Source organism: Solanum verrucosum, unplaced genomic scaffold, assembly GCF_900185275.1.
Source record: "Solanum verrucosum unplaced genomic scaffold, falcon-dt-bn FXZP01000253.1, whole genome shotgun sequence".
NCBI lineage: Eukaryota > Viridiplantae > Streptophyta > Magnoliopsida > Solanales > Solanaceae > Solanum > Solanum verrucosum.
In genome coordinates, this window is record NW_026019984.1 from 2,794,347 (window position 1) to 2,865,769 (window position 71,423).

At 33.4% G+C, this 71,423-nt stretch overlaps 6 protein-coding genes across 12 annotated transcripts; 2 read left to right on the plus strand and 4 right to left on the minus strand.

Annotated features, from left to right (window-relative positions):
- The first annotated feature begins 3,389 nt into the window (after window positions 1-3,389).
- Window positions 3,390-16,267, plus strand: LOC125818033 (magnesium transporter MRS2-11, chloroplastic). 4 transcript variants are annotated; one of them, XM_049497540.1, is made up of 14 exons: window positions 3,391-3,891; window positions 5,114-5,186; window positions 5,607-5,677; window positions 6,408-6,493; window positions 6,575-6,665; window positions 7,189-7,257; window positions 9,389-9,469; window positions 9,551-9,716; window positions 9,820-9,865; window positions 12,085-12,165; window positions 13,072-13,154; window positions 14,828-14,871; window positions 14,977-15,095; window positions 15,810-16,267. In XM_049497540.1, the coding sequence occupies exons 1-13, from the start codon at window positions 3,535-3,537 to the stop codon at window positions 15,070-15,072; spliced, it is 1,344 nt and encodes a 447-aa protein (XP_049353497.1). In that variant the 5' UTR covers window positions 3,391-3,534; the 3' UTR covers window positions 15,073-15,095; window positions 15,810-16,267. The 4 variants fall into 4 exon arrangements, 2 of the variants coding, with proteins under 2 accessions (XP_049353498.1, XP_049353497.1); XR_007442336.1 differs by lacking the exon at window positions 15,810-16,267 and having other exon boundaries at window positions 3,390-3,891; window positions 9,820-9,876; window positions 14,977-15,087; XR_007442337.1 differs by lacking the exon at window positions 15,810-16,267 and having other exon boundaries at window positions 3,390-3,891; window positions 9,820-9,876; window positions 14,999-15,072.
- A 363-nt stretch (window positions 16,268-16,630) lies between these two features.
- Window positions 16,631-27,150, minus strand: LOC125818270 (protein kinase dsk1-like). 2 transcript variants are annotated; one of them, XM_049497816.1, is made up of 5 exons: window positions 26,805-27,150; window positions 21,583-22,563; window positions 17,588-17,635; window positions 17,046-17,471; window positions 16,631-16,683 (listed from the first exon to the last, which is right to left on the minus strand). In XM_049497816.1, exons 1-4 carry the CDS (start codon window positions 27,012-27,014, stop codon window positions 17,055-17,057), a joined length of 1,656 nt encoding a protein of 551 aa, XP_049353773.1. In that variant the 5' UTR covers window positions 27,015-27,150; the 3' UTR covers window positions 16,631-16,683; window positions 17,046-17,054. The 2 variants fall into 2 exon arrangements, with proteins under 2 accessions (XP_049353773.1, XP_049353772.1); XM_049497815.1 differs by lacking the exon at window positions 16,631-16,683 and having other exon boundaries at window positions 16,811-17,471.
- A 7,051-nt stretch (window positions 27,151-34,201) lies between these two features.
- LOC125818277 (agmatine coumaroyltransferase-2-like) lies at window positions 34,202-35,527 on the minus strand. The gene has a single exon (XM_049497821.1). It carries the CDS (start codon window positions 35,525-35,527, stop codon window positions 34,202-34,204), a length of 1,326 nt encoding a protein of 441 aa, XP_049353778.1.
- A 5,821-nt stretch (window positions 35,528-41,348) lies between these two features.
- On the plus strand, window positions 41,349-47,990 carry LOC125818035 (uncharacterized RNA-binding protein C1827.05c-like). Its single transcript, XM_049497542.1, has 9 exons — window positions 41,349-41,444; window positions 42,445-42,564; window positions 44,387-44,501; window positions 44,627-44,682; window positions 45,541-45,588; window positions 45,694-45,791; window positions 46,535-46,604; window positions 46,788-46,898; window positions 47,631-47,990. Exons 2-9 carry the CDS (start codon window positions 42,460-42,462, stop codon window positions 47,676-47,678), a joined length of 651 nt encoding a protein of 216 aa, XP_049353499.1. The 5' UTR covers window positions 41,349-41,444; window positions 42,445-42,459; the 3' UTR covers window positions 47,679-47,990.
- A 445-nt stretch (window positions 47,991-48,435) lies between these two features.
- Window positions 48,436-53,722, minus strand: LOC125818041 (aspartic proteinase 36). Of its 2 annotated transcripts, none has more exons than XM_049497548.1 (10): window positions 53,241-53,722; window positions 51,924-52,053; window positions 51,574-51,821; window positions 51,249-51,476; window positions 50,203-50,365; window positions 49,960-50,033; window positions 49,757-49,853; window positions 49,405-49,471; window positions 48,919-48,990; window positions 48,436-48,752 (listed from the first exon to the last, which is right to left on the minus strand). In XM_049497548.1, the coding sequence occupies exons 1-10, from the start codon at window positions 53,480-53,482 to the stop codon at window positions 48,580-48,582; spliced, it is 1,494 nt and encodes a 497-aa protein (XP_049353505.1). In that variant the 5' UTR covers window positions 53,483-53,722; the 3' UTR covers window positions 48,436-48,579. The 2 variants fall into 2 exon arrangements, with proteins under 2 accessions (XP_049353505.1, XP_049353504.1); XM_049497547.1 differs by having other exon boundaries at window positions 51,574-51,824; window positions 53,241-53,583.
- Window positions 53,723-62,249: 8,527 nt separating this feature from the next.
- On the minus strand, window positions 62,250-67,823 carry LOC125818038 (uncharacterized). Of its 2 annotated transcripts, none has more exons than XM_049497545.1 (7): window positions 67,630-67,823; window positions 66,744-66,784; window positions 66,582-66,645; window positions 66,305-66,493; window positions 64,103-64,174; window positions 62,765-62,943; window positions 62,250-62,674 (listed from the first exon to the last, which is right to left on the minus strand). In XM_049497545.1, the coding sequence occupies exons 1-7, from the start codon at window positions 67,777-67,779 to the stop codon at window positions 62,551-62,553; spliced, it is 819 nt and encodes a 272-aa protein (XP_049353502.1). In that variant the 5' UTR covers window positions 67,780-67,823; the 3' UTR covers window positions 62,250-62,550. The 2 variants fall into 2 exon arrangements, with proteins under 2 accessions (XP_049353502.1, XP_049353503.1); XM_049497546.1 differs by having other exon boundaries at window positions 66,582-66,650; window positions 67,630-67,795.
- Window positions 67,824-71,423: the final 3,600 nt, after the last annotated feature.

Consider the following 71,423-nt stretch of genomic DNA (forward strand, 5'->3'; position numbering starts at 1 on the left):
GGTGATAAGTTTGAATCTAAAGCAAAGAAAGTTGTTATGCTAGGATATGCTGCCAGTCAGAAGGGGTATAAAATATTGGACATTGAATCCAGGAGGTTATTTGTTAGCAGGGAATGGATGTGATTTTTCATGAGCAAGAGTTTCATTTTCAAACCACTGACCTTGATCAAAACATTGATCCAGAGATTACACTATCATATTCACCTTTGGAGGACTATGAGATTACACCATGTGTTGTTATCAGGAATGCGAAAAATGACTCTGAGTCTATACATCATCAAAATCCTGCTGCTGCAATTTCAGATTCTGCTCATGTCAACACAATCACAGCTTCTCAGGATCAAGCATCATCAGGTTCAACATCATCATCAGATTCTTCATCCACACCTGGTATAGTTAATGTCAGGATATCAAACAGACAAGCTAAGCCACCTCTCTGGCATACAGACTATGTTTTGCCAAAAAATAGAGTTGCAGGGCAATGCATTTGTCCTATTGCAGATGTAGTGGACTATTGCAGTATTACACCATCATACAGAAGATTTGTAACTAAGTTTTCACAAGAGAGGGAACCTACATCCTATCATGAAGCTGTACATGATCCTAGATGGATTGAGGTTATGAAACAAGAAATCCAAGCATTGGAAGACAACCATACATGGGTGATTACTGAGCTGCCCAAGGACAAGAGGGCAATAGGATGCAAATGGGTATATAAGATCAAGTATAAGGTTGATGGGGAAATGGACAGATTCAAGGCAAGGTTGGTATCCAAGGGGTATAACCAAAATGAAGGCTTGGACTATCAGGAAATCTTCTCCTCAGTTCTAAAAATGGTAACTGTGAGGGCTGTCATAGCTTTGGCTGCTTTACATCAATGGCAAATCTATCAGATAGATGTTTTCAATGCTTTCCTACAAGGTGACTTGAATGAAGAAGTTTATATGGACTTACATTTGGGTTTTGTCTATCAAAGTAAGAAGGGGTCAGTATGCAAGCTCACCAAATCACTTTATGGACTTAAACAGGCCGGCAGACAATGGAACATCAAGTTAACTACAACCTTAGTCAACTCAGGATTCAAACAAAGCCATTATGACTACTCTTTATTCACAAAGCATCAAGGAACAGATATGGTGGTGGTACTAGTCTATGTTGATGATTTGTTAATTACAGGAAATGATCACAATATGCTTATGGAGACAAAAGGAATCCACAAGGATAATTTCAAGATAAAAGATCTAGGTGAATTGAGGTTTTTTTTGGGCATTGAATTTGCAAGGAACAATACTGGAATTCTTATGCATCAGAGGAAATATTGCCTTGAACTAATTTCAGACATGGGGTTGTCAAGTTCAAAACCTATTGGAGCTCCTAATGAGTTGAACAAGAAGCTCACAACTATAGAGTTTGATCTGCACTTTCCACCCACTGATGATCATGACAAATTGCTGAAGGATCCAAGTGTATATCAAAAGTTGATAGGAAGATTGTTTTATCTGACTATAACAAGGCCAAACATTGCATATGCAGTGCAACTTTTGAGCCAATTTATGCACAGTTCTTAGACATCACACATGGAGGCAACAATGAGAGTGGTTAGGTATGTAAAACAGTCACCAGGTCTAGGGATATTCATGACAGCTAATGTTAGTAATCAGTTGATGGCTTATTGTGATGCAGACTGGGCATCATGTCCAAACAATAGAAAGTCCATAACAGGCTACATGGTTACATATGAGAGTTCACTTACACCTGGAAATCTAAGAAGTAAGACACTATCTCAAGGAGTTCAGCAGAGGCTGGATACAGGCTTAGCCTCAACAGTTGCAGAAATAGTGTGGTTGGTAGGAATTTTCAAGGAGCTGGGAATACAAGTTGATTTACCTGTTCCTATACACAGTGATAGGAAATCAGCTATATAGATAGCAACTAATTTAGTGTTTCATGAACGAACCAAGCACATAGACATTGATTGTCACTTCATCAAGGAGAAGGTTCAACAAGGATTGGTTCAACCAACATACCTGAATACAACAGACCAACATGCAGACCTACTTACAAAAGGACTTACTTGTGTACAACATACATATCTACTTGCCAAGCTAGGAATGAAAAATGTTTTTCATATATCTAGCTTGAGGGAGGATGTTGAGCAGTCAATAAAGTGTACAACTGTCAATTGATGATTAGCTCATAATTAAGCTAGTTAGAAGGTTGTTAGACAATTAGTGAGCTGATTATCTTGTATATATAGGAGTTAGTTCATAGAGATTAGTAGTATCTTTCATATAGCAATGTATTCATTCAGTTACTGTTTTTAGTTCAAGTTAATGAAATTCTTCTTCTTCTTCTTCATTGTTATCTGAGTTTTGTTTGTTCAATTACTGAACTTCACACCGCCTCTGCCTCCGGCACCCGTCGATCTCCATCATTAGTTATGTCATCACCATTCTACACTGCCAACCACCTACATAGTCAGCCATCACGACTGAGTTATATCAGGATATATGTTTTACACAAACTTTTTTATTTCCATATATACTTCTACAATTCTACTATAATTAATTAATTTTGTCTCCATATATACTTTCGTACTATGATTAATTAATTTTGTTTCCATACATACTTCTCCTACTATAATTAATTAATGTATGTTTTTAGTTGATTAATTAAATCAAATGAAATACAAGACCCTAAATAAGAAGATATGAATGTTGAGACTTGAGAATTAGGATTGAATGTGAGTAAATAGTCGAGCGTTTGTGTAGTTGCTTTAACTATCTTGTTTCTTTGACTTAGGCATTATCTATTATTTTCTTTGCTTTAAGTATCCTATTATTTATTATTGATAGGATTCTCTTCTCCATCGTTTTCAACATCCCTTATTTGTTATTGTATTTGCTTAAACACTTGTTTGTCGATACTTTCTTACTCAAGTGGAACGTGGATCGAAACAAATTTTATCACTACAAGATAGAGGATTAAGACTATTTACACATTATTCTCATTTTTCTTCGGTGGCGGAATCAGAATTTTTAATATGAGTGTTCAAAATCTATAGAAATAGACACACAAAGTAGCCGAAGGAGATTCGACATCTACTATATATACATAAAATATTATTTAATCATATATAAATAATATAATTTTCCATCGAAAAAGGTTCAACCCTTAATATTGGCTCCGCCCCTATTCTCCCCGGATACCACTTATGGATTACACCAGGTATGTTGCATTTTTTTTTTAAAATGAGTCATGTTAAAGTCGTTGGATATTATAGGGTGAGGTGGCATCAATCTTCACCATAAAATATTTCTCTTCTTCTTTCATTTTCCCTCCTACAACCAAACCATTCACATGTTGTCTTCTTCAAATAACAACCACCAGCTTCATCCTCTTTTTCATACACAGTCACACACACCTATATTAACACCATTATCGCCCCCACATTATCCATATGAATTGGGCAAATATCTAGAAGATTCTCGAGATCTCTCAATTTTATCGTGATCTCCGGCAGCTTTCTCTGCAATGGCGGCAAATGCTCCGTATTTACTTCAGTTACCGGTTCGATCGCCGGAGTTTCGAGTTTTGATTACAGGAGGATACGCGATTTTCCGGTCGCGGATGGAGTTTCCGTTCTCGCGTAAGAATCACGCGACTTCTCTGAGAGCTCGGAAGGTGAGAGTAGTTGAGTGTTTTGCGAAATCGACTGAGCTGGAAGCGTTGGTGAAGGACGGCGGCGATAATGATAATGATGACGGCGATGAGGTTCGGGGAGATGATGATAAGGTTGTAACTCATGGAGACTCTGTTAGTTCGCAGAGGAGTGCTTCTGCCTCCGGTGGCGATTCATTGTCCCTTGGAATCCGTGAACCTGTTTATGAGGTGCTTAACTTTATTCATCCTTTAATCAGTTTATACAATTTTCGTTGTGAGTTATTTTCTAGTCTAAATTTTGCTTATAGCTTGAAACTTAGTATAATATACAAAAATTGAGTTGATTGACTGATTAGTTGTACTGCAGAGCCAGATTCAGAGTTTGAAGTTCATGAATTCCAACAATAACTTCAAGTTAATATACAAGAATAACTAGTTCACGTTCAAATATTTGTAGATATTTAGTCAACATTAAAACATATATACATGATTTGAGCAAAAGCTACTGGAAAACTTATACTCGTCAAATCTACTTGATGCATCATTTTTAGTTTAGATAAGTTATTCTGGTGGCCACAATAATGTTAAATCTGCACTGTGAGAAATGGTGAAGCATAAACGTATGGAATTGTAACTAGTTCCTTTGGAGGAGTTCGCGATATGATTATGTAGGTAAAACAAGGGAAATCAGGAATGATGGATTTCCTTAAAGGAAAATGTTTTGAAATCTTTCAGCTTCTTAAATAGGCATTGATATTTGCTTATGGTTGTGATGTATTATATTTAATCTGCAATATAAAATGAATCTTATAGGACTAATATAGAAAATCAATAGGCAGAAGAGACTTCTGGTCAACTTTGGGTGTCTTTACAGTAGTTAAAACTATGTCAGTGAAAGATGAAAGGAGAGAAGTAGAATGCAACTTATCACATTGCGATTTAATATTCTTAATGAAGAAAAAAATTAGGTTTCCAGACTGTCAAAAGTCGATCAAAGTATTGAATTTAAAGATATTGATGAAGCTACATCTGTTATTGCACAGAGAGACTCCTCCCTCTTAATTTCAACTTCCTGATTACGTTAGATAGCACACCAGAAAGATCCGGACATTGTTTTCTCCTTGTAATTACAAGTATTTTATACTCTCTTCATAACAAGAAGAAAACATTATTATTCTGGGAGAACTTCTTGATGGTTAGCTCACAATTAATATGTGATGCATCTCTTCACAATAGATGATCATAAATGTTGAGCTGGTCAATTACTTTGATGGTTAATTTATCTCACAATTAATATGTGATGCATCTCTTCACAATAGATGATCATAACTGTTGAGCTGGTCAATTACTTTGATGGTTAATTTGTATCAACATTTGGAAAATTCCCATCCTCCCTCAAAGTGAATTAAGATGGAGAAGTTATTGATAATACTTCAGCTTTTTTCTTAAGGTAGTGGAGGTGAAGACGTGTGGGACGGTAGCAAAAAGGAAAATAAACAGAAGGCACTTGCTGAAGTCCAGTGGTGAGTCTTTTCTCTTCTTTAATCTCAAAATGTGTTCCCTCTATTACCTATAAAGTTGAGATTATATGATGTAACTGACTATGAACTCACAAAAAAGTTCTGTACTTGAGAGTAACTCCATCTATCAATAATTGTGTGAAAACATTCATCTCTAATGTTTACTGATGCCAATTACCCGGTGCATTTTGTGTTCTCTAAAAAATTATCTGATAAAAGTCTCTAGTTAGTTTTCATCCTACTTTTATCGCAAAGAATTAATACTCAAAAGCATTTACTTCTATGTTTAACCTCGATCATACTAGGAATCCTTCTAAATTTAATTTTTGAAGTTACTATAACCCAGTTGACTGATCTGAAATCCCTATATTAAAGGACTTCTTCTCATGTCACTTACTGGTTTCCCTAATATGCTGAAAACAGGTTTACGTCCTCGAGATATCAGGAGTGTTGATCCGTCATTGTGGTTGACAAATTCAATGCCTGCTTTATTGGTATTTCAATTGCTATCAACTATGAATTTTTCCATAAAAATATCACTTTTATTTACTTGTTATGACTTATATTGAGATAACCTTCTAAACATGGTTGAAGCAACGATCTTAAATCAACCATCTATTTTCAGTATAAGAACTCTGCTACATGCAACTTATGAATGTTATTTTAGACTAAATCTTGGTATTTCCTAATTCATAAAACAAGCTCATTAACTACCCCCATGCTTTGTTTGTAATTTCTCTTGGTGAAATTTGGCATACACTACATGGCAAGAATGTCACTTAATGAACTCATATTTAGGCAAATTGATGGCTGTTGGCTCATGCAGGCAAGGCTCATCTTTGGAAGGCACTGATAGAAAAGAAATTCTTTTTCTTTTTGCTGATTCATCCTTGTTCGTTTTGCTACTGAAGAACATCTCTTCCTTATCCTTGTCTTTTTTTCTCTTTTATTGACTTCTTTACGAATCTAAAAACAACATAGTTGGAAGTTTTTATTGCTTATTACCATGACTGCCGAGGTAGAAATAACTGTTTGTTACTCAGATTTCATAGAGATACTGTTGAAGATTAGCCAAGTTGTGCAGTTCTACCTTAGCTTTTAATTTAAGATATTCTCTATCATAATTTGTGATTAAGAGTTTTAGATCAACTGCTTGCTCAACTTAAGCATTTGACTCCTCTAGCAGCTGTTTTTGATGGACTTCATTTACAAATCTTCTTTCAGGTCCGTGAGCATGCAATTCTATTGAATCTAGGTTCTTTAAGGGCCATAGTAATGCAAGAACGAGTCCTTATATTTAATTATAATCGGTAATATTTCATACTAGATATTCTAATCGTTTTTGGTCAGATCTAACAGTGAACTTAACACTATAAATGGTCTGCTTATAGTCTAGGAGGAAAGGCTTTCATCGATTCATTGTTACCACGGCTAAATCCTACAAGCACAAATGGAGGGCCATCTATGCCATTTGTAGTGGAGGTTAGTCAGTTCAATCAGCAGCTTTACATATTGAAAAGAATTGTAAATTATCCCCGCAATTTGATCTGTAGTTTTGTTACTTTGCTTTGAAGGCCACTACTTCAGTTAAAATGCCAACACAATGATCCCTAGGGAATTGCAGACAAAAATTGTTAATATGCATCAATTCTGTAATGTTATCCATGTTAGGCTTGATCCATTAAATCAAATGGAAAAGTAGGTTTATGTTCTTCACTTGCTGATGTAGAAGGAACTTGATGTGATTCTTGATATCAAATTTGAATGACTTAAAGCATGATGGCTTTAATTTGGTTATTGGGCATGTCAAGAGGCTCATCATTTTAGACTTAGTGCTAGTGTAGGCTTACTAATATAGGTATCTAAAATGGACGCCTATTCATGTTATGCAACTGATTAGAAACAAGAATCACAACACATAGAAGGAAATTCTGAATGGAGCTGGAGGGTCAACTGTAATTTATGGTTGAAGTTTGTAAAAGGACTTCTTTTCTGAAAATTTCAGGTGGTTGAAGCAGCACTGCATTCACGGATACAAAGATTGGAACATAGGCTGTGGGATTTAGAACCACGTGTGAGTATGGAACATAGTGAGTACATAAGTAATGTTTGTTTTTCTTCTTCTTTATATGAATTGTTCCCTTTCCCGCCTATTCCTTCTTCCACCGATTGACTATTTGTTGGAACCTAAGTGCGTTCTCCCAGTAAACAATGTTATCTTGGTGAAAGGGGATGAACATGCAAGGAATTTTATCACTTCCCTTCAAATTTTCTATCCATTACTTCTGTTCTAACTAAAGTATTTTAAAAAAAAAACATTTTAGAGGATTGTCCCGAACTTGTTATATGCGAAACAGCTCTAATTCTCTCTCAATGTAACATGTTGGCCTACTTGCTAGAGTGGTCCCTTAGAATTAAGTATCTCTCTTTCCACCTTAATTGGTATGGTTACTGTGAGAAATATATGGGAAAAATATTATTGAATTGTGTTGTTAACATTATTACATTGAGACCCTATTTATAGACCCTAGAATACAATCCTTTACCAAGTAGGATACTATTTAGTATTCCTATTTCTATTTCTATTACTATTCCTATTCTAATAGGATTGTATAAACCTATTCCTATTCTAACACTCCCCCTCAAGCTAGTGCATACAATTCATGTACCTAGCTTGTTACAAATGTAATTAACACGAGGACTGATGAGGGGCTTGGTGAGATATCTGCAAGTTGATCACTCGACTTCACAAAATTGACAATCAATCTCAATGTGCTTGGTCTTCTCATGAAATACTAAATTTGATACATAATGCCGATAAAACACTGAGTGATAAAATTACAGTGTTGGAACTTCCCAAGCCAAGCTTGCAAGGACTGTTTCAGACCATAGAGTGACTTACGTAATCAACATACAAGGCTACTAAACTCCCCCTGAGCAACAAAATTAGGTGGTTGCTCCATATAGACTTCTTCACAATGCAGTGGTCGTTGTAATTGCTCAAAATCTAGTATAAAGTATATGGATCATGTTGAAATCAATAGAAGAGTCGATATCAAACAAGTCACCGAAAAACTGGCCAGAACATGCTCATATGTCGGAGTATTAGATTTGATGGCTAAAAGTGGTCACAATCTAAGAAATAAAATTATATGGGTAGGGTCAGAATGATGTCACAACCCAACTAGAAAATAGAAATAATATAGGATAGTTCGAATTGATGGAACAACCCTATTGAAAAAGAGAAATAATATGGGTAGGGTCGGAATGATGGTACGACCCTGCTGAAAAAGAAAAATAATATGGGTAGGGTCGGAATGACGGCATGACCTTACTGAAAAAGAAAAAATTATACGGGTAGGGTTGGAATGATGGCACAACCCTATGCAAATCAGATTTAAGGAGTCACCGGAAAGACGAATGGAACTATGCAAATCAAATCTGAGGAGTCACTGAAAAGACACATGATGCTATGCTACTCAGATATGAGAAATAGTTCGGAAAAATCCACGGTACTACACAAATTAAATATGAAAAGTAGTCCGGAGAGATGCACGGTGCTACGCAAATCAGATATGCAAAAAAAGGTAGTCACCGGAAGGATGGCACGATGCTACACAAATTATATATGAAAAAGGAGTCACTGGAATGATGGCACAGTGCTACAGAAACTAGATATGAAAAAGTAGTCACCAGAATGATGGCACGGTGCTACACAAATTAAATATGAAAAAGCAGTCACCGGAATAATGGCACGGTGCTACACAAATTAGATATAAGAAAGAAGTCACTAGAATGATGCATGATGACCCAACTTTTGCTAACATAATCATTGGCCAGACGGGCAACATATATGGGTGCCACCCGCCGGCAGCGGAAGCTCTTTAATTCTCTACCAAGTTCGTAGAGGCTCTGATACCATGTGAGAAATATATGGGAAAAATATTATTGAATTGTGTTGTTAACATTATTACATTGAGACCCTATTTATAGACCCTAGAATACAATCCTTTCCCAAGTAGGATACTATTTAGTATTCCTATTTCTATTTCTATTACTATTCCTATTCTAATAGGATTGTATAAACCTATTCCTATTCCAATAGAATTGTATAAACATATTCCTATTTTAATAGGATTGTATAAACCTATTCCTATTCTAACAGTTACTTTCAACTTAGAAATACACTGCCTCACTTGGTGCAGGTCCAAGCACTACTTGAGGTTTTGCCTAACCGATTAACTGCAGACATATTGGAGGAACTTCGTATCAGTAAACAGAAACTGGTACAATTACCATTCAGTTGTACCTTATAATACTAATTTTGGTACATTCTATTACGACTTTCCTTCTCTTGCTTGTGACAGGTGGAATTGGGTTCCAGGGCAGGGGCTCTTAAGCAAATGCTACTTGATATTCTAGAGGATACTCATGAAATACGTCACATCTGTATAATCGGGAGAAATTGTGTACTTAAGAAAGAAAACGATGAAATAGAGTGCTCCGTGCCCCTAGATAAGGAGATTGTTGAAGGTGTGCTTATAATATTCCCATACACACTCTTGCATATGGCATACAACAGATACCAGATCAGTTATGCTTCTTACCCTTGCTTATTTGTCTTTCTATTTGGCAGAAGAAGAAGAAGAAATTGAAATGCTTTTGGAAAATTATCTTCAGAGGTTGTCTATTGGTGCTATTTCAACCCTGTTAGTGTAGATAGTGTACCTCATTAATTGCTGCATACTTAGTTTATGTATTTATTCTGCAATAACATAATCAAGCGACTTGCACTGGTTGGGTGTCTTATTCTTTGCTATAGTTTCCGTCAGTCGTGAGGGTGTAGGTCTTTTAGGTCAACGTCTCTCCCTGTGATTTTAGGTCTACATGTTTTCACACCCTACAAACTGGTGTATTTGAAGGTCTATGTAGGACATGGACAAATCATCCTTGGCAACCTCCCAATTTATCCTCCGTGTTTACTACTTGTACTTTTCATCGAATGTAAAGGGCAGCCCGGTGCACTACCCTCCCACTCCTTGCAGGGTCCAGGTAAGGCCGGACCCTTAAAGGTCTATTGTATGCAGTCTTACACTACATTTCTAGAAGAGGCTGTTTCCACAGCTCAAACACATGGAAACAACTTAACGACTCTCCTTCAGTTCTCCTTGAAGGTGATCACTTATAATCTTGTTCCCATCCTGACATCCTCTTCTATATAACCTCATCTTGTTGATATGTTGGGCTTTACTGACTTGCCACTCAACTCCATATAACTTTGTTAGTCTCATATTGTTTTATAGAACTCACTTTTACTTTGGTAGGCATCTTATAATTGCATATGCCAATATCGTGGCACCTTCAGTTTGATCATTCTAGTTTAATCATGTGTTACAGCTTTACCTATTATGCTTTTGTCCTGCACACTGAACCTAGGTATCTTGATTGTTTGCATATAGGCACTACAATCCCATTAGTTCCACTTCAACTCATTTTTCCTATGGGAGCTAAACCTGAAGTGCATATCTTTTGCCTTACTTCTAATTATTCTAAAACCCTTTCTCTCTTGAGTGCATAACTAACTTTTTAACCACTGCACTAATATTTTCTTCACTATCATAATATTATAAATGTTAGAATAGTAATAGGTATATACAATCCTGACCCTTCGGGGTGGCCCAGTGGTTTGGGCTTGGGACTTCCATGTTGGAGGTCTCAAGTTCAAAATCCCTTGCCAGCTAAAGCAAGGGGTTTGCCTTCTGGGTCGAGCTCGTCGCACCGGGCTTGCCTAGTGCGGGTTACCTCTCCTATGTAGTTTGCGAGCTATTGCATAGGAGCGGGGGTTTTCCCCTGTGCGCACCCAAAAGGGTAGTGACTGCGGGTTTCCCTTGTCATCAAAAAGAAAAAAAAAAAAAAAATAGGTATATACAATCCTACTTAGAATAGTAATAGGAATAGTATACAGTGTCTTACTTAGAAAAGGAATGTATTGTAGTGTCCTAGTTGGAAAATGTGTCTATTGTAGTGTCTATAAATAGGGCCTCTCTGTAATAGTGTAGAAACAACAATTCAATAATATTCTTTTTCTATATTTTTCACAATAAATATGTCAAAATCAACTTACTTAAACTCCATAAACTAGGACAGACCAAAAGATAAATATCTACAAATGTAAAAAAGAAAAGAAAAGGGAAACTGAAGTTGGAAAATAAGATAAGTTGGTCCTTATTGGACACAAAGTAGTCAACTCTGTGACTTGGTTGATTATGCAAGTGTATAACTGAGTAGGAGCTATGATTATATTCTTATAATAGAATACACCACCAACATATCCAGTATAGTCTCACAATTCACAAATAGGGTTTGAGGAGGGTAGAGTGTACGCAAACCTTACCCCTATCTTGGGAGGTAGAGAGATTGTTTCCTATAGACCCTCGCCTCAAGGAAAAGCATATCAAAGAAGATCGAAAACAGAAATAACGAAAGTGAAGAATCATAGGAAAGCATTCTGAAAAAAGAACAGTAACTACAACAAAATAGTATGATAACCGCAGTACAAGAGACGACAGTGAATAGTGATAGATAGAATCTGGAGAGAAATTCCTGCATAAGATATCCTTGAAGTGCATTGAAGGTAATCTTTAAGCAATCCACTTTTTTCTTATACATACCATTCACACTTCCTATATTTTGAATTTTATATTCATGGCAATATGATAGTTAGAGCATAGTGGTTCAAACAATCAAAAATTTAAAAGTAAATAATCAAATTTTTGGTCCATTATAAAGCAATTTTCTATGATCATATAGAAAATCTTGAGCCGTCCTTTCCTGATTTATCTGTACCAAATAAGTCTGGTAAGTTACTGAAACAGGTTTCCATTTGTTCATCCAACTGCAGATGTGAATCTTGCCATGGTCAAGCTGAAAGGCTCCTTGATTCTGCAAAAGAAATGGAAGACTCAATTGCTGTAAACTTGAGGTTTGTACATGTCTTATTACTTTTCTTCTTAACTCTTTATCCTTGTGTTGGTGAACTGGGTGATGTAAAGTTGAAAAGCGATAACAGTGCATATGTAGGGAAAATTGGTCAAAGTTGCTCTCGTTCATTTGAAGAACTCTTCTATTTAATTTCATCCCCTGAACTTCCTGAAACAGTTCTCATGCTTTTAGAAACATATTGGAAGACACGTTATAAGCTGGTTTCATTCTGCAGATAAATTTAGTGTCAGACAGAAGTATTGATGGGGACTGCTAACAGATTCTGCTAGTGTTCTTGATCAGTGAGCCGTTTGTTCAGTTGTGAGAATGAGAAATCAACCAAATGAAATAATAGAGCATTAAAAACTTCTATAAATGACTTCACAAATGAGAAATTGTACTGAAATTTCAATGGTGAACGTGTACTTTGTCTTGATAAGAAGAATAACTGTGTGAGAAACTGATAATCCCACAAAAGAATGAAAAAATATTTAAAGAACAGAGTAAGAGATAAGTAGATGAAAGCATGTAACCGTAAACTCCATGCTGTACGTTTGATAACCTTTTTCTCTAAGTTTTGGTGTGATAAGTTGTGTTGTCCCTTGACTAAACAATATTTAGACACGCTTCTACTGTAGCAAAGCATGGTTCTTTAGCTAAAACTTCTAAGATTTCTGTACATAAATTCATACAAGAAATCAATGAAATATCTACTTAGGTTGTCGCTGGTGATTGACAGATCAGTTAAAAGCTTGCAACTGAAACAAGATTATCAGATTTTTCAATTGGTGAATGTGCGCTTGATTTGGTCGTGTTTTGGCTTCTGTGGTCTACTGATTCTTAGTTATGAAAACATTTAAGTGAGCAGACTTGATTTTAATGTAAATTTTTTGCTTGTCCTTTTCAGTTCTCGAAGGCTTGAGGTGAGCAGATTCGAGTTGATTCTACAGGTTGGAACATTTTGTGTTGCTGTTGGTGCTCTGGTTGCAGGTATTTATCCAACTAATATAAACAGAAAAACAAGTTAAACATATCCAGTATTTTCTTCTTTGATATCTCCTCGTGAGAATCAGTTGTTTCCCCTTAGTTTTGTCTGCTAAGACGTTTTTTGTGATACAAATGTATATCCAACTTAGATATACATAGTGCTAGTAGAATTCACGGGGCTTAAGTGGCACATATGTATTACTTTTATGAGAATTACTTCTGTCCACCACTCACCTATGAATTATGATTACTAATTCAGCTTTTGTTTAGATGCAATGGATATAGCCCTACTATTGAGTTCGCTTAGAGTTCACTTTTTTCAACTGATAGGATCTGTAAATATATGGCTCTCTAACACTTCTTAGATTCAGTCTGCATGGAGGTGGAGGGTTATTTTTAGATCATACATGTGCCCTTGATGGCTTACTTTAATGCGTAATTATATGTAGTTATACAATTTAATGGTATTGTTTTCAGATTCTTTTTTCTGAAATCTAGGAATGTACCTTAAGGTATGTTCCGTAGGAAGGAAAATGTTTTTGGATGTCCAAATATTTTGACCAAGTGAACATGAGAAAATTGGAAAAATATTTTCCTCCATACCGAACACACCCCAAATGCACAGTTTTTGGTCCCAGATAAGATATAGTTGGACTTTATCATGCACTACAACAGTTCGGTGTTCATAAATGAGCTACTTCTGTAGCAAATGAAGTTGATAGGTTTTCAACTTCGTAGTCCAAGTCTCACAGATCAGTCATTGTTTTGACCTAAGGTTTGTTTGGTGTCTTAAAAAAAATTATAAGCCTACGAGGTTGTCAGTTATTGCTATCTGAGTAATCAGGTCTCATCCCTTTCAAGTTTTTCTACTCCTGCTTAGGGGTCGTTTGGTTGGAAACAAGTTATCCCAGATAAGTTATCCTGGGGTTAGCTATTCTTGGATAACTTATCCCACCATGTATATGGGATAACTTATCCCATCACTGTGATATAAATAGTGGGATAAGTTATCCCAAACATGGCAACCAAACAAGATAAAAAAAATTTATCCCATCACTATTTCTTGAGGTTAAATACCACTCATGGTTTGTTCTTTTCCTGAGGCAAAATCTATAACCTTAGTTTCACACCTACAAATCGGTGCATCTGTAGGTTGATGTAGGACATGATCAGACCTTCTCTCATTTTATCCTAAATGCGTGCTCGTATAATATTTATTACTTTTGTGGTTATCAATACCTGGTCATGTTTAGTTTTTAAAATTTTTCATGCATACTCTCTTATGTGGATTTGTATTAAATGCTTCCAAATAAAGCCTAATTAATGATGTAGAAATTCTAAACTCTCATAAAACTTTTGGCACCACTTGATGCATGCATCTTTCGGCAAATATTGTCATTTTTAATCTGATTTTGTATGACCACACATCCAACATTCATCTTATTTCTTAGCGTCTCATCTTGACAATCTAGAACCTTATTTAGTACAAATCTTTGGAGAGCCTGAAAGTAGAGAATGGGTTGCAATTGAATTATAAAATACAAAAGATGGTTTTCTTCTTCTATAGTGCTGCAAATAGTTCATCTGCATAAAAGGATAATATTCAAATATGCAAATTGATACGCATGTATACTAATACGACATGTTATAACACACCTACTTTGGCTTTTGTACAGGTATATTTGGCATGAACTTAAGATCCTATCTAGAGGAACATGTGGTATGTTTCTTAGATCTCGAGAGCCCGTTATCTATATCTCCTCATTTTGGGAAAATATTTCCAGAATTTTGTCTTCTCATCATATATTTGTCTAATTAAATGCAGTTTGCATTCTGGCTTACAACAGCAGGAATAATTGTTGGGGCTGTTCTGGCCTTTTATCTCATGTACTGGTATCTCAGAACGAGGAAAATACTGTAAGCAACTGCTGATTCCGCAATCAGGTATAGTGCCTCCTCTCAAGTAATTAGTAATCCCACTGTCCTAATTTATGTGACGTTGTTTGACTTTAAGAGAAAAAGGAAAAACCTTTGAAATTTGTGGTCTAAAACAAAAATTCATTGACCATTTGTGTGGATATAAATTAAGGAAATTCTAAAGTATGGTATTTCTAGTTATAGAATTGTGACATTTTTTTAGAACGAACTAAGAAGGAAAGTATGTCATATAAATTGAGACAAAGAAGTAGTACTGACTCTCCTCCTTGCAGTGCACATGAAATAATGATGTTCTTGGACTCGCAAGTACTTGTAGGTGGAAATATGGATAAAGGGTGATGAACTAAAATTGGCTAGAACTCTGGATATTCTAGTAGAATTAGGAATGTGGGATAAAACAGTGATTGATAAGTAGGTCTGCCAGTGGGCATAACTTACATGTCAAAAGACTTCCATCTATATCACCAGTTGAGCAAACCTAGTTAAACACGACCGGCAGCCAGAGGCAAAACCCATAATTTGAAATTTATGTGTTCATATAGTGACCTTGAGTTTAATATACAATAATAACTGAATTCACAGTCAAATATTTATGTAGTTGATTTACATATATCTGAGCAAAAGTTGTTGGATTCAACTGAACCCATATGTCATACTCTAGATTCACCTCAGCTGGTAGCTTAACCTACCTGAGTTTGGAATTGTTTGTTTTATGTGCAGGTGATTTAAATCTTGACCAAGATTCACGACTGCAGTAGGTGCCCAAAACAATGCTGGATACTAGCATATGTCTGGGTACGTAGAGATCATTGTGCATCAATATGATGCTTCGCAGACACTGCCAATATAATGGCGAAAACAACAAAATTAGGTATGGAATATGTCCCCAGTTTCAAGATCTGTAGGATTTGAGAGAGAAGGTGACAGTCAAATCTTCCTCAAGTTATATACCATGGGTGCCAATTAGGAGTAGCCATCACTCTCTTTTACCAGCTTGTTATGTAGTGTAGCATCATCTCCCACTATAAGTTACCAAGACATTCAGACGTAGAAGGTATTGAGTCCATAAAAACTTTTACTTGAGCTGAGAATCTATAAGAAATAGAATCTCTACCTTAGTTCAAGGTTGTGTAAACCACCCTTTTCTTTTCACTTGTGAGATTTTACTGTGTATGTTGTTGTTGATTGTACTTTTGTAAACACAGTATATGCTTGTGGTGAGTAAGTTGAACAGGGGTACCCTTTGAGAAGAGTTTCCATAATTATTTGAATTATCACATCTTCTTTCTTAGCCAAGTGTGGACAATAACCAACTTATGTATTGATATTTGATTTTATAACCCCTTTGGATTTTATCTTTATGTTATATACGTGGTCTGTAATTCTCGTCTTGTTCTCCCGAAATATGATCATGCAGGGCACTAACAATTTATATAACAGAAATATGCGGCAATGGAATGTAACAGGAAATTTCAATCAGCAAGAAGAATTCTTGCTACTGCACAACCAGTTAGCCGAACAACTCATAAGCAACGAGATAATTCTGCTGGTAGTTACCGCACTTGTTTTTGAATTGTAACAGCCCTGCTTTCACCTGAAAAAAGACCATCAGCTGTATCAACCAGAAAATCTGCCCACTAACATCGTATGTGCACAAATCAACAGAAACACACGGCCAACTTTCTACAATACAAGCAATGAAAGATACAAAACATCGTCAATAAGGCAAAAAGAAAGGACAGGATATCCAACTTCCGCAAAGAATACTGTGATACTCACTGATACAGGTTGTACTCAAAATCTTATAATGCTTCAACAACGATACAACAGTGATTATCTCGAAAGAATGAAGAGGCAAACGAAAAAGGTATACAGGGAACCAGAAGTACCCCATGGTCTAACTTGTCATAAGCGTCAAATAATGGTTAGATCAAGATGGGGAAAAAAGACCACAACCTGAATCAATCAACTCTGTTTTGCTAGGTTTACGGATTGAGAAACTTTGACTGGCTTTGCGGTTCCATCAATCACAATGTTGCCTACTCCAGCTTCCATTGCCTCCCTCTCATCTTTCTCCCTCTTCTCCTCTGAGCCACCTTTTTCCGTTGCTTGGAATGTAGAATTAGTTTTAGAAGGAGAAAGATCCCGAGGGCGTCCAGTGATCCACGGATGACTGAGACATTGAGCTGCAGTAGGTCTTTTCTCAGGCACAAAATCAAGTATTGGAACAAGGAAGTCAGCCAGGTCATGAGCATCTTGTTCACTGAACTCATACTTTTCCCTAAGCACTTTATTCATAGGCCAGAACCGCAATCGTCTGATATGTCTCAAGTCTCCACTTCGGTTGAAGAGCTCTCGCGAATAACGCCCACCTAAGGCAATCTGCATATAAACTTAAGATCACTTCTGCATTTTTGAATGACAAGATTCGCTCTCCTACTTTTCTTTTCCTTTTTTTCATTCAACAAGAAAGATATTAACCAGAAATCAAAAATCACCTTGCGTGGCATCATTCCAAGAAGCTCCATCATAAGGGCCAAGTGATCCTGTGCAGAAAGGGGAACAAAGAAAATATCATTGAACTGAACCAGCAATTGACGGCATTAAACTACAAAATTATTTAAAATATCTCAATGAACAAAAACAACCAAAAACTAAAAATGAGCTGGTCTTGTACCAACTTACATGTAATCATGTGAATGTCAGTTACAAGACTCAATGCATGAGAGTGACATGTAAATGTTGGCATTAATCTAAAACAGATGAAAGAATACTGTGATTCACTAAGAAAGTGACTGCTTCACCATCCACAAAACTCAACTAAATAATCAATTAAAAGATCCTAGAAGACTAATAGCTTAGCTTGTACTTCCAAGTTCCAACAATCTATTCAGGCAAGCCTCAGAAATATGATAGTCAATAATATACAATAATGACATCTAGGAAGCATAATATTAATAGGAGAGTACTAAAGTAACCAATTGAAACTACGAATGCATTCCGAATTTCTCCATTTTAGGTTTCATGTTCCCAAATTCTTACTGCACAACAAGCTAATAATTTAGTCACCATAGAAAGATCCTTCTACACTATCTACTGCAACAATATTTGTTGGAGTGAAAAGGACAATTAGCAAGGTGGGTGCATAAGAGAAGGTAAAGGTTATTCTGTTAGTTATTATTTAAAGTTGAGGACATTTACAACATTTTGGTTAAAGAGAAATGTAAGTAAAGATGGAGGAGCATGAATTTCCTGTGAGAAATAGAGGAGAAGAATATTATTGAGTTGTTGTTTACATTATTACATTGAGACCCTATTTATAAACCCTAGAATACAATCATTTACCAAGTAGGATACTATTTCCTATTCCTATTCCTATTCTAAATAGGAATGTATGAACCTATTCCTATTCTAATAGGGTTGTGTAATCCTATTCCTATTCTAATAGGATTGTATAAACCTATTCATGTTCTAACACTCCCCCTCAAGCTAGTGCATACAATTCATGTACCTAGCTTGTTTACATATGTAATCAATACGAGGACCAATGAGTGGCTTGGTGAGATATCTGCAAGTTGATCAGTCGACTTCACAAAATTGACAGTCAATTTCAATGTGCTTGTCTTCTCATTAAATACTGGATTTGATGCATAATGCCAGTCAATCTCAATGTGCTTAATCTTATCATAAAATACTGAATTTGATGCATAATGCCGATAAGCACAGAGTGATAAAATTACTAAAATTATAGTGTTGAAATTTCCAAACCGAACTTACAAAGATTGTTTCAAACCATAGAGTGACTCACATAATCGATATACAAGGCTACTAAACTCCCCCTGAGCAACAAAGTACTCAAAATCTAGTATAAAGTATATGGATCATGTTTGGATCAATAGATGAGTTGATATTAAAAGTCACCAAAAAACTGGCCGAAACATGCTCATATGCCGGAGTATTAGATTTGATGGCTAAAAGTGGTCACAATCTAAGAAATAAAATTATATGGATAGGGTCGGAATGATGTCACGACTTAACTAGAAAATAGAAATTATATAGGATAGTTTGAATTGATGGAACAACCCCATTGAAAAAGAGAAATAATATGGGTAAGGTCGGAATGATGGCACGACCCTACTAAAAAAGTAAAATTATACGGGTGGGGTTGGAATGATGGCACAACCCTACGCAAATCAAATTTGAGGAGTCACCGGAAAGACAAATGGAACTATGCAAATCAAATCTGAGGAGTCACTGAAAAGACACATGATGCTATGCAACTCAGATATGAGAAAATAGTTCGGAAAAATTCACGGTACTACACAAATTAATTATGAAAAGTAGTCCGGAGAGATGCACGATGCTACGCACATCAGATATGCAAAAAAAGGTAGTCACCGAAAGGTTGGCACGGTGCTATACAAATTATATATGAAAAAGTAGTCACCAAAATGATGGCACGGTGCTACACAAATTAAATATGAAAAAGTAGTCATCGGAATGATGGCACGGTGCTACACAAATTAGATATAAGAAAGTAGTCACTGGAATGATGGCACGGTGCTACACAAATTAGATATGAGAAAATAGTCACCAGAAAGATACACAGTGACCCAACGTTTGCTAACATAATCATTGGCCGGACGAGCGGCATATATGGATAATAGCCGCCAGCGGAAGCTCTTTGATTGTTTACCAAGATTGTAGAGGCTCTAATACCATGTGAAAAATAGAGAAGAATATTAGAGTTGTTGTTTACATTATTACATTGAGACCCTATTTATAGACACTAGAATACAATCATTTACCAAGTAGGATACTATTTACTATTCCTATTCCTATTTGTATTCCTATTCCTATTCTAAATAGGATTGTATGAACCTATTCATATTCTAATAGGGTTGTGTAATCCTATTCCTATTCTAATAAGATTGTATAGACCTATTCATGTTCTAACAGTTCCCAAGATGAGTGTCATAGAAATGTTGAATGTTAAAACTGATATGACATCTACAATATTGAATACAAGCTAGAAGTAGCACACACAAAGTATAAAACTAGGGAAATCACACAAGATAGTTTCATCATATCCTACCTATATCTCCAAATGCACCAACTCATAGGTGCAACACTATGGTAATTGAAGGAGCTACAATCGGATGAGATAGACTAAGAATAACATAGAAAAAAGTAGTCCCAAAAGATTCATACTTTCTAGGTATCAACTTAAACATAGCTAAGAGTCGAACAGGATAGAAGCAAATGATCCACATAGACAGTGCCCAACTGTTGGATAAGTTTTTTTTGTTGTTACTCTTACTTTAGGTCTGAGTAGGGATAAGATAGAGAACCCCTTCTTAGACACAAAAGACAAACATTCTCTTTTTGGGGGGTAAAGGCTTTGAAAGACACCTATTTACAATAGAGCAATACCAATCCCAAGCTATTTACAAATTGCACAAACCAAAAAAAGGTAATATTGCTGATCCAACTGGTTTGGGACTGAGACTTAATAATTGTCTGATTCAGTATTGTCAAAGGTGTAAAGCGCAAAAGACACAAATGCATTTTAAGTGCAAGCATAATTAAAATATGAGGTTTAAATAGAAAGAAATATGCTTACACACGAAAACAAGAATTATATGGCTAGATGAATTGACTAACTGCAATGAAGTAAAACTACATCAGTACTGTTCAAATACCATATTAAATTTCTGTATCATCTGCAAAGTTGCAACTAAGTTTCTAATTCAAATCAAATGTCTAGCTTTCTTTTGTAAATTTCTAATATCCTAATACCTAATAAGCAATATATATATCCAAAAAGTATAATTAACAATTAATATATCATTTTGCAACTCTGTGTGTTGTTCACTATTGCTTTTTCTCAAGATGACCTTGTAAAATAATCTAATTTGAAAATAGCTGGTTGCTATGTTTTTGGAAAGATCTACACCTCATCCTCTTAGCAGTTTCGCAAGAGCACTCCGCCTAAGACACTGAAGCACCAAGTCTATGTTGAGCCTCACTTTAAGGCTTACATGCACTTCCAGTTTGCCTTGGCAACACTGGATTGATTAGCTGATTGATTGTGACACCACACAAGTTGGCAGATAAAATCAAGTCATTGTGTCTTTACTTCCCTTCCCGTGGTACCAGTCATCATCAGGGATAAAGACCCTCCCCTTTACCACAGCTGAAGTTATATCCCATTGAAGAGGTATTGTTTTTAAATCAATGTTTTAGAAGAATGAGCAGGTGAGCACCCAAAAATAGGTCACATGTACACATCAAGTCTACAAAACCCAAATGCAGAACGGAACATATATCTTGTCAATACGGAACATACATCTTGTCAATACGATTCCTTTCCTTGAACTTAATTCATTAATTAAGAAAATAATGAAATCAAATAATAATTTAACTTCTAAAATAAAGATCTACACATGCTTGCATCTAAGTGGTTAAACTATTGAAAGTAGAGTTGCTATACCTCGTCCCTGTCATAGTTGTCACCACTGTGTGGATCAAAAAGAACATCACCAGTGGCAAGCTCAAAGCAAATGCAAGCAAAGGACCAAAGATCAGCTGAAGTAGAATATTTAGATCCTAGGATAACCTCAGGACATCTATACTGTCTTGTCTGGATATCACTTGTGAACTGTTTATACGTCCAGCATGCATTGCCGAAGTCAACTAATTTGCACGTAAGGTCCACATCAGTCAATAGTTTCTGCCTCATGGATCGACTGCCTCTTTTAGGTCTTTGAGTTCTCTGCTGTCCATCCCTTGCTCCGTCTGTTGTTGAGCCATTTTCACTTGCTTTAGTATTAGTCTTTCCTTCAACTGAGTCTTTATTAGGTTTCTCATCAGAATTAGACCTTTCAGGACTACTGGCTTCATTATCTTGTTCAGTTTCCTCAGAAGCTTCCTTGTCTGTATATCTTTGAGCTGCTCGCTTAGCCTTTTTCCGAATTTTCTTTTTCTGGTTCTTAGTCAGGTCACCATTATAAACCTTTACTTCCTTGGAAGCCCCAGATTCAGAGAGAATTTTACTTTTACTCGTAGGAAGAATAAGGGGAGCGTCTGACTTTGTTGGATCTTTACTTTGATCAATCATTGATAAAAGCAAAATATTTTCTGGCTTCAAGTCTGTGTGAATAATAGAAAGCTGACGATGTAAATAATCCAAACCCACTAAGATATGGAAGCAAATTTCTTTAACCTTGTGAATTGATAGCCCTCGATAGTCTGAGTACTTAATTAGAGTCAAAAGATTATCTCCCAAGTACTCGAATACCATACAAACATGCTGGCCATTGGGCCCGGAATGCTTAAAGTGATCCAATAGCTTCACCACACACTTCTCATCATCTGGATCTCCCTCTGCAATCTGCTTTAATATGGTAATCTCATCCATAGCCGCTTCTGTATAATGCTGAGCACTCTTTTGAACTTTTAGAGCAACATACCTCTATTCCTCACAAGACATAACCAACAATTAGCTAAGACAATCCACATTTCAAAGAAATTTTTGCAAAAATCGCAGAGAACTCATAAGAACCATAAACACTACAATAATTGCTATAATAAACCATAAGTTGCCACACCAAACAATAACCACTAGAATAACTGTAGCATCATATCTCCGTCAAAAATAAGAACAGATAACAAGTACTGAATCAAAGTATATCCTCTATCACACACACGCAGACAGAGGAAACTCAAACACTACATACATAAGTCTATATACAAAAAATTGTTATACTAGTAAACAATTCATTGCTAAATAAAACAATAATACTAGAACAAATGCAGCATAATAAGTATATAGAATATATGAACAGATAATAAGTACTATATCAAGTATCTCCTCTCTCTCACACACACTCGCAGACAGAGAAAAACTCAAACACTACATACACAAGTCCATATACAAAAAAGATTGATATACTAGTAACCATTAGGTTACTAAATAAAATGAACAAATGCAGCATAATAAGTATATAGAAAATGCAAACAGACAACAAGTACTATATCGAAGTATCACCTCTCTCACACACGTGGACAGAGAAAAACTCAAAACACTATATACGCAAGTCCATATACAAAAATACTATTATACTAGTAAACAATATGTTGCAAAATAAAAAGAACAAATGCAGCATAATAAATACGTAGGAAATGCAAACAGATAACAAGTACTATATCGAAGTATCTCCTCTCTCTCACACACACAAGAAGAGAAAAACTCAAACACTACATACACAAGTCCATATACCAAAAAAATCATTATACTAGTAAACAATACTTTGCTAAATAAAACGAACAAACACTAGAACAACTGCAGCATATTAAGTATATATACAAAACGCGAACAGATAGTTTAGAAATACTCACAGATGCGGAAGTTGCTAACTTTTTTTTTTGAAACTGGTAATGTTATGCGGAAGTTGCTAACTTAAACCATAAATTGTTAAACCTAACAATAAATACTAGTACAACAACTGCAGCATCACATCTATGTCGAACAGATAGCAAGTTATCGAAGTATTTCCTCTCTCTCTCACACACACACAAACAGAAGAAACAAAATCACAAAAATCACAAGTCCAAGATGCAAAAATTGTTACAGTAAACTATCAGTTGCTAAATAAAACAAGCAAATACTACAGTAATTGCAGCATAATAAGTATATCAAAAATGTGAACAGGTAAGTTTATAAATACTCACAGGGGGGCTGGAAAGAGGAGGGTAATCGAAGAACATTATGGGGGACTGGTAAGCTGACATCATTTGTCTACAATAAACCAAATTACAGGAGGATATCACTGAGTTGGTAAGGCAGATTTGGGGGGATAGATGGGTCAAAATGGCATGTTTGGAGGCAAGTGGGACAAGAGGAGGGATAATGGATGACCTAGAAAGAAATTTTGATGAGGAGGAGGTTTCGAGAAGTTTAAAGCAATGTGCAGTGGATAAAGCACCAAGACCAGATGGCTTTACATTGGGGTCCTACATCAAATGTTGGGAAGTGGTCAAGAGTGATATCATGAAGACTTGTCAGCATTTCTATGACCAAAGGAGGTTTGAAAGAAGTTTCAATGCTACCTCCATAGCCCTGATTCCAAAGAAAAAGGTGCTGAAGAACTAAGAAACTTTAGACCTATCAGTTTGACAGGCAACATCTATGAAATTCTCTCAGAAGTGCTCACTGAAAGGCTATAAAGGGTGATGTCCAAACTTGTTAACTCATAACAGTTAGCTTTTATTAAGGGTAGGCAGATCATGGATCTTGTTCTAATAGCTAATGAAGCTATAGATTCCCGGTCAAGTTTGAAAAAACCAGGCATTTTATGCAAATTAGATATTGAGAAAACATATGACCATGTCAACTTGGATTTTCTTACAAGTATGCTAGAGAAGATGGATTTTGATCTTAAATGGAGACAATGCATTAAATTCTGCATATCAAGAGCACTTGACAAGTGCAAACTACATCTACATCTACAAGTTCAAGTAGGACTAGGACACTAATTGATGAAGAATCTGAGGAGCAAGAAGATGAGGAGCAATATAATCATGATCAAGAGGATGTTGATTTTCAAGATTTGGATAATCTTGAAGAAGAATAGACTTTTAGAGTTCTATTATTGCTTGTCAATTGTCTTATGAATTATTGAGTCATTCAAATTCTAGACTTTTAGTATCTACTATTAGTTTTTTATTTGAAATATTTGCTACTATATGTTATTGCTATTAAGATTTTGGATATTTATATATGCAATTAAAATTTTAAATTTTTAGTATTAATTGGCGCCTTAATTAAAAAAGGCGAGCGCCGTGGCGAGGCAGACCCTTGTCGCCTTTTGACGTCCAAAACAATGGGGTGTAGGAATGAAGAACCTAAAGAATCAAAGCAATGCTTTGAGAATGAAGTGGCTTTGGAGGTATTCCAACGATAATCAAAATTTATGGGACTCAGTCATAAAAGCAAAATATGAAGAAAGTGACAAATGGGTGACAAAGAAAGTTACCACTCCCGATGGTGTTAGTTTATGGAAATCCATCCAATCACTATGGGATGAATTCAAACCAAACACCAAGATTAAAGTGGTAGATGGCGCTAAAACTAGATTCCGGAAGGAGGATTGGCATGAAGCAGGAAATCTAGAGACACTTCTCCCAGATATATACACTCTGGTTCTTCAACTGCAAAGTACAATATTTGAACTATGGACGCCTCATGGGTGAAATATTATATTTAGAAGGCACCTCAATGATTGGGAAATTCCAAGAGTTACATAATTCTTCAGCGTCATTGAATAATTTAGTGGCTTGGAGACGGGGCAGGACAGATTGCAGTGGTTAGGGAACTGTAAAAGGACTTTAAAGTAAGTGCAGCAGATAGGAAGTTGAACCACCCAATTGTGCAGGTACCCAAATGGTCTGAAAACACATTTGGAAGGCCAAGATCCCCACACAAAGTGGTTGTTTTGTGTGGTTACTGGCTAAGGATGTTGTGTTGACACAGGAGAATTTGATGAAGAGGGGGATTACACTATGCTCTAGATGTTTTTTCCGTGGGGAAACTGCAGAAACAGTCAATCACTTGTTCATCCAGTGCAGGCCAATTGTGGAGTCTATTCCTAAGGCTCAAAAACATCTCATGGGTCATGCTTGGTAGAATTGCAGAGGCCTTATACAGTTGGGAAGATGCAGGATTACAAGCAAAGAACAGAAGCAATTGGAGAATCATTTCTGCTACAATTTGGTGGACTATCTGAAAAGAGATAAATCTTAGAGTTTTTGAGAACAGGCAGAGTAATATGCAGCAAGTAAAACTAAATTATATTCTAACTTTGTGTTTTTGGTGTCATTAGATCTACTCTAATAACAGTGTCTCAATCATTGATGTTTTAGACTCATTATAGGGATAGAACAATGCTTTTAGAGTTCATTATGTAAATATGATTTTCAGTACAACACATGTACTTATTTAAAGAAAAAGAAACAGTTACCAATCTCAAAAAAAATACTCACAAATGTGGAAGTTGCTAAAATAAACCATAAATTACTAAACCGAACAATAAATACTAGTACAACAACTGTAGCATCACAGTTGTATAAAAAATGAGAACAGATAACAAGTAATATATCGAGGTATCTCCTCTCTCATACACATGCACGCAAACAGAGAAAAACTGAAACACCAAACTCACAAGTCCAAAAATGCAAAAATTGTTATATTAGTAAACCATAAGTTGCTAAATAAAACGAACAAATAATACAACAATTGCATCATAATTAATATATTGAAACTGTGAACAGATAACAAGTACTACATCAAAGTTTATCCTCTCTCACACACACACTCTAGCATGGAAAAATCAAACACCAAACTGACAACTCCAAAGATGCAAAAACTGTTATGCTAGTAAACAAAAAGTTGCTAAACAAAACCAACAAATAATACAACAATTGCAGCATAAAAGTACATAGAAATTGCAAACAGACAACAATTACTATATCGAAGTATCTCCTCTCTCACACGCAAACATTGAAAAATTCAAACACCAAAATCACAAAAATTCAAAATCCAAAATCTGTTAACAGTAAACAGTAGGTTGCTAAACAAAACAAGCAAATCCTACAGTTATCGCAGAGTAATAGATATCATGAAGAATGCGAAGCAGATAGTGTAGAAATACTCACAGATTTTTGCGTATCCCAAGCGAGCCAAACAGTGGAGAAATGTCCCCAACCAAGCTTACTCTGCACTACATATCGTCCTTGTTTGAATGTATCTCCCATTCGAACAGCGTGATAACCTCCACGCCTGTAATCTTCAGTACCTTCATCCTCCGATGTGTAGTCACTTGTCTCACTCCGATCACCGCCGTTCCTCTCCTCCTCTTCCGCCATCGGCAGATCCAACAACCACCGTACTCCGACAAATCGCTACCGGCGAGCTACAACGAAGAAATGAAAACCCTAGCCGTAGTAGTAGTAGTAGTAGTAGTAGAAGAAGATTCTGGAGAAGAGAGGGAAGAAATTAGGAGGAATTTTTTTATATAATTTAATTTGAGGGAAGAAAAAAGAGCGTTTGGTGTTGTTTATTGGTGAAAATTAAAAAAAAAAATGTCTAAGTAATTTTTATTTTATTTTTCCCTCTCACTTGGATGAAATGAGTTTGTTTGTTTTTTTTTTGTTGTGTTGCCGGGAAAATAAAGGCAAATGAATACTGGTGAAAACGACGTCGGCTCTCAGCTGTGGCCCTTGGGATTCTGTATTTTATTATTGGTGAGTATACTTTTGATAAGATAATTGAATATGAAATCAATTTTTTTTATTTTTGAATTAACATTAGAGCACGTTTAAATAGTGAGGTAAATTTTGTATCTATGAAATAAACATTAGAGAAAATGCTAGGAATATAAAAAAACAGGTCTTAATTCTTATTAACACGATTTAAGATGTATGGACCTAAATTTAAAGCGAATAATATCATTAGATTCATTTCACATATAACCTTGTGCAATTCTAAAGTAAACCATTAGTGTTTAACTAACGTTAGATAACTCTCATATTTTTAAGACATTGGTGGACAAACAACAATAAAAATATTGAGTCTCTAAAAAGGAGGTGTGTGACTGTGTGTATATTTAAGTAAATTTTCATAGTGATAAAATATAAGAAAGTCAACAAAGATTATGGTGAAGTGCTAAGTACTCCTTCATCCTTAACCAAGAGATCTCGGGTTCGAGCCTCTTTGGGTACGGAGTCGCCCTTGTTAGGGTCTTAGTGAGATAAGAAAAGAGTATATAAGAAAATAAGTCATTGACCTAATGACTCGTTTAAAAATTGTGCAAGCTAGGCTCAAATTAGAGAATATTGCTATTTAGATAGGCTATAATAACCTCTATGGTCCATTTAATTGCTTAAGACTAAAATAGCTGGTCACTTAACCTGCTTAGTGCATCTCCAACCTTATATTCTATTTTACTTTCCATATATAACGTGATTGATAGAATTAATCGATATTTGTAGTAGTGAAAGATAAAAAATATCTGATAAAATAGATAAATTATGCACAAGTTGATTTGAAAAAAGTCTGTAAATATTAATTTGTTAATGAGGATATATAATTGTATTTTCCTCCTGGACCCTTCACAATGTTAATTTGAAATAGTAAAGCTTCAATACAAGTATCGGACACCTCATAGAAAGAAAAAAAAATAGTTGTAATTTCAAAAAACCATATCATGGCCAATATGTCAACTCTTTATGTTTTTCTTTTTCTTTCCTTTTCATGGTCTTGTGGTGTTTTTATTACTTGGTGGAGTATGAAAGACAATTGTTTTAGCTGTTATGTAAACATCCTTCTTGGTGGTCACTACCTTTTCAACGATTAAGAAATTGAATAATGGGAGGTCTTCCTCAAGGGATCTTGCTAAAAAATTGTTCATTGCTCAGCTTGAAGGAGATAAAGAAGATGAAAATAATCTAACTCGGAAAATAATTTTCACTTATCATTAAATGGCTTTTGTTTTATCAAACACGTACATTCATAAAGATAATTAGAAACAAGTTTGTCTTATAGATGTTGAATTATATAAGACATATGACAACTAACTTAAAATAGTCATGTTACTTAAATCAGTAGCAGCTTCAGAATTGTCATTAAGGGGTGTTGGTTATAGTAAAATTAATATAATTATGAGGCTAGTGCTAGTAGGACTAGTACCCATGACATCAAGAAATTTTTGCAATGTCTTAATTATTAGACTAATGCTTTAAAATTAAGGTGTTTTTCAATAGCAATGTCAAACACAATTTATTTTGTGTGAAGAGGTGTCAATACTTATATATATATTTATTAAACTAAAATTTAACCTCTATATACAATGTAATTTTCCGACAAAGGAGTGCCGGTTGACATCCTTGGGTAAGGATGGGTCCGCCCCTAATTCAAATAATATCTCAAAGTTGTAAACTTGAAATTGGTATATTAGAACGAGATGAAAGTGTATAAAACAAATTTCATCAAAGGTTGTATTGAGCAGTATTTCATCTTTAATCAAAGATTTCGAATTTAAATTTTAAAAATAAGGCTTTGATAGGAATCAATTTACTTCAACGTGGAATTTCATGTCGGGAATCGGGCTCATACTGATAACATTACACCTCATAAATGTGTCAAGACTATATATATCCATGGGGCTTTAAATATGTGTGGGTTGGGCTTTATACTATTTTGGGCCAACAAGTCTTAAAGTGCGATTTACACGAATGGCCTTGGAGCTGACAATTTTGAACTTTTGACCTCATTTGTTTTAGGAAATACTTCAAGTTTAACAAGATTTGATTTTTTACTCTGAAGATTGTATTATAGGGTAATCGGGATCCAAAAGTTCAAGGTCATTCATTTTTGAAGTTATTGGGTTTAATTCCATGTCTTAATGAGAATTATGTGGGACAAAATCACAAATAACTATTTTTACGTCTTCTATTTAAAATCAAGTTAGAATTTCAAATCTAATCAATATTTAACCATGTTTTTGTGCACTCAAAGGCGCAATGTTCTAACATTCAATAAGTTAAAATGGACTAGTCAATCAGAATTCAAATTTTAGCGGAAATAAAAATATTATCTAAATTCTAAGGATCAATGTAATTTTTAAAAATCATTGTGGTAGAAGTTCAAACTTCAAATCCATATACATAAATAAAAAAGAATTATAGTACATAATTTCTTTCCATCTTTTAACTTTATATCTTGATGGACAATAGAGAAATTTTTCAATGTGTCCAATGTTCATTAGTGGCTGCCACATTTTTTTGTCATTACAAGGCACCAACTTTTTGTCAAGACATCAATATATTCTAACTTGTATTATTAGACAATTTCCTCCATATAATTAATAAATAATTTGAAAATTTACCTACTCATTGACTTTATGTTAAATGAGTGAACGTATTATAATTCTTCAACAGATAGGGCATAAATGCATCATATAAATTATAATAATGAATTATTATGCTAAACTTTTTTTTTTTGGACATGCCATTTGACTCATGCACGTGGAGGTTTAACCAACTATTAGGTGAGGAGATTTGACTAATTTTCAATCTAATAAGTATTCATTTTTTTAATCTATTTTTTTTTTATAAAAAAAACACATAAGCAGATAGTAGCTTTTAGAGTTATTTTGACTTATAGTAAGTCGTATAAGTTCAATTGTGATGAGGAAAATGGAATCGAATTTGTTGACTTGTTAGAAATTTCGAAAAATATTACACTTGTCTTCTAGAAAAAAAAAGGTTAGAAAAGGACAATTAGTTCCACGCCGAACAAGATTCAGAATTGAAAGTTTATTAGTTCCTATAACAATCTCAAGTTGTTTAGTAATAATAAATGTTTTCGCATTTAAATATTTATGAATATTTAAAAAATAATTAACGTTATACATAGAATTTGAGTTTACGTAAAATCTCACGCAACACTTTTTGAATATGCCCTTTGTCACCATTTGGAGTTTAATGTAGCAACTTAGAATAAAGTAATTTGCGACCATCAAGTTTTTGAAATCAAACGTAATGAAATTGTTACTTTAAAAAAAACTAGCATCAAATTAAAAAAAAAAAAAGAGGGTCTATTTTCATCGAAATTGTTCCCAATTTTTATTTACAAAATTAAACTTCAATATTATTTTTTAATAGGTCCAACACATATAATTGTTTCTCAAGCATTTTAATTCCTTTTTTTTTTGAATAATTTCTCAAATACTGTGAGGTTAAATTTCAACAGTTAAGAAAAAAAATTGTAATGATGTATGTAATGAGGTCACTACATAAAATTCCCTTGTCAATTTACAGAATTTTGTATATTACTGTAGATATTTTTTATTTTTTTTGTGAAGCCAACAAATTCAACTAAAATCTTATGAATTTATTCAAGCTAGGCCGATTCTCTGTATAATTAATTATGAAATAATATACATACACACTAACTTATTAGTTATTATTATCATCACACTGTTGGATCGTAGTAGTTGAGAAAGTACCAAATTTTTCAATAGATGATCTTTATTTTCCACACCACTATAGTCAAAAATCAAAATAAATAGAGAATTTGATAGCGATTTTTTTCTCTGTCAGTGTTACATATTTAAATTGACATTTTGATTAATTTAGATTTGTATCATGTAACACTCATTAAAAAGGAATGATGCCCCTCACAAAGACCAAGTTGATGAAAACAGGTCAAGTAGGACTGATAGACTTCTAGGCTAGCAAGTTTCTGAAGATGAGGTGCACATGACATCTTAGTCGAATTACATACGCTTATTTTGTTACTCATCGTGGTGTAACTAGAAAGATAAAACTGTACAGTATATATGTGTTATGAATTTGGATCATGACACACTCTTTACTATTTTTCGGACTCAAATTCAAAATATCTAATTAAAAGTGGAAGAAATTTATTTGTCCACCACAATCCATAGCAGCGTTTTTACTAGTTAGACTCTAAAGTCAAATTAAATTTTGGCCAATATAATTAAGACAAGAAAATTAGAAATGAGTCCACACTGTTAACCACTTAGATTTTTCATAATTTTGTATTAGTAAACATTGTTGATAGTCCAATTCAAAATAGATAGATTTATCACCATAATGCTTCTATCCATGCATCTCATAGTTATGATAATATTGGATTAGTATCGAGGAAAAATAATTATCATTACTAGGAAAAACGTTGGGAAATAGTAATTAATTTGGCCAAACTTCTAGAGTTTGTTAATTTTTTGAAAAATATGTTTTATCAAAAGTGGTTTTTAATTAAAAAAAAACTTTTGGAGGGTAGCAATTTTTGTTTGACTATTCAATTTAAAAAAACATTTTCGCAATATTAGACAACAATTTGTGTTGTGTTTGATCAAGATTCTAAAGTATTTATAGAAAAAAAAAATCGAACTTTTGAAAAACGATATTTGCTACTATTTGAGAAACACTTACTTGTCCAAACACTTCAAATCTCAAAAAGCAATCATTACTAACAATTTTTTTTGAAAAAAACAAAAAAACTTACGCGGGGTGGAAACCAAAAAAATTTGGACCAAAGCTGGTAGCTGATGAGTTGGATATTAGTGCTTAATCACAACTAATTAAGGTTGTCTGAAATTCAATATATGGAATACATATTTAATATTCAAATGACAATTACTTCTTTGTGTTGTTAAATTTTTAATTTGCATAGTCTGAACTTAAGCATGTGCAAGAATCATAGATAAATCAGTCAAACAAGTTAGGTCTAATAAAATTGTTATTACTTGAGTTGGAAGGTGTTTAGACTTTAGATTAATGAGAAAAAATATGTAAATATATTTTTTGGGACAATTAAATTGTCGATTAACATATACACAATTTTAAGTAGTAATATAAAGTTTTCTCATCAAACTTTTATTTTGCTAAAATGAATATATACATGGTGAAATTTCATAATATTATTCTGAGTTTTACTTGTAAAATTTGAAACATAAAAATAACGACTATTTTTAATTAGAAAGAGCGAGAAGTAATTATTCATGAAGTATTTCTTCTTTTTTAATATAAACATCTAATTTTTGTAACACTCATTGATCTAACTAATACATATTCGAATGATTCCAAGTTCCGATCGCGCATATCGATTTTTATTTTTGCCTATAGTCATAGAGTTTGCCACAGAACATTGATGTGCTGGCAAATATTAAGTCAAGCAACAAATTTTACATATCATATATATATAAAAGAGAACCTTAAGTCCGCCTACGTGGCACCATCACAAACCAGAATTCTCTGTTAATTTATTTATTTTCAAAACTGGCCTTCTCTTTTCATGAAAAGTTGTGGTTTTTATGAAAAGTTACGACTTTAATGAAGAGTTGCGAGTTTTATGAAAAATTGCGACTTTAATGAAGAGTTGCGAGTTTTATGAAAAGTTGCGACTTTAATGAAGAGTTGCGAGTTTTATGAAAAGTTGCGACTTTAATGAAGAGTTGCGACATTTATGAAATGTTGTGACCTTTTCGAAGGGTTGCAACTTTTCCAAATAATTATAACATTTCTGATAAGGTAGAATAAACATTTGTTCACACTACCCTTTGTTGTCTATAAATAGCGGGATTTCCTGTGATTTTAAAATAAAACTCTGAACCTCCTCTTCTTCTTCTTCACAATTAAATGTTTGTGTACTTTGCTCCTGTTGAGTGGCTCACTGACACCATTGCTTATGTTACAGATTCTGGTATGTATTCTTACAATCATTTATTTATGCTTATAATATTAAGGATATATGATAAGATATAATAATTCTCATTTTCCTTTACATTATTAATGTTTGTTACTACGTAATCTTGTATGTAAGCTAATATATTGGTTTAGTTTTCATGTCTGATAGGTTTTAAGTATTATTTTATAAATTCCGTGACATTAAATTCCTGCGCGAAGCGCGGATAATTTTAGATTAAATAATTTATTAAATATGCCCATGCATTATATATATATATATATATATATATATATATATATGATGATGATGATGAATACGTGCTAATCCTCTACTTCTACATATTGACAAAACAAATTATTTAGATCCCAACAATAGACCGAACATTTTGGAAAAAAGAAAGAAAGAAGCAACATCTAAAAAAAAAAAAAGAGAATTGCAATGAAGAAAAACATTACTAAGAAAAATAATCAACGATGGACAAATTATATAGTTAAACAATAAAGTTTGTTGTTAATCTTATTTAGTGATAGATTAGCGATAAATAACTAAAAAGTTTTGTTAGATATGAACAATCTAGGGATAAATTAGTGACAAAGTTTACAACTAATTCCATTTTGCTTTTACTGAAAGAACAATAGATTTTTGAGTGTATGAGCCAGTGTAAACAATACATCTTTGTTTAATTGACATCTCATCTACATACAAAAATTGTTACAAGTAGGGAATTTTAAGGCTAAAACGACTCATTTAATTTGTGTGAGAAAATTGACATTTATTGATGAATAAAACTTAAGTAATTTTTTTATAAAGTAAGAGCAATTTTAATAATTTGAAGCTTTTAATCTTCAAGCAAGTCCAAGGAATAACAAATTTTCTTGAAGAGGGGCAATTTGTCTTCGAATAAAGGAACGAAGACATCGATACTTCCGTCTCCGACGAAAGATGGTATAAGAAACATCATGCCTTCGGTAGGAAAATACGAAGGCATGAACATGTACGGGCACCCCGTACCAAAATCTAGGTCGTAGAATGGGAACCTTAACCAACTATCCACCTCGATATTTGGGCAAAGTATGTGCTTGTTCATGTCCGCGGTGGGGACAAGTTGGTCTTCTTCCTTTGCTTTGGTGTTAGCAAAGTCAACAAACGATCTAAAATAGTCGTTGTTTACTTTTGCAATAGCGTCATGAATGAGCTTTGTTGCGTGTGGCAGAGGTTTTCGTAGTAATTCCTTCACTTTTGTTGTTGGGAATGCCCATAGGACTAAGTTCCCAAAGTACTCATTGGGTACTTTTGGGTTCAACCTCGTTCTACCATTGATTGAGATTCTTATTTGGGTTGACTCAAATCCACTTAGCCCGCGGGCTTTGGTTATGACCCTCCATAAATGTGCAAGGAGACTTTCAAAGGTGCTATAAGGCTTGTTATTTCCATTCATGGAAGAAGCCTTTGCTTTAAGATTCGCGAGAAACTCAACTGTGAAATGAACTTTGTGTACAACCACATCTTCAGATATATGATGAACTTCATTAAGTGAATGTTCTTTTTTTGACTTAGACATGAATTCAACCCCTTTATGTTGATACTCAATAAGAGGAGGATTTCGAGGGGTGAAAACAGTACGATCATGCAGAGGAAGAGGATTGACTCTGAGGCCTCGACAAGCTTGGCCCCATGCAACCAAGAAGTTGCTAGTGGAATGACCATCTGCTACCGTGTGGTGCGCGGTAAAACCAACCACCAAGGAGCCACAAGTGAACCTAGTTAATTGGACTTGCACCAATTCTTTCACATCCTTCAAGCTAGGGTGTAGGCTAAGCAAAGAAGGTGAAGGCTTGAAAGGCATTACTTGATTTAGAGTGCTACTAGACGATGCCTCCACAAATTTAACACCCTCATCATTGAGGAGAATCACTCGATTTCCATGTTCATCTTCACCTAATCTTCCACCCCACTCTCGATAAACACCTACGGCTTTTCGAAGACCTAATTCAATCGCGATATTTGGTGGGGTGGGAGGGTGGTAGGCATATATGATAGCAATTTGAGCCTCATATGTGATCTTATCAAAGACACTAAGGGGAATGTGGCTTGTTGTTGAAGGAGGAGGGGTGTGTTCATAGAAAGGCTTAATGATTCTTGAACTTTCTATTCTAATCTTCATAATTTTTTTCCTTTTGTTTTTTTGGTTATGTGGACAAAGAAATTAAGAAGTAGAGAACAAAAAATTTTCTTTTTAGTTTGAGATAGTGGTGAGGGCATACTTAGGTATTTATAGAAATATATCCTTTTGATTGTTTAATCAAAGACGTGTTTTTCCTGTACATTAAAAAAAATGGGCATAGAATTATAAACTAAGAACAAATGAAAAATAAAAGATTGGTTGTGTTAGTTAATGGCATGTTCAAACTCATCAACTACTAATTAGCTTGAGTCCAAGTGATTAATTGGTCATCATTTTTAATTTAAGGTGATAACAATGTTTGAATTTCATCACAATAGTATTTTTAATTGAATTATATTGCAGTTATATATCTTTTGCCAACTTAAAAATTTGTGTGATATGCATGATGCATCACCATTTTATATAGTGTCTATAGGCTATATGTTAATTAAGTTATTACCAATAAGTTGTTTACATGACCCAAAAAAAAAAAAAAAAGAAGTAATTGATGCACGAAGCAAGACGTGTTCACACAGAACAGGACTGTTTCACAAGATTGTGCAATGTAGATAGCCTTTTCGATGCAAACATTAATGGTTGGCCAAAAGCAAAATGGTATACAAATTAAAACATCTTCATATTCAGGTAGAATTTTTTTAAAAATAATTAAATCGTATATATAATAATATAGATATGCAGACACAAACATTACTAGATGATTCTATCTATTATTATCGTATTGATTGACAAAGCTATATTGAAAATCACCATGCACTTGTGTGGAGGATAATTTTTATTCGAATTTTTTGTTGATCTTCTTTAAATAATAATAATAATAACATAAAATATTTTGTCGTCTCTCATAAAAAAAAGTCATAAATTCTCCAGTAACTCACTGTGTATAAACAAAAACAACGCCACATCGTTAATTAAGATATGACATGATATTGTAGTTGGGATATTGTCTCTTAGAAATCTAATAGTATATAATCTTCTTTTGTCAAATTGAATTTCTAAGTGAACTTGAAGAAAAAATAAAAATGCCTAGTATAATACTCTTCTGTTGCATAACTTTTACTAATACGTATCATTTCCCGAATCTCTTTTTCGTTCACTTGATGTCTAGTACTTAAAGACAATCGGTTATTTAAATTTAGGGAAAAGAGTCTGAAAAATATTTTAATTTTGGTTGAAATTGTTGTTACGATACCAACTTTATGAAGGACCTTTTACCTCTGCACTATTTAATAGTATATTTTAAAGGTATATATGTGTCCACGTGGACACATTATTATTTATAATGATGCAATATTTATGATGTTCACGTGGGCACATATATACCTTTAAAATAAACTATTAAATAGTGTAGAGGGGTAAAAGGTCCTTTTCAAAGTTCGGTATCGTAACAGCAATTTCGGTCAAAGTTCGGATGTATTTCAGACCTTTTCCCCTAAATTTACATTAGAAAATCTCATTTTGGCGATAAAATGCTCCATATCAAAAGTGACTATACACTTAGGAATTAGGATTGAAAAATTAGATATTTTATTAAAGATGAATATTTACCATTCCACAATATTAACTTTTGGTGATGGCAGTTATGTGATAACATTGTCTCGTTATAATGTTTGGACAATCTTCACCTTTTTAACTAGTTTTTGGGATTCAACTAGTACATATCTTTACTAAAGTATATCGGAGCATAACACATTTAATTTCTTGATTTTCTGATGTTGGATCCCCCAAATTATATTGTCCATGCTAACTTAAGATATTTAGTCCTAGGCGTGGAACATAATCGATATTGAAGAGCCTCACTTCCACATTAGACTTTAACCAGATAGATAATCTCTTTAGATGATTTGGACAATCCCCATCCTCAAAAAAACTCAAATTTCATTTCTTTATTAGTATCAAATTTCACTTTTTGATAGTAAAACAAATAAGCAAATTAGTTGAATATATCTTTAGTGCATTTAACATAGGAAAAGTTTTCAATTTTTAATTTTCTCCATAGTCCTACACTTGTAACTCGAATAATTTCAATTATTTCCATAAAAAGTCACTTTAATTCAATCAAAATTAATTAGAAATCTATGTTATATTATATTGCCATTCTTTTCTCAAAGTAGGTAAGAAATTTTTAGGTGAGACTATAATTTCAAAAAGAATTTCACAAATTTTTTCCTGATGTTGATATACGAGTATTTAATTTAATTATAACTTTATAATCACCACTACTTCAACAAATTCCATCTCACACGTCTCCTTCTTTTGTTTATATACCAAGAGTATATCTTTATCATAGAATTCTCTCCTAAATATCATTGGTAAATTACAATTCAAATGGAATTAAGAACCTAATATACTATAATTTTATGTTCAAGTACATCACATAATGAACTTGGTCCATAGGTAGACTATATCACACAATGAATCTGGTACATTACTTAGTTGTTGTTCATTTCATTAGTTAGTTACTAATTTGTTAGTTAGTTGACTAGTTAGTGTTTAATTGGTGATGAGCTGACATAGTTTGTTATGATTCAATTATAAGATATTTTGTAAATTGGGGCTACAAGACTTAACACAAGGCTGACTCATTTGAATGTAACACACGAATATATATTCTTAGAAATCCTTTTAAGAAAAATACTAATTCGAATTGTTTTCCACGAGTCCACGACCCAAACCAAAAATAAACCCAAACTAATTACAAAAACAAATTGAATATGCTGATATAATTTATTTTTTAAAAAGGGTACTAATATATATATATATATATATATATATATCAGTATTTCGTGATAGAAAAAAATAATAAAGAAGTAAACATAACTATTTTATCATCCAATTTATGTGATACAATTTTCTTATTTATCTCATCCATGACATATTCTGATCTAGCTAATGGTTCATTGTTTTCGCATTCTATATTTAATACTTGGCAAAAACAATTAATTTGACATTAGGTAGATTCTTGTGTTGACTTTGATATTTTTAATAGGGGTGGCTATGAGTAAGAACAGATAAGGGCACTATACATAAAGTTGACAATTGATATATATAATCCTTCTATTGGTGTAGGGTTTTACTAATTAATTTAGATGAAAGTCAAACATAACACTCATATTAGTTGGAGTACATATATTAGAAGATAACAGATGAATGTTGGGGCGGATCTAGGGTATAAGGCGTGATTTTTTGAAAAGCTAATAATTTTTGTGAAGATCTTGTATATATATTGAGAAGTTAATTAAAAATATAAGAAATATTTATTGAGAATTTAATAACAAAGTAGGCTCTTGATCTAGCGATACAATTGAAATTTGCATAAACATTGCTCTCCTCAATGAGGGTTTGATTCCGCTTGGATACTTACATTAAAGTTCTCGTTTTAATACTAGATCACTGAAATTTCATAAACTTTAAATTCTAGATGGCTTATTAATGAATGATTATAAATTTCAATTATAGCATTTGCACTGATGTTGATATTTATTTTACAAAATATAACGTTCATGTTAACTTTAGTTGGCTTGATATAATTGGGTTATACAGTTATACTTGCAACAAATTCTTTTGTTCATACAATTACAGATAATTAGATCGGTTTAGTATGATATATACTACTAGTGAAAATTTAATGGTATTTTATTTAGATATTGTTATTTAATTTGTATTTTTTTTTTGTATTTTCTTTTACGTCTATTCATTTCAAAATAACTTTAATTATGTTAGATATATGGTGTCTCAAGTTATGCATTGTTAAAATTCAAGCATATTAAAACAACCAAACTTTAACCATATGTCTGAACTTGTTTGAATGATTGTTATCTATTAGTTTAAATATAATGTTTGACTTGATTTATAATTAAATTTTATTATATTGTATCGTTAAATTCATCGTTAGATAACAACGAAAAGTCTTATTTCGTTAAACTATCGATTTGGTGTGATTGCATCGTTTCTTTATTATTCTCACCTTTTTTGTGTAAAATACATCTCTGATCGATTTGTCACTCAATCTACTTAAACAACCTAAAGACTTGATCCCATCTCATTTGGAAAATGAATGACACAACTCAATAAGTTACTCTCACATTTCAGATAATTTTTGGACCGGATTGGGTTATGTGTTTGAAAGCATGGTTTTTGCTAGGGATGGCAAAATCAAACTTAACCCGCTCAGTCCATCAAACCCGTTTAAGTTTGGGCGAGTTGTTGACCGGCTCATTCATTAGCTCAACCCTTTTCAATCCAACACATTTCAACTCATTGAAAACTTGGTTGATATCTGACCCGAATTGACTCATGAGAAATCTTGTCAAAATATTTTTCAAAAACTTGTTTCCAAATTTGATATGTTATATATAGCCATAATAAAGATTTTTTTTATTAGGTACGGAAATAGTTCAAAAGAACAAATAAAACAATCAAGTTTAGTAAAAAATAGATTGGGTTGGGTCTTCACCAGTTATATAACTTATTACCTAACCCGTTTTGACTAGAGGTGTACATGACCGGGTTGGTTCGGGTTTTTCAAATATCAAACCAAACCATTTGTGTAAAAAATTTAAATTTATAAACCAAACCAAACTAACAAAATTCAGATTTTTTCGGGTTTTTCAACCTCGGGTTGGTTCGGATTTTTCAAATACCAAACCAAACCATTGTGTCAAATTTTTAAATTTATAAATCAAACCAAAATAATAAACCTCAGATTTTTTTCAGATTTTTGGATTTTTTCGATAAAGTTTGCATACAAACATAGAATTAACTTGTGCTCTAAAATATTTCTTTAGTCCAACCAAAATACAATTATCTAAGGTGTTTCTTAAAAAAATAACACAAAATATGAGATGAGTACTGATGACACAAAAATATTCAATAAAAAATAATAATGAAATCATCATATAAAATAAATATTGCAAAGTCATAATGAAAATGATCACAATTTTAAATTACTAAATCATGCAAAATTATAAGTTTAATTTAGCTATATTACTAAATATTTAAGGAAAATTAAAATCAGATTATGTATTTTAATTGTCTAAACCAATGTAAAACTAAAGAACAAATATTCAATATTATTGTCATTCTTAGTGTTGAATTGATTTTCTTTTTGCATTAATATTAATTTGATTTTGATTTAAGTTTTATTATAATTATCAACATCTATGAACTATAATCTTTATTGGACCATTCCGAATTTTAAGTTTTAAACTTGAAATAATATATTAAAAGATAAAAACAATGAAATAATATAAGAAATATTTTTAAATTATATCAAAGTAAATATTTTTATGTATAAAATAAAATTTTAAAATTACATATATAATGTCGGGTTGTTTTTTTTTAGTTAAAACCAAACCAACCCAAATATAGTCTTTTTTTTTTCAATACCAAACCAAGTCAAACCAAACTACTAGTCGAGTTTTTTTTTCGATTTGACTAGATTTGCCGTTTGATTCGATTTTCGGTTCAGTTTTGTACACCCCAGTTTTGACCTAACTCTTTTTAACCTAAAGCAAATTTAGATTGGATTGAATCTTGACCTGATTATTGTCTTAATCCATTATGACCCGCCCAAACTTAACCCAACCCGTCCAATTGGCACCCCTAGTTTTTGACTTCCTCCTCCTTTGAGGTCGTTCATTACTCGTGTAATTTCTTGCTCTCACGTTTGTGTTTGCCCGTCGCTTAGGCCCGTTTTAGGACTCTGGACCCAATATCACATTTATAAGCCCAATAGAATTTAAATTCATAAAGCCCATACCCACTTTTTCTAGTTCACACAAAACTCAACAAACATAGGTTTGCCCATATTCCTGTGACTGCCACTTACCGCTTTGCTCCTCCTCTGTATCTCTTTTTCCGGCGGCCGGCAGCTCTTTCTTCAGCTTCGTAAATTCTGGTAATTAGTTTCATCCATACTTCTCTATAATTGCAATGAATAGAGCAAATTCAGCTGTGTTGTTTAAATTAGTTAAATTGTTGTTCTTCTTTTTGTTACCAATATGAATAATTTTGACTGTTTTTCATGGTTGTTTATGATTTTTACATGTTTATTTGAAGTCAGAATGCATAAATAGACACTGAAACTCGGTTTCAATTGTCATGTAAACAATTTTACTTGAGTATGCATATCTAGACATCTCAATTTGACTCCAGTGTGGCAGTTGAACACTGTAATTTTGTTCCAAAATGATCATCTAGGCACCTCCAAATTTATGTGTAACGTCAGTGTGGGTGTGCACCAGACAGAGTGGGGACGAGTTTGAGTGGTGTCCAGACTTTGCTATATGGAAGTTGAAGTTTGAGATTTCTACATGTTAATTTGAAGTTTTACTGGCTGCCCATTTGATAAATAGTTCTGAATTTGTGATCATAGTATTTGTAATGTAATTCATGAATCTTTTTAGGTTGATCAAGGATTTTTATCTAGGTATAATTTGCATTTTTCTGGCTACCTAATAGTGGCTCATTTTTCAACCAACAAAAGTTGGGGTTAGGCAGGTAGAGACGTATGCAAACCTTGCCCATACCTTGGGAGATAAAGAGTTGGTTTCTGATACACCCTCGACTCAAGGAAATAGTGGCTCTTTTTCCCAGTTTAAGATTTCTACATGTGAATTCACTGTTTTACTCGCTACCCATTCGATATATAGGTCCATATTTGTGATTGGTAGTATTTCTAATGAAAATTTTAGGTAGACTAAGGGTTTTTTATCTAGGCAGAATTTGCATTTTTCTGGCTACCTATCTAAATAATAGTGGCTCTTTTTTCATTTTGTTAGTAGTTTTACAGGTAATTTGCATTTTTACTTGCTACCCGTTTGATAAAATGGGTCTAGAATGGTCAAATATGTAATACTTCCTGTGTAAGTAATGAGTTTTCTTTTGTGTCTACCAAGATTGTTTTGACAGAGATGGGTGCCAAAGGGAGGAAGAAAAGCATAACTAAGAAGTTGAAGAAGGGTGCTAGCGAATTCTCTGCTTCTTCAGTTTCTAAAGACAAAGCTGCTGACTTTCTGGTATGTTTCTGGCATATTAAAGTTAGTAAAGCTCCTCAATCCTCAAGAAGTTCTTAGAGTGGGAGAACCGTTGAGAACAATTTTTCCCTTCATGTTTTTAGTTTCTATCTTCCCCTCTTTGAGCCTAAGGGTCTATATGAAACCGCCTCTCTACCTTCTCAAGGTAGGGGTAAGGTCTAACGTCTGCATACACTCTACCCTCTCCTAACCTCACTTGTGGGATTATGCTCGGTTTGTTGTTGTTGTTTTTAGTTTCTTTCATTTACATGTTAGTTTGTCTTTTTGGTATATATGTTTGAAATGACTCAATGTGTGTTGTGATGGTCGAAAACTCTTTCTATCTATTTGGTTGTTGGGAGATTGTTAGAAGATCTTTGCTATGTAGGACAGGCAAGGGAACTTGAAGAAAAAAAATGGAGTAAATGTTTTGTTGGCTAATAGATTCCCAGACATTTGATGAAACTAGCCACCATTCTTAAATACTTATAGGGCAGTTCTAATAGAAGTAGCCTATATGCATATAATATCCTGACAAAGCATGTAAATTTTTAAACTTACAATTGAGATAGAATTGTTGACTTTAGAACATTTGTAAAAGAAAAATAGTTTCCTGGCTCTCTAATAGTGCTTCATGATCTAAAGCAAAAAGATGTAGTTGCAGATAAGGTGGAGTACCTGCCACAAGCTGACATGGACACTGTTATTTAAAAAAAAAAAGATATTATGGAGTACTTGAAATATTTTAGTTTTTTACAAGAGTGATGTCATGTGATTTTTGGATTGAAACTCTCATGAGAGATTCCTGGTTAAAAAACATTTGGAGATAATAATGGAAAACTAAATAGATAACTGAAACATCTTTAGAATAACGTAAATATTACTTTTGAATAGGAATAGATGTGGCCCAGTGGTTTGGGCTTGGGACTTCCATGTTGGAGGTCTCAAGTTCGAAACCCCTTGCCAGCGAAAGCAAGGGGTTTGCCTTCTGGGTCGAGCTCATCGCACCGGGTTTGCCTAGTGCGGGTTACCTCTTCTATGTGGTTTGCGAGCTATTGCATAGGTGCGGGGGTTTTACCCTGTGCGCACCCAAAGGTAGCGGCTGCGGGTTTCCCTTGTCATAAAAAAAAAACATTTCGACATACATTAATCAAAATTAGTACTCCCTTAGTTCCAATTTATGTTGACACTGATTCTTTATTAGGCCATACAAAAAATGACATATTCTATAGTTGAAAATAAATTAAATATGAACTACTCATATTCTATATTTGAAAATAAATTAAATATGAACTTCCCTTAACGAGAAGCTTCTATGGCCTCACAAATGTTATGTCATTTTTTTAAGAAGGAAAACAACAAATGCTATGGCATGTTTAAGACCACAAGTATCAAAAGACTTGTAGCCACACAAATGTCATAGCATGTTTAAAAGTTAAAAAACCATGAAATTCAGAAGTCCTCCTTTCTTTCTTAGACTCCATTTCGAGTCAAACTATGTCACATTAATTGGAACAAAGGGAGTAGCTGGTTTTAAGTGTCACTAAACATGGGTCACGCGTCAATAGATGTGGCAATGTTGGTACGTAAATTTGAGCCAACGAGTATCAATTCATGCTCAATTATTCTCCACATACAAGAGTATGAGTTGTTTGGATCATACAAAACTACATTGCGTGTCGTTCCTTTGTCTTCTGTAACAAACTATGGTATCTTCTTTACTGTAGTCAATCAGCAGCTCTGTTGTATAAGAAGAGAAGAAAGAAGATGACTTTTTTTTTGTGATGGCTTACTTTTTCTGACTTGTTTTCCTTATATGTAATAGCCATTGGAAGGTGGGCCGGCTAGAAAACTCCCGGATACTGAAGTACGGGAAAGTAAAGCGACAATATTGTATATTGGAAGGATTCCACATGGATTTTATGAGAATGAAATGGAAGGTTTGCATTTCTCACATTGAGTTTTTACGTCCCCTTTCTAAGCCTTTTTAGCTTTTGCATCACTTTGTAACATTACAAAGTTAAATAACTTTTGTTGTGCCATTTTCTGCTGTTGTTGTCTTTAGGTTTCTTTAAGCAATTTGGTACAATTAAGAGGCTTAGACTTGCAAGGAATAAAAAGGTGAATACTTCAACTGATTCTTTATCTTTAAATTAATCCGTGTAGTCTGACATCTTTGTCTGGCTTTGTCTTCTTGACCTACTTTCGTCATATGTCACAATCTGATCTATGTTGCTCGAACTCTTCAAAAATGTTAATGGGTGCGAGTCGGATTCTCCAAAAGTAGTGTACTTTTGGAGAACCCGACACGGGTGTGGCATCGAAAGTGCAGAGTCCGCGCAACTTATAATTTGACAATTTAAGCCTTAGAAAGACCCAAGCTGGTTGGTATGGGCTTACTCAAGTACCTAAAAGTGATGGCAACTTTTTTTATCATCTATGATTAGTCATAGTATTTAAAAACGGATAGCTGCAGTGACTATAGAATTTAGAATATGATATGCCGTGGAGCTTTACTACAGTATGATTCTGCATGTGAATATTAATGTTCACTATTTCCAGCCACATTTTCCAATAAAAAGCAAGCCTTCACCAGATTTTTTCTTCTTTAAAAAATAGAATAGACATATCTCTCCCATTCCTTATGGGACGTTGTAGTCTGTCATCGGTGAAGCTAACAGATGCTCTGGACTTGTTAAGTTCCACGTAAAGATTGTGATATGTTTATCTTCAAAGTATTTAAATTGTGGTCCAATTGTTGGAAATTATGCAGAAATTCTTGTAGTTTAGGTGTGTCAAGAACACTATCCATAATTTCCAACAATATGGCTTCTGGAGTAAAGGACTTCGTGTTGGATATATCCTTCAATTTTCTAAGTCCATGATACACTTTTACTTTCTTATTGTCTCTCTATGTGGTAATCTTTTGATTCTTTTCTTATTTCTTTTTTTTTTCCTTGCGTCTTTTCCTCATGACAGACAGGAAAATCAAAGCATTTTGGCTTCATCGAATTTGAGTCCCCTGAGGTTGTTCCTATTCCTGAGTAATTTAGTGTGTTATGCACCCATATTTAGAGAATCCATCTGGTCATTTTCTTTCCATTAATCATTATCTTTTTTGGACAATTGCAGGTTGCTAAAGTGGTTGCAGATACCATGCATAACTATCTATTATTTGAGCACTTGTTGCAAGTTCGTCTTATTCCTCCTGAGCATGTTCATCCAAGATTGTAAGGGTTTCATTTTGAAGACAATTGTCATTCATCATAAAATTTCATATTTTAAAAGTCTATATCTGCTTGCTGAAGTGGTGGTTGAATTGATGGATAATAGTCTTTTCTTAACCAATGTTCTTGGTCTAAGATTCCAAGTGATATATAACTTTTACCAATAGATGGATAAGAGTTCTACAGGGTTGAAATGCTTGAAAATTATCAATAGAAAAGACTAACCTGAAATATTCCACCTTCAGAAGCAACCTGATGACAATTAGCAATATTGTGGCTGGATTAAGAATAAAAAGGGAAGTATTCCTAAACTAGAGTCCAGAGAGTTCTCCTTTCTGAATAATCCCAATGACGTGTGGTTCCACAATGCCAGTTCTGCTCTATGGAGTTTACCATTATGTTTCATATAATGTTTTATACTATGTATAATTGATGTCATTTTTCTTACCAAGTTTTTGTGCATTATGATTGTGAGTGAGTTTGGCATCGAATAGTCTGATGCATATGTAAGTGGTGTTAAGAAATTTATTTGTGCTAATGTATGTAAACTGACTTGTATATGTAAGGAAGCAAATGTAGGAATTATTTTAGCATCCTTAAGAATTTTAAACATAGAATGTCCATGAAGATGATATTTACATGAATGAAGCTTGTTTCTAGCATGGAGTTGCATGAACTGACAATTTAGATAGTCTTTTTTTCCTCTTCTTTTTAGGTATGGCTCTAATTTGTATATTTGGTTCTAGGTGGAAAGGTGTGAACCGCTGGTACAAACCGTTGGACTGGGTTAAAATTGAAAGGAAGCGTCAGGACAAGGTAGTGTTTGATCTTGTATGTGTGTGATACAGATATTTACATGATATGCAAAAAATTGAGATACATTGCTTTTAGTTATATATGAACTCTCATTCGCTTTTCCATAATTGTGCAAAGTTTGAGATACATGGTTTTTTGAACTGGTTTAAATGTGAAACTTATGGAGTGATGATAATTATCCAGGAAAGAACATTGGTAGAGCATAATAAGTTGGTTGGAGAAATTCTAAAACGTGACAAAAAGAGGCAAAAGAGGATCGAGGCAGCTGGGATTGATTACGAGTGCCCAGAAATGGTAAGAGCAAATGTTCTTTATTACATTTCACATTATCTTGTGCTGCAAATTCTACTTATTTATGCATGTTTACTAACTGGTCTAGGAACTACCTGTTGGCTAATTTGACAATTACTTGGATAGGATTTCCATTACATAAGAAATGACTAATGTTTTTGAGCATGGTATTAGGAAGGAAATAAGTACCTAACATGTCAATTAGAAGGAAGATCGACACAAGGATGTTACATGCGTATGCAGATAATTTCCTAGCCTATCAGAAAATTACAGAACATCCAAATTTAGGATTAGATTAAGAAAACAGCATCTATCAAATTGAGGAATTTTCTTGTATAAACTTGAGGAGGAAAAAAACTAGTTCCATGAGAAACATATAACACTTCAAAGAAGGCATTGTGATTGAGAAATCTGTTCTTAGATAGCCACATTTGTCAGAACCAAAAAGAGCATTTTAGACATGTGAGAGGTGGCAGTACCTGATGAATAATCGAGTTGCGGACAAGTTGGACACAACCATTGTTTTAAAAAAGAGGTTTTCAGACATGTTACTTAGTACATGACAACTCATATAATAAAACATTGCATGAAAATTCTTCCGGGTCAAAAATGTAGAAATGAGGCCTCTGTTATTCGTCTAGCAGATGAAAAAGAGCAAGACAGTTGCAACACTTCTGGAATTAGTCTGAAGAGAAGCATAAAAGTGATTTTTAACATTTACAATGTGATTTGCAGGTGGGTGCAATTCAGGCTGCACCAAAGAAGATCAGGTTCACGGATTAGATCTTTCTAAGAAAAGCTTGTCAGCAAAATAGTATCTATGGCTACAAGTAGATTACTATGTGTATGCGCGGTGTAACTGAGGATCAGCTGAACTGACAGATGAACGGCCGCATTATTTTGCTGCAGAGTAAACTTATGATGTTGTCAAAGGCTTGTTGAGCCATCGATAACATTGGATTTCTTTTATTTTGAAAAATTAGAAGAGAAAAAAGTGGTTGTGTAACTTGGAGAAGACAAGGAAGAATTTGACAATTTTGTCTATTGATAGTATACCGTGAATCTATCAATTAACTGTAAAGCATTTTGTCATTTGATTTTTGAGTTGAAAAACAATGTTATATAATCAGCTCATGCATCGGTACACCAGACTCCAGAGTATTCCTTTCTGACATTCGATATTTATAAGGTTATTTTCTTCTATTTAAATTGTAAGCTGTAAGCGCGTGTCCAAGTCATTTTCAAACACTATCCTGAGCCAGTTTTTAAAAACTTCAAAATATATCCCTCAGTGGCAAGACAAACCAAAAACTATTGGCTGAAGAAAACTTATAATTGATCAGTATTTGGCAAGACAATACTTTGACATTAGCCAAAAACTATTGGCTGAAGAAAACTTATAATTGACTAGTATTTTAACAAAATTTTCATTCAAAATCAAATGGTAACTCTGTATGGATACTATTGTAATACACAAGTGTTGAAATCTACTTTACAACAAATTTAACAACTACATGAGTATACTATATGTGGAACTAGGTGTCTGAACAAACAACAGAACTAGAGCTACTACTATGAAAGAAATCTAAATCTTTATCGACCGCGGTAAATAAATAACTATAGGACAGCGGGCTATACAAAAATGAGAAAGAATTTAGCAGTTGACTTCCACAATACCAAACTGTTACAAGAATGAGTAAGTGCCGAAGACTAATGCTTGCAACACAAAAGTTAGAATGACACTTAATAGCAGCGTGTAAGGGTCGTTACGTGGTGAACTATTACCGATCTGTCCTGCATTGACATACTCAGTTTTCCCTCTGCTCGTGGTAGCAGAAACATTAACAGCCTGCGAACCTGATAATTAAATATACATTGGACAATGGAACATGTCTTAGCTTAACTCGACAACTGACTAAAGTTATACTTCAATTTACCGGAGACGAAATAGTTTAAAAAACTGTATGTAGTATGATGTGTTCTTTTTAAGTTCGGTCAAAGATCGTATGGAGTTATGACTTACAATCGTAATTGGCCCATCCAATCCGTTGTCTAGCTAGATCGTAAACAATAATCTTGTCTTTCAGAACAAGGTCTGCACAGAAATATAAACATATGAATCAACAAAAAAGAAGAGAAGAAGATTGTGTCCATCTAGAATGGCACAATCATTAAAAGCAAATGCTTTGTTTGTAAAATGTGAAATATGGAATACAAATTATGAGTCATGAAATGATCAAAACCAGTAGAAGGTAAAAAAGAGATCCTGGAGGTGAAAGCAATAATGGGCATGAATCAGGTAAAACATCTACCAGGTGAACTCGTTAACGTTTATGAACAGATTCTTCTGGTGCTAAAGTTTTTTCTGTGACAGTCCTTTAAAATTACAGGACGTAAACGAATCTAAATTAACCGCTTTATGTCAGCAAGCAGATATCAATGAAAGAGATGGTGTCATGAGAAATTCAAAACGAGGGAGTTAAAAATGAGATCAGATGCAGGGGATTACCTCCTAAAATTGTCAATCCTTGGCCCGGAATTTTCTGAAAGCCCATGCACCAGACAGCAGCACCACCCTACAAAAGCATAAACTGTACTCAGTGCAAAACTATTTTGATGTGATAGATTACTTTTCACAATTAAATTGGGGGCACTAAAAGAATTAAAGAGCTTCTGACCACAGTGTGGTCGGTGAACATATTGGAATAGAATATGTGACAAAGTAATAGGTAGCGACATATAACGAATATCTCTCATTCTTCGAAATGAATAGCTAAACAATAATTTGAAGTAGAGTTTTGAGCAGGTTAACATGCTTAAGATAAACCATCATTAACGAGTTTGAAGAAAATTTGACTTACAATGGAGTTTTGCTGTATAAGGTAGTCCTCACCCCTTAATACCATTGTTGCACCACCGGCAAAGTTCAAACTCACCATGGGAAATATATCACCAACGCTGCACAAAAGAAAAAAGTACTAGTCAAAATTTCAGTACAAACTAAACTAAACCATCAGAAACATTTTGAGACTGGAAGCTCCAAAGTTCAATTTTTTTAGAAAACCTGGAGGTGGTTAGATAACACTGGTTTCCCCTGGCAACAAGAGGGCGCACATTCTGTGAAACAGCCTGACTGACCTGCACGAGCAAAAGATTACGAGTTATAAGGAGTATTCCTGATGATATAGTTGATACTGCTGAAATGGATTCAATTGAAGTTTTTCCCAATATTAGTAGATGAACACCGTGAATGATCTAAATCTCAAGTGCAAACAAATCATAAGATCCTTCGAATAATATAACTTACAGCATTAACAAAAATTTCATAAGCTTCTTCAGCAAGATAAGCCAGAGTCGTTCCAGAATCAACTATGGTTCCCCTGTTGCTTGATGTTTCAAATACTTGTGGACTAATGGCCAATGTCTGCCCATTGAGAGCAATAGTCTCAAGATTCAAGTTGTAATGTGGCCTGGTGAAAGAAAAAAAAAAGTGTACACGTAAGTCGGGGTATTTGTGAAAAAACAGAGGCGGCTGACAAATGGTCGGTCCAATTCATGTTTATATCCAACCACAAGGAATACGTACACAACTCAGGTTGTCCATATTTACTTTGGGCCAAAGAATGGGAAAATCAAAGCTCTATTAGCATAGGTTTATACATTAAATATACCATCTGATCACATTTCATTGGAGGCTTGATCAATTTCAAAAGTCCATATAGTAACAATGATTATAAATTAATCAGGAGCGAGGAGTGCATAGTTCAGCTCCCTGGGAAAAGATATTTGCATGATTATTGGGAAAACAAAGCTCAAATTACTAACAACGTAAAAATATCAAATATATCCCCACCTAAATTGTTAAGCAAATTTTCTACTTCCCAGCATCAATTGTTTAAATTTTACATCCCCATTTTGCCTTTAATGATATGTTCTTACAAGAACCGACATGGCTTATCGTAGACTCCACTAGACACAAAAAAGTACTTTTATAATAAGGGACCTTTTAGTAGTTCCGCCAAACAAATTGGGCTGAAGTAAATTTTTCTTAAAAATAACTTTCAGATCTCAAACTCAATAACTGTGCATATAAATCAAAGAAAAGAAACTTCACATAAAGATATCCGGGTAAGAGAACTTATTAGCCAAATGTGCAGCTTTCGCTGCGTCTCTTTTTATCATCTTAGATGAGATTTGATTAAAGGACTACCAAGAATACCTTTACTATGCCAATATTTGGCGCAGATCAGATAGCTTTGCAAGAAATTTTCGGCAAAGAAAAACTGGAAGCAGTCACGAACACCAAGAAAGAAATGAAGTTACGCAAGCTCGCCATAGAAAGAGATAACATACTGTGATGGGACAAGTGGAGTGTAAACTAAATTTGGCTCCACAATCTGACCTAGCACCAAGATACCACCTCCGCCATTACTTCCTTTCAAGCAATGGGAAAACACATTTGGGGTCACTCCTTGGGAGGAAAGTTGTGCGATAACCGACAAGCCCTGCTGCCCAAATCCAAAGATCCCATCAATTGCTCTGTCAGGTTTAGTTAGGTCACCTGTCTGTGATGTGCTACATCTGTGTCATAAAATCCCAACAACAATAAGGTTAAATACTGACACGTAGCGGAAGTAACATATGCTATCTCAAATAATTAAGATGAATTATAGCTCACCCGAAAACAACAGGAGCAGACGAGTTTGTCATCAAAGAATTCCCCACGATTGTATCAAAATGCATTAAATCTGCTACGTAATAACCTGATGTCCCACTGCCATCACCATATTGGAATGTATAACCGCACTGATTTCGAGTAGAACACCCAGAGTCAGAAGATTGTTCTCCAAGAGCACATCTTTGGTCTGAACATGAGATCGGTCGAGCTGTTGATGAGCTTGATGGATCAAAGAATTCTAACTGAATCTGCTATGAAAATCAAAATTTAATCAAGCGCTATTCTTACAACTGTATGCTCAAAACCAAAATTCCCACACTCAAAATTTGCAGGAATAATAATATCCAAACCTGAAGTCCACTAGATGTTGGGCAACCATTACAAGACGCACAACTAACCCACAACACATCACTTCCAGTATCAATCTGCACATAGAATTCCTTTGGAGGGGAACCCAACTGAACTCTTGTAAAGTAAAGCCTGAAACAAAATCATAATCTCAACTAACATTCACTTTGATGGATACATAACTTGTAAATTAAACAAAAAACTGCTACAAAAAATGATTAATGCCACTACATCAGTAAATTAACAAAAAACCAAGAAAGACAACGTAAACAAGAATTCCAAAGCCACAAATCCACCTAAGTGCATACTCAATCCACTGAGAAAAAGGGATTGAAGTGCAAGTATTAATACAGTACTATACAACTAACAAACCCAAGAAATAATCAACGAAACAACCTTTACCAATTACCATTACCACCAGTTCAAGACTCTTCTTGTTTTCCTTCAATTCTTAAAAAATAAATAAAAGCGAAATACCAAATTTTCAACATCACTTCTGACAAAGAAAGTACCCAATACTAATGAAATCATCAACAAAAAAAACAACTAGTTTATTAGCTAAATTTCATGAAACAGATCGTCAAGAATAGTTCTTGAAGCTAAAATCATTATATCATCAATAATATGCAAATAAATAGCAAAAATACAGTTCAAGACACTTCTTTTTTCCTTAAAATTCTTTAATAAAAGGACAAAAAAGAAAACTGCCCAATTTCCAATATAAACCTCTGACAAAGAAAGTACTATTCACTATCAGCCAAATCATCAACAAATCAATTACTCCCTCCATTTCAAATGGTTTGTCTAACTTTCCTTCTCTTTAGTCTGTTTAAAAAACAACATCTCTTTCTCTTTTCGGCCACTCTCTAATTCTAACTTTCCATAGGACACATTTAAAACCACAAAATTAAAGAACATTTTGGTACATTCTAAATATCTTTATATCACCACGACAAGATTCAAAAGTCTTCTTTGTTTTCTTAAACTCCATACTATGGAATACTTCATTAGCTAAAATTCATGAAACAGATAGTCAAGAACAGTTATTGAAGCTAAAATCATAATATCATCAATAATATGCAAACAAATAGCAAAAATACACAACTTTTTTTCCTTCAATTCTCAAAAAAGAGAAACTACCCAATTTCCAACACAAACTTCTAACAAAGAAAGTATTCACTATTAACCAAATCACCAAACAAAGCAACTGTAAATTTCATAAAAATCTCATCAAGAACAGTTCTTGCAGCTAAAACATTACGTTATTATCAACAATATGCAAATAAATAAACACAAAATAGAGTTAAAAAATTAAATACCCAACAAGAAATGGATCATAAGTGCCTTCAACTGGAAAATCAACAACCCCATTAGAAAATTGCTGCAAGATTCGTCCATGTCTAACTCGGTCACGCGCTTTGAGTTGACTCAATTCAACTCCATGACTCGTCGGAAAAGCCCTTTCTAACTGCAACGTCATCGTCATTCCGCCGTCACCCACCACCGCCGCCGCCGGAGAAATTACACATAGAAACACCAAAAACACCACCGGTGACAACATACTCTACCTAATTAATCTCACCGACAGCTAAAATTTTATCTATAAATTGTTCAAGAACATATCAACAGGAAAAAAATAATTTTTTTTATGTATTATACATAAAGAATGATTTTTATTTAAAAAAAAATATTTTTGTATGAATAAAAAACAAAGAGAAGAATAATAGAGGGAAAAAAAAGTGCTCTGTTTTTGCTGCTTTTGAGAGAGAAAATAAAAAAGAAAGTGAAACGATAACAGAAGTTTCCCAGATGGTTGAATTGCCTTTATATATACATTTTTTAATACGTTATCTTATTTCAATAATAACGTATTCGATATAATATTTATATCAACTAATTTTATAAGTTACGTTTATATTTTCATGTATAATAAATAAAGTAAGAGATATTTCTATTTTTTTTCACTCTTTAACTTCAATTTACGTCCAACTCCCTATAGGCTACAAGTGAAATTTGATATATATCTTATTAGGAGTACTATTTTTGTGGGATAAATATATTATCTTTGATAAATTTTTAATATATTATTTAATTTAGTCATAATAATTTTGTGCATGAATGAACTATCAAGATTAGATCTCTTAATAACAGTCGTGTTCTGATTTTTTTAAATCGACATTCATATTATGTTACTAATAGAATGTGAAATTTAAATTTATAATGTTAAATACAAGATAAGTTACTTATAATAATAGATAAATATGATATAACAAGATATAAATTGCTTAAACTGATAAGGTATATAACTAAAAATAAATTAAAATTAATTTATCATGGGAGTTATTATTATTTTTTAATTGTTATCCCGGGTTTTTATTCCTCTTGCGTTAGTTGAGGAAAGGTTTATTTTATGGGATTAAATTAGATTATACTCTAAGAAAATTCTATATTATTTTTTAATTACATTGGGATCGTAGGGATTCTTATTATCTCTAGAAATTTATTCTTTTATTCCTTTGGATTAGTAGACATTATAATAAATATTATTTTATAACTTTAAACAATTAATAAAAGTAATAGTTGTAAACTACTAGACTTCTTGTTTGCTCGAGTAGAAATATTTTTAGTTTTTTTTAACGTTTCTCTCTTCGATAAAATAGAGATTTGTAACGATGATCATTATGTTTTTGTATTTCATTTTATTGTCGTGTCTATAGAGTTAAACTAGTATTTCTTTAATTATTTTATTTATTATGTTTGTTTTTTGTACGCTTATTAGGAAAACAAAATTATTCTTATTTTTTCTATTATCTTATTTAATTATATTACGGTTTTCAAATATGGAAACAATTACTAATGTTTGCATCAGGATATGAATTACGTATAACACATCTTTTGTGGTGTAATTGTTTTTTTCAAATCTTATTTCTTGGGTAAATTGAATAACGTGGATAAAGATGGGATGTTACGGGATATATATTTGTAGGATATTGTTGAAAAATAATGCAATTTAATTAGGACATTAGATTAAAAAAATGATATCCGTCGAGCATAATAATAATTAAAGTTAATTATTTTTTTCTTGTTGCTCCTCATTGTTCCACTAAATTGTCATATTGCATGAGCTGTTCTTTATTAGGGAATATATAAATATAATTATAGTAATTATTTATTTATGAAACAACTCAAATGTGGAAATGTTGAGCTTGACAACCATGAAATCTATAATTATTGCTTTGTTTGTTTAAGTTACCCTCTTATATTACATAAATATAAATAATACTAACCAATTTTATCATATTTAAAAAAAGAAAGAAGAGAATCACTACTAGATAGTAAATGATAATAAAATAATAGTAACATATAGGAGAAGAACAAATAATAAACATATAGATCAAGTAATGATCCAATCTACTAGTAATATTGAAGAAAATCCCACGAGACAGACCATTTGAATATTTTTATTTAACTTATTAGTATATTGTTAAAGAAAAATTTCTTTGTATTTCCCACTTTTTTTGTAACGCTAGACTCCTTCCTACATATTAATTATGATATTTATATCATTTCTAAGTTGTAGATCTCTTTTTTTTCCCTTCGTGTATGTGATAAATTTTAATCAATTTTTTCTAGTAAGAATATACCCTCCACTATAAATTGTTCAACATAAATTCAAATTGATTTTTGGTCATTCTATCCTAGAATATCATCATATGACTCATCTTGAGTTTAATAACGATAGTTATTCCCTTTGAATATAGAATTCATGAATATCTCGATGAAATTATTATACTTCAAACTCTTTTAAGACCCTTGCAAACCTTTATGGGAATCTATCTACTCAACATAATTTTCTAATCCCTAAATTTATCTCTTTCTTTCTAATTTTATGAATATAACTAAATCTCAGTCATTTGTTATTATTGGCTTCAACAAATTAAAAGAAAGGATCTTTTGGCTTGTGCTTGAACTAAATCCCTTTTAGAGTTGTTTTTTTAAAGAAAAATTATTTATTAATTAATTAATTAACATATGAAAGATGTGACTAAATGTTTTCTTCTTGTTGTTGCTAACTTATGGTTCACCTTTATTTAGTCTCATTGTGGGGACAACCCTCCATGCTAAGGAAGTTAAACTATGATCTAAATAATGGTCAATTCAAAGCCCAAAAAAGTTTACTATATAACTAAAAAAAATGAGTTCCATATTAGTAGCACAAACCAAATAAAAAAATAAAAGAAGAACTTTTCTTTTACATATTGTACTTTAAAGTGTTTTCAACCCACAATTCAAATTTTGTAGTTCTTGTTGTACGACTACTTAACTTTTTTATAGAACTAAGTGCTCAATTATTTGCATGTTTTAACTTTTTTCAAGCCACTTTATTTGGCTTTTTCTCAAAGAAAAAACAAAATAAATTAATAGCCACAAATCTCTATATACTTTTTCTACAATATCTTACATTACTTTTGCAATTGTGGGATTATGTCCTCAAAGAAATAGTAGGATTTAAATTCTATTGACTATTGTGCCCTTTGATAGCATTGCAAAATTTTGGAATCAAGATTCTTGGTGATTAGTATAGGTGACAAATGGACGGATTGAATTGAATTTGAGCTATCTATCAGTTCAAATTTTAATCTCTTAAAATGGCTGAATTAATAAATAGACGAGTCAATAATCAATTCAAATTTAAACGGATTTGAACATATTATGAATTCATAGGCTAATTTTCCACTTCTTGTGACTACTATGCCCTTAGTAGCTTTGCAAGATTTTGTAATTTCTAATTAAAACCAAATGCTCTTTCTTTTCTTGAGTTACTTTTGCTTTGTGCTTTACAAAATGAGGGCTCTCTTTTTAAAGAGAACTAGTGGAGTAGGAGGACTACCCACTCAACTTAATTTTTGAATTTCTTTGAAAAGTTTCTATTGAATTTGAAATTACGTAGATTTCATTTGTGTCAACGTAAAAAAAAAAAGTAGATAATTTTAATATGAGACTGAAATAAAAGACAAAAGATTAACTAGAAGTTTACCACATATCTTCTTTTCTACGAATTCTTTCATTTGGGATTTATGTTATATCTGATGTCACTTGACAATCTACCAACAAAAGAAAGCGGTGAATTTTATGAAAATTTGAAGGGGAAATTTTACTCAAATAAAAGTAAGGGAGCCAAAGTGTCAATGAAAATAACTCTTTTGATGACACAAAAAATTGTTTCATATTAAATTATATATATATACTTTTTGGGAAAAAAGAAGAAGCCAATGTTTGGTGACAATAGTCATATTTGTGCTAGAGATACATAAAATAAAAATATACATAAAATAAAAGGAGCTATTTATCCATCTAAAAATGATTGAAGATCTATAGCAGCCAAAAAGTATTTTTCAAAAATAAAAATTACAATTAAATGAAGTTTCTTATATATATAGAGAGAGAAAAAAGGTGATAACACTCAAATCAACTTACATTATTAAGTTTACTTGTAAATATTTTCCAATATTATTAGGCCAAACTACTTCAACCCTTGCTAATTGCTATATTATCTCTTTTAGATATTAATTAGTCAAACTTCTCTTCCAAAGAAAAGAATAGTAAAATAAAACTAATAAAAGAGAAGAAAATAGAAGAAGTTACCTTCTAGAATTCAAAATCATATATATCAACAATATAATAAATCATCAGTGTAAGTGTGTAACTTAACCTATTATAAGAAATTATCTATCATTTAATTAAGTTATGTCACTAATTAATAATATCAAATATTAAATAAAAATATTAATAATTATCTCTTAATTAAGTAACTTATAATCTTAATTCTAATTTTTGACGACTTTGCATTTTCAATACGCAACTGCATAATTTGTTTCTTACTTTAAAAACAAATCTAATAGTTGAAAAGATTTACGTCACGTATGTGATGACATAACTGAGATAGGTCAACATATATCCAAGTACAATAATTGAATTAACTTTTAAAGAAAAATATACAGAATTTAAAATTTATGATTCAAAATTATAATTTTTTAAAAAAGTTATTGGGTTTTAATAAAACTATTTTTTTTTTATATTAAATAGATTTCTTAAAATAAATGTAGAGTTTAGATCTGAATTCGACGGTAACTTAATGTTTGACTACTCCTCCTACATAAGACATAATCAAAATGTTATAATGTAGTGATAAATATCCGCTTCGATCCATATTAATTGTTCATTTTTTTTCCAGTTACATGCCAATTTAGATATCATACAAATAAGGATATATTTACTAATGTACTGCTTAAGAATATTTTTTTTTTGAAATTTTACACACTTGTTTATACTTTCAATAAAAGTAATTAGTCCTTTCGGGATGACTCAATTCGTTTGGAGGGTGGTCATCCACATGAATAATCCGTGATCGATCTCGCTTCAATGTCTTCTGAGTCGAGTTTGTTGCATAGGGCTTGCCTAGTGCGGTTTATAGACTATTGCACAGTGAATGGTTACCCAATGCGCACAAAGTGTACCTGAAGGATATAGGCTGTGACAGAGGTTGTAGTTACCTGGTTCCGAAAAATAAAATAAAATAGAAATAATTATTTGTAAGGGTAAAATGAGAATTTTTTTTTTAATTCTATCTTAATTTTGTAAATTGACAAATAATTTGAAACAACTATTTATAGTAATGTGAACAACTAATTATGAGACGGAAAGAGTACTCTTTTATCTTCAAATAGATATCTTAAGTTCGAGACCGGAGTATAAAATCACCTCTGAAAATGTGTGCTTTACCTTCCAAAATTAAAATTTCTAATACAAATTCGGATTAATTCGGCTTGGTTTAATGCAAAATCACTTTTGATAATGCACACTTTACCTTCCAAAATTATTTTTTTCTGCATGAATGTAATTAATTCAATTTTAATGCGAATATTAAACACTGAATATGAATTTTCACTTAAGTCTTGTATTGTCTTGTACTTTTTTAGGGGTGAAGAAACAAAAAGAAAATTTGGAAGATAGCATAAGGATTAATGAGAGTCATAGGACAATAGATACAATGAGAAATGATAGAAAAAGGGACACAGAATAATTGAGAAAGAGCTATACTACCTAACAAATAATATAGTGATTGGAACTATACTATAAAATTTTAAAAGGAGGAGGATCTTTTTTTTAAGAATGCATCATGCAAGCAACAAAAATTGAAAATATGAATAACAATTTGTTTTATAAATTTTATTAATCAAGACTTTAAATAACTACATAAATAAAGTACTATTTTATTTTTATCAGGAGTTTTGAGTTTGACCCCTGAATATAAAGTCGTCTCTCAAAGTAAAATCTTCCAACATAAATTCAAATTAATCGAGCCTCGAGACGGATACCGAATGATTCTTTGTTGTTCGTCTTGGCTTTTCCAAGTTGGAGAAAAATGACAAACGTTGAAAAAAATGGGTCTCTGAATGACTTGATGAGTCCCATGAACGTTGCATGATTGTTCAACAAGGACACTCTCTTTGAATGAAGAAAGAGACAATTTATTTATACGTAGCGACAGAATTAGAATTTTCAATTTATGAATTTTGAATCACATTTTTCAAAAATTTACTAAATTCTGAAAAATTATTTATACAAATTTCATAACAAAAACATTGAGTTTGAGATAAAATTATTGAACCGAATCTATAACTATAACGATGACTCCGCCCATTGTATATATGTACTGAATCTAGAGATATTTTAATCGTATATAGGAAGCTTCCTATTGAATTTCAAGACGACAGAGTCCAAAAACTTTACATCAAATAAATTGGACAATGAAAATTACAATTGAAATTGACTACAATTAAGTAGATGCCAAAAAAAAAGGTCTTTTTAGATACAAGGCTATATAGAACCAAAAATTCCAAAAACAAGTTGGATTTTTGCTAAAATAATAATCGTGTTCATTCTCTCTCCGTTTCAATTTATATAATCATGTTTGATTAGGCTTACTTTAGTTATCACATTATTTGTTATGTCACGATTCCTTTTTCACGCTCTAGTATTTAAATTGACTTTCTTTCTTCTGTATGTTCTATGATGCTTTACCGCCTTTACCTGGGCTGAATCTTTTAGAAACAACTTTTCTACTTTCATGAAGTAGAAGTAAGGTCTGCATATACTCGATTCTCCAAACTCCATGTATGAGATTTCGCTGATATTTTGTTTGTTTAACTAGACACAACGTTTAAGAGAGAATAACATTTATGAGTTGACTTCATGTTTTTGGCAAAGTCCCAAACCCTACGTATTTAATCCCTTTAGACATGGAAATTGGAATTATATATATATATATATATATATATATATATTATTTTTAAAAATAGATATACCATTATTATAGGTACAGGTTCAATTGAATTTATAGTTCTTAATGAAAGCATAAATTTATAAGTAAAAACTTACTAAAATTATAACAAATAATTGTCATAAATCTATAACGTAAAAAATAAAATAAAATTCAATATAATTTTTTTTTAAAAGGTTGAACTCATGAGGTTTTCAAATCAATTAAAGATAGTCTTTTATAATAAATAATACAACTGTACAAGTATGAGATATTACGTAATAGAACACGTTATATGACCATATTACAGTTGGTGAAATCATATTAATAATATATAGAAATTGTTTACACTAATAGTGTATATATGTATATTGAAATCAATTAATAGAAAATCCAAACGTTATTTTAGAATTGTAGATAGGTAAAAATAAATAAATTATACATTTATACTATATGTTTAATCATTTTAACTTCTTTATATTTGATTTTTGTTAGAAAAAATCCTAATTCCGTCACTCATTTTAGATTATTTTGGAACTCACACATCGTTGATCACTAGTTGGTGCTTTGCACGTCTGCGCGGCTATGTAGTACGTCCTTTGTTCAAATTACGCCAAAATAATTGTTTTTTTTTTTAATATAAGATTAAAATTGACAATTATTTTCAATTATATGTTTAACTTAATAAACTATATATTATTTTTTACTAAGCGTGAAAAAACTATATATTTGGTAGGTGTGTAGCAACCGGGTTGGTAGATTACTTTGATTGTTAAAAAAATTTGTTATGTGAAAGTTAGATGTAATGGTACATCAGTGATCATCCTTATTTTGTTTTCTCAAATAATTAATTTTATTCGTTTTCTTTTTACATAATTTAGGTCAACAAATTAAGAGGTTGAAGTTTGATCTGTCAAGAACTTTTAGGACTAGATATTAATTTTTAGTATGTTGTGCTTTTTATGTAACATAGTTGAGTCATAATAGATACTTGAACAGATGATTTATCAAAAATAGTCTCTCTATCTTAATACGGTAGGAGTAAGGTGACACACACACCACTTCCCCAGAAGCTACTTGTTGTGGGATTACACTGATTGTGTTGTTATAAATGAGTCTCTCTATCTTCACAAGGTATGCACTTCAGCTGTTGCTGCGATTCATTTCAAACAGTCGGCTAGTCCCCAGGGCACGGGGATGTCAAAAAAAAAGTTTTCGAGGGACGGTTGAGTCTTTAACCATGCTAATGCAAGCATTAAATCCCCGTGCATAACTAATACGATGGATTTTCATGTATTAGTAATACACTCCTCACTACACAATAGAGTGCTTATACATAGCATGAAAAACTGTACCAAACAAAGCACTACTAATACACAAAGGCCAAAGCTAATGCATGCATTATTTTTACTAATACACTATGTTAAACGACACTGGAAAAGTTACCAATCAAGACTACAGACACAGTCATATATTGTATTTGCCAGGGGAAATATGAGTGGTGAACTTTCCTTGGAACAATTACAACCGCAATCCAAGCAGTATAATGTAGGCAGCCTATCCAGACACAAGTTCCTTGCTTACAAAAAGATTTATAGAGAGAATCAACTGGAGCTTATTCAGGATTGATTTTTCTTACCTGAGAGTCTTATCGAACTCTCTGTTATTGTTGGCACGGACATGTAGTAGTGACTGAAAGAGCTGAAACAACATGATGCAATTGTAAGCGTCTCATTTAGTTTAGGGATTTAGGGACTAAGCATGTTGAGGAAGTGTGAGTTCATCTTAGTCTTAGTATGTCGGGTATACCTCTGGCAAAGCAATTTTTGCCATTTACTGGCAAATTCCACGGCTCGAACCTGCAACCAACTTTATCGTTGATCCAACACTTACTATGGGTCAACTATTTATGCTTCCCCAGTTTTATCATGATCACCGACCACCAGTAGTCTCATCCAATAAAACCAACCAGAATGTCGATGAACTAAAGCAAATGGAGGAGAAATATTTAACATCCTTCTATCAGAAAATGCAAAAAATCAATATATGATTTTTCATGGAATCCATTATTGTTAGTCCTATGCCACCCTGAAGAAAGTGCTTACAACATCTATGTGGCTCACAGCCAATTCAGTTCAAGGAACTTGTCCAGAATCACCAAAAATGTATATAATTTAAGGAAAAATACAGCAATTCCGGAAACAGAACAAGGTACAGAAGAAGCACAAACGTGAAACATTTATGAGGATTGAAGGAACCTGAATCCACCTAAAAAAGAGGTCTCTCCAAAAGCCGTCTAAGTTTTGTTACTTTGATTCCTCATCCAGCAGAAAAGAAGTACAGGAGAGAAGTGATGACAGCTCTTCTTCTGTTGCCAATCCAGAACCTTGCCATCGTATTCTACCAAATTTGTCAACCAAGAACATGTACCTGTAAATTTCATACAGAACGGAAAACACTTGTAACTCAATTCTTCTGCTTAGTCAATAAGGAAAACCGAGAAATGTTAGCACTTCATACCCAGTCAGGAGGTTCAGTATTTTCAGCTCTTTCCGGAAATAGTAATGGTCTCCAAATGAATAAACAATCTGTCTATGCAAGACATCCTTGCTTTCATGAGGGTTAGATTTCCTCATCATCCGAAGTAGCAATTTCTTCACAGGACTGAGTGTCAAAAACCATGAATCTATCAAGGAGATCTGCAAACAATTTAAAGATTCATTTATTCAAGGTCTACTCTATTATGACAACCAGAAACACAGACATCGCTGCCTTTTACATGCATATATTCCTTTAAAAAAAGAGCGTTTACAGAGTTTATTCCAAACCACTTCTTTTTCCGTTCAAGAAGTGTGAAATATCCCCAAGGTTTATCATAGAGAAATTATAAGCATGCTGTAGAAGAGCTGCATCATCAAAGAAACCTCTTTCTTCAGCATAGGACACCTGCCTTATATATCTACTGGAACTTGCTTCTCTAGATTCCAATTATTTTTTATCAGTTCATATAGATAGGAGGTTGTGGAAGACACAAATTAGAGTAGTAGAGTGTGGTTTCATTTATCCTTCCACACTAGTTGCCATAGCGTTACTCCTGTAATTTCCTGTTCCTCTATTTCTGTTACTATCTGTCACTTCTTGTACACTTTGATTACCATATTATTTAGTTGTAGTTACAATTCAGAATGCTTTGTCATGTTTTCTATAGTAGTTTGCCGTGGCTTCTTCATTTCCATCATTTCCTTTCCGGAGTTGATTTGAACTGTTTTTCCTCAAGCCGAAGGTCTATCACGCTCTCTACCTCCAAGGTAGGGGTAAGGTTTGCATACACCTACCCTCCCTAAACCCCACTCACTTTGTTGGATTACACTGGGTATGTAGTTGTTATATTTGTTGCGACTTTAACAGTTAACTAATTTCCAGAAGAATGCATAGCAGTTAGAAACATGTTTCTTTATGTAATGTCACTACACTTCATGAAAATGTCATAATTTTGAGAAGTCACTATTACACAAAAGAACCATAGCTTTGAGAGTGAAATTAAGAGTCACTTATCCCAATTACTATCAACTCTAAGAACATTCCAAACCCACATAAAGAAAAAGAATTATTTGAAATTCAAATCCTCTGAAGTATTAAATCCTCGTTGAATCCTCAACAATCAAAAAGTAACGTAAGTGAGGAAGGGTATAGTATGAGAGACATTTTAAATAAGAGGAATGTCCAAAAAGCACAAGAGACTTGAGTCTTCGGGCAATGGTGATCTACAGTTGTATAAAGACCTAAAACAGGTCCGATATGTAAGAGACATGCATGAAGAAGTGACATTCTTTCATCTAAGAAATAGTGCTATGATACCTCATAGAGCTGAACCCTTTTGGAATCTTTGAATGTATCTAGAAATGGCTTACTCCAAGAATCTATCATTGCCTGCCAAAAGTGGTCAAAATTTCAATAACATAACGAGAAAAAGGAGAAGATATAATGTAATAGTTGTTGTTTATACACCAAGTGTTAAATCAACCTGCATTATCTTAAGATAAGCATGGGACAAGATAGTTTTTAACTATTTTTAACCCACAAATGCTGCATCAGAAACTTCTATTCCTCAAACTCTAAGCATTAATTTCATATATTATGAAACATTAAGGTAAGGCCTACGTGAGATTGTAGTTAAGCTAATGGAGTTGTACAGGGTGTTTGGATTGGCTTATTTTTTTTTGATGACAAGGGAAACCCGCAGCCACACTGGGTAAAATCCCCGCTCCTATGCAATAGCTCGCAAACCACATAGGAGAGGTAACCCGCACTAGGCAAGCCCGGTGCGACGAGCTTGACCCAGAAGGCAAACCCCTTGCTTTTGCTGGCAAGGGGTTCGAACTTGAGACCTCCAACATGGAGGTCCCAAGCCCAAACCACTGGGCCACCCCGAAGGGTGGTGTTTGGATTGGCTTATTTTACGTGCTTTTGGCTTTTAAGCTCCTTTTCTAATTTTTGTGGTGTTTGGGAAAGATGAAAGTGCTTTTAAGCACTTACTTTTAGGCCAAAAAAGTACAAAAATAAGCTAAAAGCTAGAAGTTGGGTATGACCAATTTATGGCTTTTAGCTTATAAGCTATTTTAAAGAAGCAAATCCAAACACCCTCGTAGTCTCAACTCTCAACCATTTTGTTAAATGTGTAGCAACTAAATGAAATCTATCCATTCATTCCTACAAAGACATGCATGAGCCCACATTGCCTTTTTCTTAAGGTGGAAACATTAAAAAATCCTGCCAATAGAGACATCTTTGGTAAAACTGAGAAATTTTCAACCTACGGTGTTTATTTCATAATATATCCACTTGAGGTATGAAACTGAAAATTACTGTAGTAGCACTAGTGTTGATAGCATTAATTTTGATCAACTTTAAATCATTTTCACAGTTAATGCAACCGAACGACCAACAACCGTAAGGCAGCCAATGATAAAGCCCCATCATTTGATAAACCACTGATAAATATCCTAAGCTCTGAGGAATGTAAAAGTCCTTTGGACTTTCTAGCTGTCCAAGATGACGCCTCTGTTAAGACACCATATTGTTACAAAACTAATTAGGGAGACCAATTGATTTCTTACTGTGCTGATAGAGGTTCTTTCATAGACAGGCATGCTCCAAAAGTAAAGATAATCAGTAAGCTGGATGACAGGATAATCATAAACACATGCTGAAAAGTGGTCACCACAAGGATGGAATTTGATCCTTAGAAGAAGCTTGAATGACTGGGAAATTCCCAGAATGATTGAACTTTTCAAGCTACTGGAGAGTTTCCAAGGAATCCAAACAGGTGAGGATAATTTATGATGGCATGGGCACAACAAAGGAAGATACAGGGTGAAGGAAGGATATAAACAAGCAAGTCAGGAGAGTCGAAGTGCCACAAAAAAGTGGCGTGCTTCACCTAGCTGCAAGCCAATGAAGCAATTCTGACATTGGATAATGTGGCCAAGAGAGGTATATCCCTATGCAACAAATGCTCCTTATGTGGTAAGGATATAGAGACAGTAAGACACCTCTTTCTACACTGTGATTACACTGATCAACTGTCACAGATTTTCCTTAATCTCAGAGGCATTTCTTGGAGTATGCCTAGTAAGATTGATGAGACTCTTTTCAGTTGGGAGGAGGCTGGAGTTGGGGCTACAAACAGAGAAAGATGGAGGATGATCCCTGCTTGTATATGGTGGACAATATGGAGAGAGAGAAATGATAGATGTTTTGAAAATAGGAACAACAACCTGCAGGAAGTCAAGCTTAAATGAATTTTGTTGTTTTGTTTTTGGTGTACAAATGTCTATTCCAATGAGACTAAGTCAATCATAGATGTTTTAGGGTCCATCTGGATCTTGTTTTAGCATTGGATAGACTATACCCTTTTCTTCTTTTTTGTAAATATGGTTTTTCAGTACTACCTAAGTACTGACTGAAATACAAATGTTACTAGTGTCAAAAAGGATAATCATAAACACAAAGATCACCTTTACTTCACCGAAACCAGCAATCAATTAGAGTTGCTCTAACCTGTGAGCTTGCACGGAATGAAACACACATCAATGACGCCTTTGATGCTTCTAATTTATTTGCCTCAATGCCATCTCCAGTGGATGTGATGGGAAGCTTAAGGTTTGAACCATCTGAGTGAATCACTTCCAGAGCAGGAAACATCACCGCCGCCATTGCTGGAATGATAATCTTATTTGCAGTTGCAATCTATATTCCGCCAGTTCCATAACGGACACAGCAAAAATGTCAATAAAACTGAAAAAGCAACAGTTAAGGTAGTGATTCTTTGTTATACCTTACCACCATGTTCCTTCAACTCATTTATATCAGCAAAGTAACCACGGTTCATCTCATCTTTACTGCCCTAAAGCACATAATATACATAAAATAAACTTCAGAGTCCATTTGATGTAAGCTTAACGAGACAATAAATTGGAAAGGAAAAAAGAAGACTTACAGCCGAGCACGCTCTTTCTCAATTGCCTCCTTGTTTCCTAGCTGTAATCAAATGAATCTTCAATACTCAATACAAGACAAATTTCTACTGTACTCCTACTGTCTAATAATAGTTGTTCTTTTAAATTCGAAAGAAAGCAATCTCCAGTACATCATCCAATGGGAAGAGATGCAAATTTTATGACTTCTCATATAGTTTTTAATGTTTGGGAAGTCGAGAAGGGAGAATAATAGACAGCCTTTGAATCCCAATTATGCAGGAATGGAATCCACAACCAATTAGAAAAATGAATTCCCATCTACCAAAAAGTTGAAAGACAGTGCATAATTTTTCATTTCATACTTTTGCTAGGTATTTTAACTTCTACTTGAAAAAGAGAAGTTAAAGTTGAAATGATGCTTCAAGTAGTTATTCTTCAAGTGAACTAATAATTTCACTCAGAAATCTTCCACTTGCGCAGTCTATTTTTCCAATTGAAGTTCATGTCCAAACACAACTTCAGCTTCCAAATATTGTAAGCTTATTCTTCAGATTGCTAGTGCTTGGCTAAACATTGTATTCATCAAAATAATACAATACAATACAACATAATACTTTTGCTTTTATAACTGTGATGTCCGAACTAGCTTGCGTGCACCTCGACTAATTCCAGCGGGCACCTAATAAATCACCTAGTTTCTTTCGCAATTAAACATGAAACCTCATAGTTCTCAACACATTTCATTATCCACAAGGCTACACCCTAAGATGCCAATACAACATGATACATTACAAAACCATACATAGCAATCCTCAAAACAAGCTGTAACTAAATTTACAGATTTTTGCATATTATCAAACAATAGAGAGACTCCAAAAAAAAGTAACAGAGTTTCATTGAACAAACCTGGTAAATATCGAAAAAGCGATTGGAAGTCCATCGATATGGATTCTGTAAAGCTATTAGAGAAACCAATTTCTCTTCTCGCTGAAATTTTTTCCTTGAATTGAGAATTGCAGGTGCTACAGCTGAGCTAAATCTCTTAAGCTTCAACATTTCCAATGGTGTTTTTTTCTTCTTCTTCTGTGATTCTTCAATAGGTTACAGGGAATTGGAAAATGGGGAAGACTGAAGAAGTAGACGAGGAAACGGGTCAGTATTGTGGGCTTTCTACCTATACGGGCTAGGCCCACGTTAGACTAACCCATTTAGGGATTTTTATACTAATAGGATTGTTCAAAATCTAACCAAAATCGATAATCTGAAATGAAAAAATGTTATTGGTTTATTGATAATGGATTTGCGATATAACGATTTTGATGATGGTTTTAGTTTGTTTTGTTATCGGGTTATCGATTCTGTAACTATTTGAGAGTTTTAGTTTTTCTTAATGCGTTAATCGATAACACGATAGTAAATTACTAAGTTATAATTATACCCTTCAATATATGAAGTTCTTCACTTAGGATTTAGTTTCACATACTTTTACTTCTCACTATCTCAAACTCTTAGTTATATTCTTTAAGTTGCTAATGTTTGCTTCTAAGCAAAATGCAATATGTCAACTTATTCATACATGGTTCATTTGGTTTATCACTTTGTTGCTAAGTGTTTTTTATTAAAGATTTTTTTTTTGTGTGTGAAATCATAATAGTTAAAATGAAACCAAATCGATAATGTTTAATAACCGACAAACTGATAAATCAATATCTTAACGGTTCCATAACGATCTAGTAAGTTTACAAATTGATAATCAATAAATCATACTGATAAACTTCAAAACTGAATCGAACTGTGTGTGTTCTTAATGTTTTATACATAAAAAAAAATTCAGTTTATACAATTCAAATTCTAGACCGATTAAAAAAACTACCTCCAACAAGAATAAGCTCATCATCCCAAATTGAAAAGGGAAAGAAATGAATAGTGAAAGATCAAAAATCTATTTTCTCATCATTTGGAGAATGACTTGTGGATAATATTCCTTTTCTTTTAATGCAAATGATAAGTTACATCTTTTAACTCTCCGTAATTAATCTTTGTGAACATTGCTAAGTCGTTAGTATATGTGAAATAGGAGAGTTACTTCCACATTAATGGTTCACATTTATCTCAAGTGTCAGTTTCTTAACTTCGTAATAAAATATATGAAGTATTCAGAAGACTTGAAGTTACTTTTGTATTATCACAAATTTATCATTAAAGTAAGAGTACATTTATTATACGTTAGTTTCTTACATTCTTTTGATGATTGAAAACGTAAATGATTTTCCTATTTAAGGAGTATCATTTGGGAGCTAAACACACACAGAAGAAAAACAAAAAGTCATTCCTTTCATTTACTATCTCCTTCACTAATTTCTTTATTGGCTTAAATAATCCTTCTTCCTATTGTGAATTTCTGGGCAATTGTTTTTGTGCAACTCCAAACTTTCAGCCATGAGTGCACGTGTTTGAGAGTAGCTATAGAACCTTAGGGAGCAACTGGCTACAACGATTTGCACCGGAGTCGGGCCGAAATCACTTTCAAGGCAGTGGCTTGCCATGACACAGTGTTTGTGATAAGCTATTTACTACTTTGTAATTCCAATCCAATATCAATATTGTAGTATTTTTTCCCAACAATTTGAAAGCGATTTACTAACATACAATATTGATAAATGGCTATTTCTTTGAATAAAACTTTTTCTGATTTGTCAAAACTTGAGCCTTTGGATGAAAATAAATTTAAACGATGGTCACAAAAACTTTTAATTTTTTTGAACAATTAGAAGTTGATTATGTTTTATTTAATGAACCTTCTATGAATGATTCTAACACCACTACTAATTCTAGCAATGTTATGGCTGTTGATGATATTGTTAAAAGAAGTTTGAAAAGGATAACAAAATTGTGAGAGGACATTTGCTAAATCATATGAAAAATCCTTTATTTGATTTATTTTTAACCTATAAATCTGTCAAAGAAATATGGGATAGTTTGGAAAAGAAATATGGTATTGATGATGCAGGAAAGAAAAAATATGTTGTCGGTCAGTTGATTAAATTCCAAATGGTTGATAATAAGTCAATAATGAAACAAGTTCACGAATATGAGAACTTGACTGTTGATGTTCTCAACGAGGATATGAAGATGTGTGAGATATTTCAAGCTAATGTTCTGCGTGAAAAATTCCCACCATCTTGGAGTGATTATAGAAATCAATTAAAACATAAGAAAAAGAATTTAACTCTCCAAGAACTTATTAGTCATATGAGGACTGAAGAGGCGAACCGTCTCAAAGATAAGATGAAAGAACTTTCTCTTAATTCTTCTAAAGCTAATCTTGTTGAATCTTCTGGTACTGTTGTGAAAGACAGGTTCAAAGGCAAAAAGAAGAAAGTCTCGAAAAAGGAACATATGAAGAAGAAAAATTCAATAAGCCGGAGAGTCAAAATCAAAAATTTAAGGGTCCTTGTTTTGTTTGTAGAAAAATTTGTCACAGGGCTGCCAAGTGCTATCAAAGAAAAAGGCAGGACTCAAAGCGGGAAGGGCAAAGTGATGTCGTTGAGGCAAATCTAGTGGCTAACAAAATTGACTGGGTGCTAGACACAGGCACTTCAAGGCATTTTTGTGCCAATAAGAATTTATTCCATGACTTTGAGGAGTCCACTGATGGCGAGTGTGTAATATGGGTAACTCCATTACTGCTGTAGTAATGGGTAAAGGAACAATTTTACTTAAGTTAACTTCTGGAAAGACATTATCCTTGAACAATGTTTTGTATGTTCCCTCCTTCCGTAGAAATTTAGTTTCCGGAGCACTTCTCAATAAAGTAGGGCTTAAATTTGTTTTTAAGGCTGATAAAATAATTATTTCTCGTGGAGGAGACTTTGTTGGGAAGGAATATCTTAGTGGAGGATTATTTGTATTGAACATTGTTTAAGAGATTGTCAATAATGCAAGTATTTCAAATTCTAATATTGGTGAGTCTATTAATTTGTGGCATGGTAGACTAGGTCATGTTAATATTGCTTCTATTAAAAGACTTAGAAAAATGGAATTAATTTCTATGATAAAAAATGATGATTTTTCTAAATGTCTTATGTGTGTAGAAGCAAAGCATGCCAAAAAACCTTTTAAATCTGTTATTAGTAGAAAGACCGAATTACTTGAACTAATACTGTAACACCCCAGAAAATTTTCGAACTAAGACCCGAACCTTTCTTCGTAGTGAGTGAGATTTTGGGAAGGAATTAAAAATTTCTTAAGTGTTAAGGTCATTAGATGTAGCACCTTGAGTTCCATAAAGAATTAAATTGGAAATAGCAAAATCTGAAATTTTGCAAGTTAAGCTAAGTATGAGTTTTGGGTCGACTTCAAACGACCATAACTCATAGCTCAGGATGATTTAGGTGTACTACCCTATACCATAGGGAAGATATTTGAATTATCTTTCCAACGCCGCGGAGTTTGCTATGTTTCGAGGTCGGATGAGTGAGATATGACCTTTTGAAGATAGGCTGTCCAGTTAAGGAAAGTTAGCCGAAAATAAAGAGGGGTATTTTGGTCTTTTCCTTACCCAACCAGATTTAATTCGTTTTTAATAATATTTCAAGGGTCTAATCCTATTAGGTTCAGTTTTATAATCCTAAAATACGCCTAGGGTTTTAGTTGAGAATTCAAGAACAGAAAGGAGGAGAAAAGAAAAAGGATGAAAG

What these genes read in the sequence shown, in the direction of transcription:
- LOC125818033 (XM_049497540.1), top strand. Translation starts at nt 3,535, where the DNA reads ATGGCGGCAAATGCTCCGTATTTACTTCAGTTACCGGTTCGATCGCCG. An exon ending in TGTGGGATTTAGAACCACGT is followed by an intron (nt 7,258 to 9,388) that starts GTGAGTATGGAA and finishes CACTTGGTGCAG; the next exon opens with GTCCAAGCACTACTTGAGGT. An exon ending in TGTTGGTGCTCTGGTTGCAG is followed by an intron (nt 13,155 to 14,827) that starts GTATTTATCCAA and finishes GCTTTTGTACAG; the next exon opens with GTATATTTGGCATGAACTTA.
- LOC125818277 (XM_049497821.1), bottom strand. Translation starts at nt 35,527, where the DNA reads ATGAAGATTAGAATAGAAAGTTCAAGAATCATTAAGCCTTTCTATGAA.
- LOC125818270 (XM_049497816.1), bottom strand. Translation starts at nt 27,014, where the DNA reads ATGGCGGAAGAGGAGGAGAGGAACGGCGGTGATCGGAGTGAGACAAGT. An exon ending in CTTGGGATACGCAAAAATCT is followed by an intron (nt 22,564 to 26,804) that starts GTGAGTATTTCT and finishes TGTGAGGAATAG; the next exon opens with AGGTATGTTGCTCTAAAAGT. An exon ending in ACAACTATGACAGGGACGAG is followed by an intron (nt 17,636 to 21,582) that starts GTATAGCAACTC and finishes CTTTCTGCACAG; the next exon opens with GATCACTTGGCCCTTATGAT.
- LOC125818038 (XM_049497545.1), bottom strand. Translation starts at nt 67,779, where the DNA reads ATGTTGAAGCTTAAGAGATTTAGCTCAGCTGTAGCACCTGCAATTCTC. An exon ending in GCTTTTTCGATATTTACCAG is followed by an intron (nt 66,785 to 67,629) that starts GTTTGTTCAATG and finishes ATTTGATTACAG; the next exon opens with CTAGGAAACAAGGAGGCAAT. An exon ending in GAGAAAGAGCGTGCTCGGCT is followed by an intron (nt 66,646 to 66,743) that starts GTAAGTCTTCTT and finishes GCTTTAGGGCAG; the next exon opens with TAAAGATGAGATGAACCGTG.
- LOC125818035 (XM_049497542.1), top strand. Translation starts at nt 42,460, where the DNA reads ATGGGTGCCAAAGGGAGGAAGAAAAGCATAACTAAGAAGTTGAAGAAG. An exon ending in TTATGAGAATGAAATGGAAG is followed by an intron (nt 44,502 to 44,626) that starts GTTTGCATTTCT and finishes TGTTGTCTTTAG; the next exon opens with GTTTCTTTAAGCAATTTGGT. An exon ending in ATTACGAGTGCCCAGAAATG is followed by an intron (nt 46,899 to 47,630) that starts GTAAGAGCAAAT and finishes TGTGATTTGCAG; the next exon opens with GTGGGTGCAATTCAGGCTGC.
- LOC125818041 (XM_049497547.1), bottom strand. Translation starts at nt 53,482, where the DNA reads ATGTTGTCACCGGTGGTGTTTTTGGTGTTTCTATGTGTAATTTCTCCG. An exon ending in TCTGCTCCTGTTGTTTTCGG is followed by an intron (nt 51,477 to 51,573) that starts GTGAGCTATAAT and finishes TTTATGACACAG; the next exon opens with ATGTAGCACATCACAGACAG. An exon ending in TGGATGGGCCAATTACGATT is followed by an intron (nt 48,753 to 48,918) that starts GTAAGTCATAAC and finishes TTTAATTATCAG; the next exon opens with GTTCGCAGGCTGTTAATGTT.